Below are 61,169 nucleotides of genomic sequence, written 5' to 3'. Positions count from 1 at the left end.
CAAAGCCCTTACCTTCAATCCTGGGGTGACAGGAACATAGCTTTGGCTGTACGGAACTGGTTTTGATGTATAGAATTTTTTGACTGCTCTTGAGTTATACTTGGAAGTGGCTTTAGATTTCTAAGTGGGTCGATTTCTTTTGGCTACTCTTCTGTTAATTTCTAATCTTGTGACTTCCTAGCTTTCAATATCATGAAGACCTTCTTATGCTAATTATACTTTACTACTGTTTTCCAGAATGAATTATTGTTAACAAGTGGTTATGAAGGCTTTTTGTTATTTGGCACATTCATAAGGCCCTTCTCTCACATGAACTCCTTAACGGTAATACTGTTATAAATTAACAACAATAACTAATATTTATTGAACTATATATAGGGTTTATAAAAAATATCTGATAGTCCTCAGGAGAACTCTATCAGGTAAGTATAATGATCACTGCTTAAAAATAAGTAAACTGAGAAACAGGAAGATTGCATAATTTGTTCAATGCTATACAGTCGGTAACTGGTGGAACTGAGATAATACTAAATAATATGTATATCATGGTAAAAGGCACATTCAGAAAATACCTTAATAGGGTCATTTTCTCTTAGGAATTCTCAGAAGTTTAACACATTTTGTGTGGTAACAGAAAGGTTTTCTATAGTCACATTAATATTTTTTTCAGCATAAGTTTTCTGATGCTTAGTAAGCAGTGAGTGTGAGGCAAAAAGAATTCCTGCATTTATTGAATTTTCTTCTGGTAGGAATAATCCCACGTTCCGTAATGGAAATGACAAGTGAGGGTTTTCTGACATTAATCACATTACATTACACATTACCTAATATTGAGTCAGGTGTGAAATCCATGTAAAGGCTTTCCTATACCCTTAACATTCAAGGCTTTCTAACCAGTATGGATCCTGTAGTGTTCGATGAGCTGCGAGCCAAGAACAAAGGCCTGCCCACATTCTCTACATTCATAAGGTTTGATACCAGGATGAATTCTCTGATGTTCAGTAAGTTGTGAACTACGAATAAAGGCCATTCCACATTCCCTACATTGATAGGGTTTCTCACAAGTATGAATTCGTTGATGATGAGTCAGTTGTGAAACACGGATAAAGGCTTTCCCACATTCCTTACATTCATAGGGTTTGTCACCTGTATGAATTCTTTGATGTTGAATAAGGTATGAACTACGACTAAAGGCCTTCCCACAGTCCTTACATTCATAGGGTCGGTCACCAGTATGAACCCTCTGATGTCGTGTAAGCTGTGCATGTTGTCTAAAAGCCTTCCCACATTCCTTACATTCGTAGGGTTTCTCCCCAGAATGAATTCTTTGATGTCGAGTAACTTCTGAGCTATGAATAAAGCCCTTCCCACATTCCTTACACTCATAGGGTTTCTCACCAGTATGAATCCTCTGGTGGACAGTAAGCTGTGAATGCTGTCTGAAGGCTTTCCCACATTCTTTACACTGATAGGGTCTTGCACCCGTATGAATTCTCCGATGAACAGTAAGTTGTGAGCCACGAATAAAAGCCTTCCCACAGTCTTTACACACATAGGGTTTCTCACCCGTGTGAGTTCTTTGATGAAGAATAAGTTGTGAATGCTGTCTAAAGGTCTTTCCACATTCTTTACATTCATAGGGTTTGACACCAGTATGAAGTCTTTGATGTAGAATAAGTTCTGAAGTACGACCAAAGGCCTTCCCACATTCCTTACAATCATAAGGTTTCTCACCTGTATGAATTCTCTGATGTTGAACAAGGTGTGAGGCACGACTAAAGGCCTTCCCACATTCCTTACAGTCAAATGGTTTTTCACCAGTATGAGTTTTCTGATGCTGAATAAGGTGTGAGCCACGGCTAAATGCTTTCCCACACTCATTACATTCGATCAGTTTCTCACCAATCTCATTGTTCTGATGTAAAGGGAGGGATGTGTGATGCTCAAAAGTGGGCATGTTTTCATATGTGATTTTTACTTGCTTGAAACAGCATTCCTGAGTTACTCGTTGTCTTTCAAATTGGCCTTTGCATTCCCAGTCATCCCCAAAACTGGAGCCCTCAAAATCACAGCATTTAAGGCTTTCCATGATCTCCCAATTGAATGACTCTACTTCAAAAATATCTTTTTGTGGAAATTTCTCACACCTGGACTCCAGCTCTGAAAAAGAAAAAAAGAAAGAAAGAAAAGAAAAGAAAAGAAAAAAAAAAGAAAAGAAAATACAAGCAAGCTTCATTAAGAGAAACAAAAAATTTTATAGCTGACTAGAGAGACAAAATGAAAATAACCTTAAAAAGTGAATGGCTTATGTAAGTCTCAAATATTGCTGTGCAATTTCCAAAGAGTACATGAAAGCACAAATATGATGAGGTTTCAGAAGGGAGCAAAAGAAATTAAGCTGGGTGTTCTTAATTTTTATATAGGTCTCTCTTCCACATCTTGCACCTGCCTTCATAATACTTTTATCAGTTGTAATTAGATTTTCATTTACTTATTCATCTGTTGATCTTTTTGTTTTGTTCCTCCTAAATATCCCCAAAGGTAAAAATACAGCCTTTCTCACTAGCTTTTGTAACCAAACCCTAGTATATAATAAACTTTTAATAATGGGTTGTTTGATGAACAAATACTGCATTCTAGAGACAGATAAGTAGAACACAATAGAAAGCCAGAAAGAGACTGGAGTTTATATGGAAATTGAATTTATTATAAAGGTGGTATTTCAAAGGGGAAAAGGATAATTTTTGTAATAAATAAAGTTGGACAACAGGATACTCATTTGGAAAAAGATAAAAGTGTATCCATCACCAAAAACCATAAAATACCTAAGAATAAACCTAACCAAAGAGGTGAAAAATCTATACACTGAAAACTATAGAAAGCTTATGAAAGAAATTGAAGAAGACACACACAAAAAAAGGAAAAACATTCCATGCTCATGGGTGGGAAGAACAAATATTGTTAAAATGCCAATACAAAGCAAACTACATATCCAATGCAATCCCTATCAAAATAACACCAGCATTCTTCACAGAGCTAGAATAGACATCCTAAAATTTGCATGGAATCAGAAAATACCCCGAATAGCCAAAGCGATCCTGAAAAAGAAAACCAAATCTGGAGGCATCACAATCCCGGACTTCAAGCTGTATTACAAAGCTTGACAAGTACCATCAAGTACCATCAAGACAGTATGGTACTGGCACAAGAACAGACACATAGACCAATGAAGTACATAGATCTCTACAGAACAGAGAACCCAGAAATGGACCCACAAACATTTGGCCAACTAATCTTTGACAAAGCAGGGAAGAATATCCAATGGAAAAGAGACACTCTCTTCAGCAAATGGTGTTGGGAAAACTGGAGAGCAACATGCAGAAGAATGAACAAGGGCCACTTTCTTACACCATACACAAAAATAAACTCAAAATGGAGGAAAGACCTAAACATAAGACAGGAAGCCATCAAAATCCTAGAGGAGAAAACAGGCAACAACCTGTTTGACCTCAGCCACAGCAACTTCTTATGTGACATGTCTACAGAGACAAGGGAAATGAAAGCAAAAATGAACTGTTGGGGCCTCATCAAGACAAAAAGCTTCTGCACAGTGAAGGAAACAATCAGCAAAACTAAAAGGCAAACAATGGAATGGGAGAAGATATTTGCAAATGACGTATCAAATAAAGAGTTATTATCCAAAATCTATAAAGAATTTATCAAACTCAACACCCAAAAAACAAATAATCCAGTAAAGAAATAGGCAAAAGACATGAATAGACACTTTTTCCAAAGAAGACATCCAGAGGGCTAATAGACACATTAAAAGATGCTCAACATCACTCATCATCAGGGAAATAAAAATCAAAACCACAATTAGATATCACCTCACACCTGTCAGAATGGCCGAAATTAACAACTCAGGCAACAACAGATATTGGTGAGGATACAGAAAAAAAGGAACCCTTTTGCACTGCTGGTGGGGATGCAAACTGGTGCAGCCACTTTGGAAAACAGTATGGAGGTTCCTCAAAAAATTAAAAATAGAACTACCCTATGACCCAGCAATTACACTACTAGGTGCTTATCCAAAGGATACAGGAGTGCTGTTCCAAAGGGGCACATGCACCATCGACAATAGCCAAAGTATGGAAAGAACCCAAATGTCCACTGACTGATGAATGGATAAAGAAGATGTGGTGTGTATACACAATGGAATATTACTCGGCAATCAAAAAAAAAAAAAAAAAAAAAAAGAAATCTTGCCATTTGCAACAATGTGGATGGAGCTAGAGTGTATTTTAAAAAAACTTTTTTTTTAACATTTATTTATTATTGAGAAACAGAGAGAGACAGAGCATGAGTATGGGAGGGGCAGAGAGAAGGGGAGACAGAATCTGAAGCAGGCTCCAAGCTCTGAGCTGTCAGCACAGAGCCTGACGCGGAGCTTGAACTCACGAACTGCGAGATCATGACCTGAGCTGAAGTCAGATACTTAACTGACTGAGCCACCCAGGTGCCCTAGAGTATATTATGTTAAGCAAAATAAGTCAGTTAGAGAAAGACAAATATCATATGATTTCACTCATATGTGGAATTTAAGATATAAAACAGATGAACATAAAGGAAGGGAAGCAAAAATAATATAAAAACAGGAGAGAGACAAACCATAAGAGACAAATGCAGAGAACAAACTGAGGGTTGCTAGAGGGGTTTTGGGTGGGGGGATGGGCTAAATGGGCTAAGGAGGATGTTTGTTAGGATGAGAACTGGGTGTTATATGTAAGTGATGAATCACTAAATTCTATTCCTGAAATCATTATTACACTATAAGTTAACTTGGATGTAAATTTAAAAAAATAAAAATAAATAAATTAGATACAAATTTGTCATTTAAAAAAAAAATGTATCCATATGTTATGCCACCATATACCAGAACAAACTCCAAGTAGAGTTTTAATGTTAAAAGAAAATGGAAACCATACAAATACTAGGAGGAAACAAAGTAGATACTTTATAACCTAGGTATGGGGAAACCTAACAATGAAACAATGACTCAAAATTCAAAAGGAACCAAAGCAAAGACTAGTAAATTCCATATGTAAAGGTGAAAAACAAAAGAAAACAAAACTTGCACATGAACAAAAAACACCAAAAGTAAAATCAAAAAACAAGTGACAGGAAAATACTTAAAACTTAAAAAAAATTTTTTTTAAATGTTTATTTATTTTTGAGAGATAGAGTGAAGTAGAGGAGGGGCAGAGAGAGAGGGAGACACAGAATCTGAAGCAGGCTCTAGGCTCTGAGCTGTCAGCACAGAGCCCAACATGGGGCTCGAACCCATGAACCATGAGATCATGACCTGAGCCAAAGTCAGACGCTCAACCAACTGAGCTATCCAGGTACCCCCTTAAACTTATATGGCAGGTAATGGGATAATCTTTATGATTTATGAAAAGTTCTTTAAAAATTGAGAAAATATTCCCAAAAAAGTTAATCATACAATTATCATCTGATCCAATAATCCCACTCTTAGGTATATACCCAAAAGAAGTGAAAACAGGCACTTAAATACTTGTATATCCATGGTCACAGGAACATTATTCACAATAGCCAAAAGGTGGAAAGAACCCAAGCATCCATCAACAGACAAATGGATAAACAGAATGTGGTATATACACACAATGGAAAACACTCAGCTTTTCTAAAAATTCTGGTAAGTGCTACAACATGGATGAACCTTGAAAACATTATGCTACATGAAATACATGAGATAACCTAGAATAGTCACATTTATAAAGACAGGAAGTAGAACAGAGGTAACTAGGGGCTGGGAGAAAGGGAAAATAGACAGTCATTGTTTCATGGATAGAGTTTTTATTTGGGATAATGAGTAAGTTCTGGGGTAGTGGTGATGGGTGCCCAACACTGGGAATGTAATTAATGCTACTGGATTGTATACTTAAAAATGGCTAGGGAAGCCTGGGTGGCTCAGTTGGTTAAGCATCTGACTCTTTGATTTCGTCTCAGGTCATGATCTCATGGTTTGTGGGTTCAAGCCTCATGCTGGGCTCTGCGCTGTCAGCATGGAGCTTGCTTGGGATTCTCTCTCCCTCTCTCTCTGCCCCTCCCCTGCTTGCGCATGTGCATGCTCTCTCTGTCTCTCTCTCAAAATAAATAAATAAATAGGGGTGCCTGGGTGCCTCAGCTGGTTAAACATCTGACTTCGGCTCAGGTCATGATCTCACGGTTCATGGGTTTGAGCCCCGAATCAGGCTCTGTGCTGACAGCTCAGAGCCTGGAGCCTGCTGTGGATTCTTGGTCTCCCTCTCTCTCTGCTCCCACCAGGTTCTCCCTCTCCTTCCCTCCCTCCCTCCCTCTCTCTCTCTGAAAAATAAAAAATAAAACATTAAAAAAATAATAATAAATTTATGAAATATAAGAACAACAATAGTATGAAACTAGAATTCCAGATCATTAAAACAAAATCAGAATGGGGTGAGGGTGAGGATGAATCTAGGCAAGGGCCAACAAACTTTTTCTGGAAAGGACCAGATAGTAAATGTTTTAGGCCTTGTGGACCACATAAGGTGTCTGTAGCATATGCATGCATGCATGTGTGTGTGTGTCCCTCTGTCTGTCTATCTTTAAGCCCTATCTATCTATCTATCTATCTATCTATCTATCTATCTATCTATCTACCTACCTACCTACCTACCTACCTTTAAGCCCTTTCAAAATGTAGAAACTATTCTTAGTTTGTAGGTGGTACAAGAAGTGGCCACGGGTTGGATCTGACCCACTGATTGTAGTCTGCCAAACCCTGGTAAGGCACAGGGAAGTAAAATATGGTAAAAGTCTTACTTTGCTCAGAAAAGACATTCAAAGATGCTATTTCATACCATTCTCCAATAAAAGAAACCAGGGCCTCTTTGAGGAATGGCTGGGGCAGGAAAAATACAAGATAAACCTGAAACATGCTGTGGTAAAATAAGGAAGTCCTCAAAACAGAATGAGGACATGTCAAGAGAACCCAGGAACAACCTGAAGGTGTTCCCAATGGCCAAAGCTTGAATAATTTGAACAACAAAATAAATAATGTATTTATTTTGTTCAATTGTACTGGGCTACAACCCATAGAATAAATACCCATGAGCCCATATTAATAAAAATAAATCACTGAATAAATAAATGAATGGGAGAGGGAGAAGGGACAGCTTTTTCTTACAGGAGAATTCCAATTAATAAATTTAGAAGGAATAAGGTACAAAGAAAATCAACACGAGGCAACACTATTGTAATGACTGCTACAGAGAAGATCCACCAATGGATGCTAAAATCAGTAGGCAAAATGTATATTCTCAAAGTATCTCCCCCCAAGATAATTACCAATTATAGATGGAAAAATAGTAACTTTATAGGGACAAACACGAGAGACACTACCTTAACCAAGTGATCAAGTTTAACACTACCAGTATTAAATCATGTTAACACCAAGTACTCTCCACAATAGTACTCATCAAAAGTATCAAGGTCACGAAAGACTGAAGAACTATCACAGATTAGAAGATGCTAAGGAGACACAATAACTAAATGTAACAGGGGATCTGGGACTGGATCCTAGGACAGAAAGAGAACATTAGGGGAAAATCTGACAAAATTCTAATAACATCTATATTGGTTAATACTACTGTACCAATGGTAATTTCCTAGTTTTGATAACTGTACTATGGTTATGTAAAATGTTAACATTCGTGGAAGCCGGGGGAAAGGCATATGGGAATTCTAACAATTTTGCTAGTTTTCTATAAGCCTAAAAATTATTCAAAATAAAAAAGTTAAACACTTTACTAAAAAGAAAAAAATTCTATTTCAGTCTTGAGGTAGGTAAAGAAACACAGTTTTAAGTACATTTTAAATTTATTATTATTTATTTATTTATTTAGTGAGCGCTCATACATGCAAGTGGGGCAGGGGCAGAGAGAGAGGGAGAGCAAGAACCCCAAGCAGGCTCTACACACAGCAAGGAGCCCTAAGCAGGGCTCAATCTCACTACTGGGATGTCACGGCCTGAGACAGTATCAAGAGTCAGATGCTTAACCTACGGAACCACCAAGGTACCCCAATTTTTAAAAGTCCTATTAAAGACTATTCTTTCAAAGCAATACGAAGTACAACTTTAAAATCATTTGAGGGTAGAAAGAGGGATAATCAAAGGTGAGCAGAATGGAAATAGCCAGAAATAGAAGTGAAGAACAGAACATATGAAATAAAATGACAGGAATAAGAATAGACACATTAGTCATTACAATAATGAGAATAGATTGAATCCCCTTATTAAAGTGCAAGAACCTTGGATTGATTCAAAGAAGAAACTCTAACAGAATCTTGAGTACATGGACACACTTCAAGTGGCTGTGACTTTTTAAAAAAAGGATACGCAAAGATATGTCATAATTTTTAGACCAAAAAAAGAGGGCATTTGATGGAATATCAGAAAAAATATAATTCAAGTTTTACAAAAATGTAAAATACAATAACATTACATATAATACAAGAAACAGTTCTTAGAACTTCATAGCACAGTACAGAGAAAGTTAAAAGGACATGCAGATTTGAGCGCCTAAGTGGCTCAGTTGGTTAAGTGTCTGACTTCGGCTCAGGTCATTATCTCACAGTTTGTGGGTTCAAGCCCTGCATTAGGCTCTCTGCTGTCAGCACAGAGCCCTCTTTGAATCCTCTTCACCCTCCCTTTGTACCCTTCCCCAGCATAAATACACATTAAAAAAAAAAAAAAAAAAGGACATGCAGATTCTAAATCATATAATCAAAACGATGAGAGATAAACAGAGAGGCATTTCCTTTCCAAGTAACACTAGTTTTAAATATATGTAGGGGTGCCTGGGTGGCTCAGTTGGTGAAGCGTCTGACTTCGGCTTAGTTCACGACCTTGCAGCTCGTGAGTTCGAGTCCTGCGTCGGGCTCTGTGCTGACACCTCAGAGCCTGGAGCCTGCTTCCAATTCTGTGTCTCCCTCTCTCACTACCCCTCCCCCACTCTCTTACTCTCTTTCAAAAATAAATAAACATTAAAAATTTAAAAAATAAATAAATATATGTAGAGAACATTTTCCAAAATTGGAACAACTTGACCTAGTGATGACATTGGAAGAGAAAAGTCAGTGGTAGGATTTCTTCTTTGGAAAATTCCTGCTAACACATTAATTCCATTCTCATTTAAAATATCCTACTGGCTGGTTCAGTCAGTATAGCATGGGAATCTTGATCTCAGGGTTGTGATTCCAGCCCTATGTTGAGGGTAGAGATTACTTAAAAATTAAATCTTTAAAATGAAACAAACAAATATATAAAATATCCTATGAGAAAGAAGGTAAAGACCTTTTTGTTTTGTTTTGTTTTGTTTTGAGGGAGAGTATGAACACAAGTGAGGAGGGGCAGAGAGACAGGGAGAGAGAAAAAAATCTGTGCTGTCACAACAAAGCCTAATGTGGGGCTTGATCCCACAAACTGTGAGATCATGACCAGAATTGAGATCAAGAGTCAGACACTTAACCCACTGAACCACCCAGTCTCCCCAAAGACATTTTCATATGGTCAAAAACAGAATTTATGGAACAGACCTACACAAAAGGAAATTTTTAGGTGTTCTTTAGATAGAGAAAAAAATAATCCCAATGAAAATAAATAAATAACAACAACAGAGGAGTTGGGGGGGGGGGGTAACTGGTAAGTATTCAAAGATACCAGTATTGCCCAGCAAGTGCCAATTAATAATACTTGATAACTTTTATTTAATGGTCATTACTGCCTGGCATTGTTCTGGGAATTTCACATTATTAACTCCTATAACAACCATAATAATTACACGAAGGGGGCTCTATTTTTATCTCATTTGCAAAGGAGAAAACTGAAGCACAGAGATTTTAAGCAATTTACCTAAACTCACAGATCCAGTAATTGGCAGAGCTAAGATTTGAACTCAATCTGATTCCCAAGTCAGTCCCTTAGCCATTACATGACCTTATCTCTCAAACATTTAGAGAATGAATTGCTGAATTGGGTAAAATGAGCTGTTTTAAGAAAATAAGTATTTTTAAAAATTTTTTAATGTTTCTTTTTGAAAGAAAGAGAATGAGAGTGGGGGAGGGGCAGAGAGGGAGACACAGAATCTGAAGCAGGTTCCAGGCTCTGAGCTGTCAGCACAGATCCCAACCCTGAGCTCAAAACCACAAACTGGGAGATCATGACCTGAGCTGAAGTTGGATGCTTAGCCGACTGAGCCACCCAGGCGCCCCGAAAGTATTTTTTAAGGGATGAAGATGCTTTCAGGAAAAAGAATCCAAAGTACAGGTAAAAGTGGAGCAAAAGGGGAAAAAGGGAGCATGTTCTTTTTGAAGTGGGAGGAAAATATGCAAGAAGAAAGGATAATGGGGGTAAGGGCAAGGTTCCCTTGGGAGCTGAGGCTGACACAATCTCTGCTCTTTGTGTCTTCATGTCTCAGGCTGTTCTACAGTTTTCAGTGCACCTTGGAGGGGAGCCTCTCAGTAATGACTTAAGTTACTGCTGTCAGTTGACTCACCTACTGGCTATTATCATTCCCAATGACCTCCCCCACTAGATCACCCCTCACTCACCTGGACACCATGGTCCTGTCATATCATTTGCAATCATCCAGGGTTCTCTCCCTTGCTCCAGTAAGGAAATGAGGTCAGGCTTAGAAATGGAAAGTCCTGTTAATAGGAAAAGAAATGGAGCATAATTGTCCTGTTCCAAAATTCAAACAGTCCCTTGGTCACCAAGGAAAGAGACAATTATGAAGGAAGGAATGAAGGAAGGTGTAAAGTTTGTCCAAAGGACAGGAAGACAGAGGTGCTAATGGAACTACCCCTTTGCACATCCATAAACCACAAAGAATTCCCTTGGAAACAGAGAGCAGAAATTTAGCCAGAAACCTATAGGTCTCCCTAGAAATTCACTGTGAAGAAACCAGAAATTCCAGAAGGCTAGTCCTGAGTTATTTAGAGTAGATAGCTATGGTGGTCATTCTCCATTTGCCCTCTCCTCCCCACTCAATCCATTCCTTGCTCTGTGCCCCACACAGCTTACCTGGTGGGACTGTACTATCCTGGCTCTGTGGTTTCTCCTTGGGTTTGGCATATGGAAGCATCAGCAGAAGGCCAGTGGGTAGGATGAGAGAGCTCAGGGTATTTATCCTTCTCCCTCTCTCCTCTCACCCAGGAGTTTTGGAGGCAGCTACAGTTGCTGCCAGGCAGGCCCTTCTCCATGACTCTAGCTCTCACCATTGTCCAGGGGCAGTTTCCTCTCTTTACCTTTTCCTGCCAGAGGTGATAACAACCTACCACTGTTACAGTCCCTGGAAGCTTCGTTTCCTGTCTGGCCCTAGATTATATAACATCCTTACCTAGTGACACCAAGTTACTGAAGTTCTCCAGAGTCACATCCCTGTACAAGTTTCTCTGGGCAGGTTCCAGGCACTTCCATTCTTCCTGAGAAAACTCTATGGCCACATCCCTGAATGTTACCAACCCCTGAAATAATAAACCCATGCATTACTAGTAAATGAGAGGGCTTTTATTTTTTACATTTATTACAAAATTTTTCAAAAAATATACCAAAGTATACAGAGTAGTATGACCCCCATGAATCCATTGCTCTGCTTCAACAATTAGTAAGACTTTGCAAGACTTTTCAAATCTTGTTTTATTTCCTTTTTTTTTTTAACCCCTCGTGTATTTTGAGGCAGATCTTACATACCAAATACCAAACATCATAGTATTTTATCCATAAATACTTTAGTACCTAGCAGATTAGCCCTTTTTTTTAAAAAAGTATAACAACCAGAATATCATTATTATACTTAATAAAATTAACAATAACTTCCTAACAACCAGATCAAGTTTCAAATTGCCCCAATCTTCTCAAAAGTAATTTTTTACAGTTGGTTTGTTCAAATCAAGATTCAAATTAAATCCACACATTGCATTTAGTGAGTAGGTTTCCTTAAGTCTCTAGAATCTATAAGAGCCCCTCGAAACCCTTCAAATATTTTTATTGCTATTTATTTATTAATTAAAGAAACATTTGAATCAGTAGAATCTCCCACATTCTTGGCTTATTGCATCTTCATGGAACAGTTTAAAATGTTGCTTTACTTCCATACTTTCTGTGAAAAGGTAGTTAGATCTGGAGGCCTGATTCACATTGTTTTTTGGAGGGGCAGGAATATGTCAGAGGTGGTGCTGGGTACTTCCTATAGCTTCCATCAGGAGGCACATAATAACTGTACCATTTTTAATGAGGTTAAAATTGATGAGTAGGTTCAGGTATTGACAACCTGACTCATCCAGGAAAACGTCTGTAGGATAGAGAAGATATGGAGAAGGGCACTGTAGGAAGCAGGTGATCAAACAAGCAAGCTATGGAGGAGTGCCTATGCCATGAAGGTAGTATAATAAGCACATTTATTTGGCTAAAGGCCTACATTCATTTCAATATTCCTGTAACTGGAACTAAAACCTCTTTCATACAGTAGGACTCTTCTATAGTCTACAAGGGCCTGGGAACGAACAAAATCTAGCTAAGTGGGATCTTACAAATAAACAAAATAGCATATACAAAATACACAGCAAACAAAAGCCTTGTCAATAATAAAGGCTTTTAAAAATGAATCCTTTACCCTTTCTCCATGGAGAGAGAGAAAAAAAAAAAGATAGGATCCAAAATGTCTTATAAATCTCTATCTTTTTTTTTTTTTTTAATTTTTTTTTTTCAATGTTTTTTTTATTTATTTTGGGGACAGAGAGAGACAGAGCATGAACGGGGGAGGGGCAGAGAGAGAGGGAGACACAGAATCGGAAACAGGCTCCAGGCTCCGAGCCATCAGCCCAGAGCCTGACACGGGGCTCGAACTCACGGACCGCGAGATCGTGACCTGGCTGAAGTCGGACGCTTAACCGACTGCGCCACCCAGGCGCCCCTATAAATCTCTATCTTAAAATATAGGACTGGGATGCAGATTACTTAAAAAAAAAAAAAAAAAGTAAAAATCCAAACCACAAAATTGGGAGAAAATATTTACAAATCTTATAACTGATAAGGATCCAGTATATATAAAGAAGTCTTACAATTCAACAATAAAAAAAAATTAAAAACTAAGCAAAGAATTTGATTTCTCCAAAGAAGATATACAGATGGCCAATAAGCATATGAAAAGAGATGTTCAATACCACTAATCATTAGGGAAATGAAAATCAAAATAACAATAAGATGCCACTTCATGTCCTTTAGGATGGCTATTACCAAAAAAGACAAAATAACACATGTTGGTGAGGATGTGGAGAAATCAGAACACATTGCTGACAGGTATGTAAAATGCAGCAGCCACTTTGGAAAAGTTTTGGCAGTTTCTCAAAATGTTAAACATAGAATTATGTAGGTATAGAGAAATGAAAATGTTATGTCCACCCCAAAACCCTGGTATACACCAATGTTCGCAGCAGCATTATTCATGATAGCCAAAAAGCAGAAATAACCCAAATGTCCATAAACTGATGAACTAAAGAAAAAAGTAAACTAAATAAACTAAAGAATAAAATTTGGTATAAAAATGAATGAAGTACTGATAAATGTTACAACATGGATGAAGCTTGAAAACATACTACATGAAAAAAGCCAGACACAAAAGAGCAAATACTGTAAGATTCTACTCATAGGAAATCTCCCGAATAGGCAAATCCATAGAGATTTGTAGAAAAGTAAATAGAATAGAAAAGAAAATTAAATTAGAAAAGTAGAAAAGTAAATTAGCAGTTGCCAGTGGATGAGGAGGAGTGGTTGAGAGGGACTAATGCAAATGGGATTTCTTTTGGGGGTAATAAAAATGTTCTAAAATGGATTGTGCTGATGGTTGTAGAACTCTATAAATACACTAAACAGCACAGAACTTTACACTTACATGGGTGAATTTCCTTGTAAAAAATTATATATACAATAAATAAAACTGTTAGGGGCAGAGAAAGAGGGAGAGAGAGAGAATCCTAAGCAGACTCTGTGCTGACAGCAGGGCTCAAGCCAATGAACTGTGAGATCATGACCTGTGAGATCATGACCTGAGCTGATACCAAGAGTCGGATGTTTAACCGCCTGAGCCACCCAGGGACCCCTCAGAGAACTCTGTTAATGCTGGCTATATTTATCGATAATTACCAGGTTAGAAATTAAAAGTGAGAAATTTAAAAATGTTAATTTATTAATTTATTTAAGTAACCAATAATAAACCTGTTACATGTTAACATAACATACAATTTATGAAAAAAAATTATTGTCAAAAAAACTTAATAGCTTTGTTTTACATTTTTGCAATCTCTTTAATGACTGGCTGAATAAAAGACACTTGGATTTTCACATCTACTTCTGCATTCAGTCTGTTGGGATAACATATATCATATAGCTTCTAAGAAACTCCATTGTACAGTAATTGGAGAGTATGAGTCAGAAAGGCAAATAACATGTTGGTATTATCTCTTGAGAGGGTGTCAGAGTCTTCCTGGACCATGCTTGGAGAACTGCTAATCTAGTGCTACACAATTTAACATGAATGATTTGAAAGCACATTGTGTTGAATGAAAAAAATCTGGTCAAAAATATAGAGTAAGATAACTTCACAAAAATTTGAAAACAGAACACTCAACAGTATATTGCTTAGTATGCATTCATATATGGTAAAACTATTATAAAAATCAAAGGACTGGGGGCGCCTGGGTGGCTCGGTCGGTTAACCGTCCGACTTCGGCTCAGGTCATGATCTCGCGGTCCGTGAGTTCGAGCCCCGCGTCGGACTCTGTGCTGACAGCTCAGAGCCTGGAGCCTGCTTCCGATTCTGTGTCTCCCTCTCTCTCTGACCCTCCCCCGTTCATGCTCTGTCTCTCTCTGTCTCAAAAATAAATAAACGTTAAAAAAAAATTAAAAAAAAAAAAGGACTGATAAACACAAAATCGAAGGCAAGCATAACCATTGGTAGGAACAGTAATGCAGTGTGGAAAGGAATATGATCTGGGAAGGGAATATGGGATGCTTAGATAGTACATTAGTCTAAGTAATGAGTACATCAATACTTTTTTATTACTTTTAAAGTTTATCTATTTTGAGAGAGAGAGAGAGTGCATTAGCAAGTGGGGGAGGGACAGAAAGAGGAGGAGAGAGAGAGGATCCCAAGCAGGCTCTGTGCTGACAGGGCTCGAACCCACAAGCTGGGAGATCACAACCTGAGCCAAAGATGGATGCTTAATCAACTGAGCTACCCAGGCACTCCAATACTTTATTATTTTTTATTATTTTTTACACCATATACATGTTATAGATATGTTTTTATATATATTCTTTGGTAGTATGAAATATCTATGATATTTATTTATTTATTTTTAAGATTTTTAAAGATGTAAAATTTAAAAATAAAGGAAACCACCTAGATTAATGGAAAAGATCAAAGTTATCTCATCTTTGGTCCCACTCAACCAGGGTTCTGATAAAGGGGGCTCTCACATTTCTTATAAGACAATATATTTCTGCTCCACTGTTGCTCTGGTAAGAGCCATGTGTCCGTATGTCTACACTGTTAGAGAAGAGAGAGCCACTAAGGGAAGTGGAACACCATCACCCATCCCTGGAATGGAGGAACTGGGAACAAGAATGGGGCTCAGTGAGATAGGGAAGTTTCAGGATAAAGAACACAAATCATGTTCACATGATTTGAAAGGAAGAGAGATTATTTCAAGGATAGAGGAAATTTCAGCTTACCTGTGCCATGGCTTTCAGAACTACCTGGGCTGCTCTGATTTCTTTAGATTCTTCTCTTGGACAAGTGCAGAGTCCTGAAAAAGCAGCGTAGGGGGAAAAAAGGGGAAATCTCTCATAAACTGAGCTTGCCTGAGCACTCCTAAATAGACGACCTTAACACAACTGTACTTCCAATGTCCTGCTCTGCTTCCCTTGTCCTCCCCCTTGTCCCACCACACAACACTGATATCAAGAACTACAGAGTTAACAAAACCCAGCCCCTCTCTAAACTCCAGGGAAACTAAAAAATGGATTCAAAGAAGGTACGCTCCAGCACTCACATAGAATCCAACCACCTCAGCAGGAGGGATTCCAGCCTGAACATTCCCCCATCTTGCTGATGCTAATCTATACCCTACACGGGAACTAGTTGGCTCCCACCTGTTCCAAGCTGATCTTCCTCTACAGCTGCTGCAAAGAGTGTCAAGACTCAGAATTGCTTACTTTATCCTCTAAAGATGAGGACAGTACCCACAGGTTACAAACATAGCATACCTGTGCAGGCCAAACCTTGAGAAAAAGATATCCCTAAAACTAAGTCTTCCCACTTCTCTGAGCTCAACAGGCAAAACCTCTTGGGTGACTTCTTTGGCTCTACTTCCTCCTTCTAAGTCTAGAAAGGAACACCACCTACACCAGAGGCCTCATCAAAGACTCCAGCCCTGCCTAGACTCACCAGACAGGAGCAAGAAAATCATAGTAAACAGGTATCTGACAAGCACACCTGCATATCCAGAGTATTGACCTGAATGGGAGCTCAATTTATAGAAGCCTCTTGGGCCAGCACTCCTAATCTTCCATCTAAGCCTTCCCTACTGCTTTCCTGCAGAATATCACCTCTAGTATTTGTTAAGGGTGGAGTTCTATGGAAAATGGCCTGTACCTCAAAGTAATGAGAACTCAGGTGTTTTTTTTTAAGTTTATTTATTTTGAGAGAGAGAGAGAGAGAGAGAGAGAGAGCATGCGTGCAAGCGAGCACGGGGGAGGGGCAGAGAGACAGGAAGAGAGAGAGAATCTTAAGCAGGTTCCAAGTTGTTAGTGCAGAGCTGGATATGGGGCTCGATCTCGCAAACTGTGACATCATGACCTGAACTGAGATCGAGTTGGACACTTAACCAACTGAATCTCCCAGGTACCCTGAGAACTCAGGGGTTTTAAGGAGGATAGTAATGCTGGTTCTAATCAGAGGTGCAAGAAGCTTCCCATGGTTTGTGGGTGGGGTGGGTGAGAAGGAAGACTAATTTTCTCAATGCAGTGGGGTCAAGGAAAATGTCCTCTACGTTGTAGAATGTGAATTGGGACTTCAAAATCAGAGAATTTTAATAGGCAGAAGAGGTACAGAAGAGTATTCTGATCTATGAATAAAAGTGACAAAAATAGTGGACCAAAAGTATATGGTGTATTTGGGGAGCAGAGAATAATTTGGAATGACTTGTGTAGTTTGGGGAAAGGTCTAGACTAGTGCTGTCCACCAAATCTTTCTGTGATGATGGAAATCTTCACATCTGTACCCTCAATAATTTGGCATTAGCCACATGCACTAAGTATGTAAAAAGTGTCTAGTAGGACTGAGGAACTGGATTTTTCTCTAAATTTTTAATTATATTTAAATTTAATTAGTTTTAGAATCTAGAGGAAGTTTATGCTGGAGATGACATCAGGGGTTGGAAAATGAAGGCGAATGAGTGAAATAAAATAACAATGAGGACAAAGACCAGGCATCTTCATCACTGTGACCGGCACCTGCCATGCTGTCTGGAGGAGAAGGGTCCAATGACTACTAACTGAATATATAAATGTTTGTTTTTCACCCATTAATGAATGGAAGACCACTGAAGAATTTAAAGAGGGAAATGATAGGGTCAATATGGCCAGAATATTTTATTGGAGAGGAGTAAAACTGGAGACAGAGAGATCAACTGAGAGGTGCTTATACTTTTGCAAGCAAACAAAGGACCTGATGAAGGATAATGGCAGTGAAGATAAAAAGGAAGGTATAATTTCAAGGCGTACAGAAGTAAAATCAACAAGCTCTGGCATCTGATTAGATATGGAGATGGAGAAAGAGGAGTCAAAAATTCTTTCAGATTTACTGAGCTCCTACCTCAATTGGCATGGTTCTAGGTGTGAGGAAGATAATAAATCCAGTCCCTGTCCCAGTGGATCTCACATTCTAATGGAAAGAGACAATAACAAATATTGATATACTGACGTTGATACTCCTATTTATGTCAGGTGGCCCAAATTCTATGTAAAAAAATTAAGAAGCGTTAGAGGATAGGGAGCTTTGGGGAAATGAAAGGTGGCCTGAGAAGGCTTTTCATTGAGAAGGTGATATGTAAGCACCGAGTGAGTGGAGTGATAAATGCAGGTATCTAAGAGTACAGGGAACAGTAACTGCAAAGGCCTCAAGGCAGGAGCAGACTTTCTTTGATTAATAAAGGGGATTAGGGTGGCTGGAATGGAGTGTGCAAGAGAAAGTCAGCAGCTCATTTGGGTGACAGAGGTGTCTGGAAGCTGATCACATGGGGCTTGTGGGCCACTGTAAGAACTTTGCTTTTTATTCTTGAATAAGACAGGAAGCCATTAAAGATTTAAGACAAGGAATGGCATACTCTGATTTACATTTAAAGGGATCATGCAAAGAAAGTGAAGGAAGAAGACAAGGGGAGGGAAGCAGGGGGACCAGTGAGAAGGTAGGTAACTGCAGTAATCCAGGCAAGGGGTGAGGGTGGCTTGCATTAGGGATGGTGGTGGTGGGGGGAGTGATGAGACCTGATCAGATTAGACATTCTCTGAAGGTAGAGCTGATGGGATTTGTTGATTTTAGGTATAAAAGGGGAAAAAAAAAAAAAGGAGGAAGAAGCCATAATGATGCTAAGGTATTTGGCTTGAGGAAATGGAAGTATGGAGTTGTCATTTTTTAACACAAAGAACCCTGAGAGGAGCAGGTCTGAATAAACCAATTATGAGTTCTGTTTCAGACTCTAATACTTGAGATTATTATAACATATCACAGACACAGTGGGCTCTAGCTGTGTAAACTTCCAACAAGGCAATGTTAACAGAAATTAAACTATGTGTGTCCTCTGATGAAGCAATTCCACAGCTGAGACTATCCAAAAGATGTGTGTGGGCTACATGATGGAGACACTGCTGACACTGGAAACAACTTGGAAAAGAACTTAAAAAGGAGGATTGGTTAAATAAATAAGTTATAGTATATCCACACAGTGGGAACACTGTTGCCATAAAATGAACACATATATTTGTTGGTGTTAAGATGTTAAACAATGCTGGACAAAAAAGGTAGTTAATGAAGTAGTATGTGTAGTGTAATCCTATTTTTATAGGAAAAATATACATATGTTCTATATATGCATGTGTGTGTGCACAGAAGATGGACGGAAAGAATTTTCAATTACGTTCTTACATTTGTCTCTGTGTGTATAATTACAGGGGGAATCTTGTTTTTTTTCTATATTTTCGAGTTTTCCCTTAAGCATATGTATTATAATCATAAATAATTTATACCTTCCTCTTTGTTCAGGGGGGTGAATTATAAAAGGAAATATGAATGGAATGATTCATGAGTGACAGTGAGGTGTTTTGGGGAACTTATATGCTGAAGGAGATTGATTTTCTCTATAGTTCTACAGCCTTTTAGGGGCTTGTTCTCAAACAATAACTTAAAGCTCCTGACTGCCCACAGAAGTGAGCTTTCATATGAAAGCCTTCCATTTTTGTTAGTCTGCTCACTCACCTGTGCACAGACCTCTTGTCAACCCTCAATCCAGGATATCCTCCTTGCTCCAAAGAGAAATCACATTTAATTTACAGAAGCAACTTCCTACACACACAAAAAGAAATGGGTCTTAGCCAGTGTGGCAGACATTAATTTAATTACTATTATTTCCCCATTATTCAGTTTTCCTCTCCTTCTGGGTACATAGATGACATGTTCCAGACTCTTGCAGTTAGGCAAGGCCAATAACTGGTTTTGGCCAATGGAATCTGAGCTGCGGTGATGTGTGTCACTTCAATCTGAGGCACTGACAGGACTGCATAATTCTCTAGTTTTTCTATTCCCTGATGTGTGGCCAGGGGGACCATGTGTTTCAGATAGTATAGCTATAGATTGGTGGAATCTACTTTGGTCTGGGACTCTGCCTACATGGATGCGTGTGGACATCCATGGGGACGCCTGAGTGGCTCAGTCAGTTAGGTGTCCAACTTTGGCTCAGGTCATGATCTCACAGTTCATAGGTTTGAGCCCCGCATTGGGCTCTGTGCTGACAGCCCAGATCCTGGAGCCTGCTTCAGATTCTGTGTTTCCCCCTCTCTCTGCCCCTCCCTCGCTTATGCTCTGTCTCTCTCTCAAAAGTAAATAAACGTTACAAAAAAAAAAAAAAAAAAAAAAAAAAAAAAGTCAGAGGAAACTTCAGAAATAACAGAGCAGAGCTGTTAATTTCCAACTCCATACACCTCAAAGGGATTTTTCACAAACATACAATGTGAAACACAAGGCCCCAAAGAGAGAGATTATGAGTTATAGGCTAAGTTGATCTTGACCTAGCAAAACCATGCTTCTCCAGATCCTACCATCAAATCTTTGTACAATTCTTCTGAGCAAAGTTTAGCCATCCATATACCACTTGGTGAAGCTTGAAGCTACATCCCTGGATTTTCTCTATCTAAATTGATAGACATTCTTATTCTTTAGAGGCCAGAGGTCCCACATCACACAGGGACTGGGAGAAGTTGCCAGGTCATGAGAATTAGACATATAGAGGTATCTCCACCTTAACATTAGTAATCTATTCCTAAAAAGCAATCATTCTGTGCAAGAACTCTAACCAGAGCCTTTTTCCCACTATTTAAAATGTGAAAAATATAATGCATCACATTTTAACACAAAGCACCCAAATAATTTCCTAAAACATAATTGAACACACAAAAAAATCTACATATAATAAAGTATTGTATTAGGGGCGCCTGGGTGGCTCAGTCGGTTAAGCGTCCAACTTCAGCTCAGGTCATGATCTTGGGGTCTGTGAGTTCGAGCCCCACATTAGTCTCTGTGCTGACAGCTCAGAGCCTGAAGCCTGCTTCAGATTCTGTGTCTCCCTGTCTCTTTGCCCCTCCCTGGCTCAACTCTGTCTCTCTCTCTCTCAAAAATAAATAAACATTAAAAAAATTAAAAAAAAATATTGTATTAGATTGTAATTTTCTTAAAACATTACTTCTTGATCACCAATTATTAACAACTAGTTGCTCTGAGCATCATGAACATCAGCATATCCCTTTTGTTAACACACCAATATATGTACCTGTCAAAATATTTGCATGATTGATGTTTTATTAATTGTATTTCTTTTTTTAATGTTTATTTTATTTTTGAGAGAGAGAGAGAGAGCATGAGTAGGGGAGGGATAGAGAGAGAGAGAGGGACAGAATCCCAAGCAGGCTCCAGGTTCTGAGCTGTTAGCACAGAGCCTGACACAGGGCTCTAACCCACGAACTGCAAGATTGTGACCTGAGCTGAAGTCAAATGTCCAACTGATCGAGCTGCCCAGGCACACCCTTATATGCTATATTTTAAATGATGTATTGAATTTTATTGATGTAAACATACATTTCCCCAGTATAAACATCAACCAAAAATCATGACAATGAGATGTATACATTTTCAGGCAATATTCAGTTTTCTGAGTAAGACAAGAGCAGGGAGTTTAACTAAATGAAAGATTTCTATGAAACAGTAATTCTAAGTACTCACAAATTTAGTAGTAATATAATAGCTAATAACAACATAAAAATGTTGCAGGTATGGTTAAATGGAAAAAAAAAGGTTACAAATGTGCTCATGTGCTCCTATCTGTAAAATACACAGATACATCAATACAGAAAATATAGACAGACAAATTACATGAAAAATGTCTAGGAAGTTTTGTCTTTAAAGATTACTTTGGTTATTTCGGGCTGTGATCTTCAATGTTCTTCATTTTACTAAAGTGTATGTTTTTTCAATAATTATGTATTAGTTTTTAAATTATTTTTAAGTTCTGTTAAATGTAAGCTATCCCTAAGTAGCAGATAAAAAAGAGAATACTTACCTTTTTTTTTAAGCAATCTTCCCTTGAACATAAAATAATAGCTTAGGATATTCTAAAAATAGTTGTATTTTCACAGAATCGCTTTTGTTTTTGCTTTGTCAGCTCCCAGTAGTTGCAAACTTCTTGATTTGGTAACTATATTCATGTATGCTGTAGTCCTGCGTGGAAAAGAATGAAAAGTCATTAGTATATTACATATATATATATTATGTATAATGGTATATAAGAGTGTGTAACAGTGCTTCCTTTCAGCTCTTCTTGCCAGTTGAGTCTATTATGCTTCTGTACCTGCCCCACTGTTCTCTAAACAGCTACAAACTTAGCTTGCCCCATTGGTCATACTTTGGATTTCTGATGATTAGAATGATGAAAACTACAAGTCTTGGGGTGCCTGGGTGGCTCAGTTGGTGAAGTGTCTGACTTCGGCTCAGGTCATGATCTCATGGCTTGTGGGTTTGAGCCCTGCATTGGGCTCTGCACCGACAGAATGAAAAGCTTGCTTTGGATCCTCTCTCTCCCTTTCTCTCTGCCCCTCCCCTGCTCACTCATGCTTGTTCTCTCTCTCTCTCTCAAAATAAATATTAAAAAAAATATAAAATTTAAATAAAAAAACTGCACGTCTTGTATAGGACTCAAGAAAACTAATTTACCTCCACAGAGCTCTTACGAGATCAGTTTGACTTAGACATGGTTAATATGACAATGGTCAATAATATGGTCATGGTCATGGTCAATAAGACAATGACTGTTCTGGTCACACAAGTTATCTCCCTCTTATGAATTATCACAGCATTACTATCAGGATAAAATAGTGCTCTTTATCATCCTTTACTTTGAATATCTGTATACTACTTTTGTCTCACCTATTATGTTATTTGCACTTTAAAAGTAAATAAAGACTATAACTTTTATTTTTTCCCTTAAGTAATCTCCACACCCAACATGGTGCTCGAACTCACAGCCCTGAGATCAAGAGTCGAATGCTCCACCAACTAAGCTAGCCAGGCACACAGAGACTATGACTTAAAAAAAAAAAAAAAAATTTTTTTTTAAGTTTATTTATTTTGAGAGAGTGAGAGAGCGAGAGAGAGAGAGAGTGGTGTCTGGGAGAGGCAGAGAGAGAAGCCCAAGTAGGCTTCATGCTGTTGGTGAGGAGCCCAACACAGGATTGCAACTCTCAAACCATGAGAGTATGACCTGAGCTGAAATCAAGAGTCAGATGCTTAACCAACTGAGCCACCCAGGAGCCCCGAGACTATAACTTTTAAAAAGCAATTTGTCTCCCTGAGTTCTAGATTAGGATTTTGCACCTTTGAAAATTCTTAATAAATTTCTAATGTCCCAAAGGAATCCATTATAAAAATATGTGAGTGGTAGGGGCACCTGGGTGGCTCAGTTAGTTGAGCGTCCTACTTGCTCAGGTCATGATCTCGTGGTCCGTGAGTTTGAGCCCCGCATTGGGCTCTGTGCTGACATCTCAGAGCCTGGGGCCTGCTTCAGAATCTGTGTCTCCCTCTCTCTGCCCCTCCCTCACTCATGCTCTGTCTCTCTCTCTGTGAAAAAGAAATAAACTTGAAAACTATGTGAGTGGCATGCACAAAAACACTTTTGGGAATAGCTCATAACTAAATTATAGAAATACAAATTCTCTTTAGTAGGCAAAAATGAAAAAATTAGGGTTATCTTGATAATGAAATACTAACGTTTATTTACTTTTGAGAGACAGAGCTCAAGCGGGGAGGGGGAGAGAGAGGGAGACACAGAATCTGAAGCAGGCTCCAGGTTCTGAGCTGTCAGCACATGGCCCGACGTGGGGCTCAAACTCACAGACTGTGAGATCATGACCTGAGCCGAAGTTGGACACTTAACCGACTGAGCCACCCAGGTTCCCCCATGTAATGAAATACTACATAGTGACTATAAAATACAACATTACCATGTAATACATTATTAAATAATAAAGGCAGGTTACAGAATTTATACACAAGTGATACCCCTCTATAAAATCCCACAGAAAAATATTTGAAGTATATCCACCAAAATATTAAGAATATTTATTTCTGGATGAAGGAATTTTTAGCAAATTTCTATTTTTACATTCACCTTATATTTTTCACAAGAAAAATCATAAAAATATTGTTTCCATTTAAAAATAAATAACCAGGGGCACCTGGGTGGCTCAGCCACTTAAGCTTCAGACACTTGATTTCGGCTCAAGTCATGATCTCACAGTTTTGAGACTGAGCTCTGTGTGGGGCCCCTGCATTGAGCTCTGGCACTGGGTACAGAGCATGTTTAAGATTCTCCTTCTCCCTCCGCCCTTCCCCACCGTGTCTCTCTCTCTCTCTCTCTCTCTTAAAAAAAAACAAAAAACAAAAAAACCCCACCAAACCAAACCAAAAATAAATAACCATAGTTGTAGATAGTATTTATTTTCCTGGTAGTAGAAAAAATTAGGAAATATTGAGACAACGTTTATGACATGAATGGGATCAAGAAAAGAAATTAGTGTGATTGAAACCAATAACAACTAAAAGTTCTTTAACAGTCCTTTAAATGTTGATTCATATTTCTTGATACATTGGTATAGCTTCATTATCAAAAATATTCTGTGAATGACCAATTTTCAAGAAAGTTCAAATTAAATAAAACAGCATATATAAAGTAGAAAGAATGGTGCCAGACACACAGCGAGCTTCTCCATTCAATCACTAATTAGAAGATTTTTGGGTAGGATCTTTGCAAAACCTGAGCACTTTGTAATTTATCATTTTGTTTATGACATCCTTTTCATTGTTCTCATTAAAGCTTTGTAAGCACATTGTTTATTAGCTGGATGAATATAATAGATGATGGAACATTCCTCTTCTCTTTCCCTACTGTTGGGTGCAAATTTGAGACATCTCAAAGACTATTATCAGGTATTATTATCCTTGGTTTTAAATTTTCAGGGGTCATGAGTATCTTTGAAAATCTTCTGGAATATGGCACCTAGGTGGTTCAGTTGGTTGGGCGTCCAATTCTTGATTTCGGCTCAGGTCATGATCTCAGGGTTATGGGATTGAGCCCCTCATTGGGTTCCATGCTGAGTGTGGAGCCTGCCTAAGATTTCCCCCTCCCCACCAGAATTGGGTCGTCCACCCCCAATTCATGTGTTGAAGTCCTAACCCCTAATGTCACTGTATTCGAAGACAGGGCCATTGTGGAAGACACACCAGAGCTTGTTTTTTCTCTCTCTCTGTGAAGATACAGCAAGATGGTGGACAACTGTAAGCCAAAAAGAGAGCCCAACTAGAAACTATCTATGCTGACATCCTGATCTCAGAATTCCAGCTTCCATAACTGTGAACAGTCTCAGCTGATCAAGATAGATGTCAATATTGGGGCGCCTGGGTGGCTCAGTTGGTTAAGCGTCCGGCTTCAGCTCAGGTCACGATCTCGGGGTCCGTGAGTTCGAGCCCCGCGTCGGGCTCTGGGCTGATGGCTCAGAGCCTGGAGCCTGCTTCTGGTTCTGTGTCTCCCTCTCTCTCTGCCCCTCCCCCGTTCATGCTCTGTCTCTCTCTGTCTCAAAAATAAATAAACGTTAAAAAAAAAAAAACATTAAAAAAAAAAAGATAGATGTCAATATTGCCTAACGTGATACACAGAGTCAATGGAATCCTTATCAAAACCCAATGATATTATTTTTTGCAGAAATAGAAAAATTCATCATAAAATACACACAGAATCTGAAGGAGCAGTCTTTTTTGGTTTTGTTTTTGAGAAAGAGTGGGCGCAAATGAACGAGAGGCAGAGAAAGAGGGAGAGAGAGAGAGAGAGAGAATCCCATGAGGGGCTGAGAGAGAATCCCACGCTGACAGCACAGAGCCTGAAGTGAGGCTCCTTCGAGCTTACCCAAAGTGGGGCTCCTCTGAGCCCACCTGAAGTGGGGCTTGAACTCACGAACTGTGAGATCATGACCTGATCCAAAGTTGGATACTTAATGGACTGAGCCACCTATATGCCCTTGAAGGTACAGTCTTGAAAAACAACAAAGTTGGAGGTCTCTCAATTCCTGATTTCAAAACTTATTACAAAGCTATGGTATTCAAAACAGTGTGGTACTGCCACGAAGTCAGATACCTAGACCAGTGACATAGAATGGAAACCCTCACATATATGGTCAAATAGTTTTCAACAAGAAGACCCAAGACCATTCAATGGGAAAAAGGACAGTCTTTTCAACAAATAGTATTGGGAAAACTGGATATCCGTATGCAAAAGAATGAAGTTGGATCCCTACCTAATACCATATACAAAAACTAACTCAAAATGTATAACAGTTCCAAACATAAGAACTAAAACTATAAAACTCTTTGAAGAAACATAAGGAAAAATTTTCACAATATTGGATTTAATTAATTTAATGATTTATTGGGTATGACAAAGAAAGCACAGACAACAAAAGAAAAAATAGATATATTGTGGACTTTATCAAAATTAAAAAACTTCTGTGCATCAAAGGACACTATTAAGAGTAAAAAGGCAATCCATGGACTGGGAACAAATGTCTATAAGTCATGTATCTAAAAAGGGATTGATACTTACAATTGATACTTACTTACAAAACTCCTACAATGTAGCAAGGAAATACAATCTGATTACAATTAAATCTTTCTCCAAAGATATTCAAATGGCCGATAAACACATAAAAAGATCTCCAACATCATCAATTGTTAGGAAAAGGCACATCAAAACCACAGTGAGGGGGGCACCTGGGTGGCTCAGTTGGTTAAGCCTCAGAGTTCCACTCAGGTCATGATCTCACTGTGGAGTTTGAGTGCTGAGTCTGGCTGTGTGCTGACAGCTCCGAGCCTGGAGCTCACTTCTGATTCTCTGTCTCTCTCTCTCAAAAATAAATAAAAATTAAAAAACAAAAAACACTGCAATGATGGGTGACTGGCTGGCCTAGTCACAGAGCACGGGACTCTTGATCTTAGGATTGTGAGTTTGAGCCCCACACTGGGTGTAGAGACAGTTAAAAAAAAAATAAGTGACTGTAAGCCAACTGAGTGACTGTGTAGATCTTTTGTCTAATTATGGCTTTTAGAACCATGGTAATGTTTCATGCACTCAAAAAATAATTATAATCAACCAGGATGTATGTGTGTGTGTAAATCCAAAATAAAATACAAAAAGTAACAAATGGATTTATCTATGTTATGAATGAGTAACATCACCATGCAGAAAGGTGTAGGGAAAGGTGTCCTTTTACCATATACTGTAAGACTAAAAATAAAAAGAGGTATATGAGGTGTGGGAGTGTAGATTAGCAATTTTTTAAAAATGTTTTATATACTTTTTTTTTTTTTATAAAATTTTTTTTTTCAACGTTTTTTATTTATTTTTGGGACAGAGAGAGACAGAGCATGAACGGGGGAGGGGCAGAGAGAGAGGGAGACACAGAATCGGAAGCAGGCTCCAGGCTCTGAGCCATCAGCCCAGAGCCTGACGCGGGGCTCGAACTCACGGACCGCGAGATCGTGACCTGGCTGAAGTCGGACGCTTAACCAACTGCGCCATCCAGGCGCCCCAAAATGTTTTATATACTTTTGAGTGTGCACGAGAGAGAGAGAGAGAGAGAGAGAGAGAGAGAGCGCACACACAAGCAGGCCAGGGGCAGAGAGAGAGGGGAACAGAGGATCCAAAGCAGACTCCATGCTGACAGGAGACAGCCTGACGTGGGGCTCAAACTCATGAACTGTGAAATCATGATCTGAGCTGAAATCAAGAGTAGGATGCTAAACCAACTAAGCCATCCAGGCACCCCTCTAAATATGATTTTCTAATAAAAGGAGCCAGTTTTCTCTGGGAAATGTGCATGTTCCAGAACTGGGGCTGGGACAGCGTAAGCAGAAAGAGTTAGGGGTCCCTGGGGAAAAAAGAGACAGACATAGCTTTTTTGCTATAAGAAAAGTCATTTCAGGCTCCTGGCCATCTTGTGAAAGAAAGAACAGCCACTATCAGGCCAGGAGATAACTTAATCATATCAGGGACAACAAATTGGCTGGTGAAACTAACAGTGCTGATTCAAAAGTGATGAAAACTAACTTGATGTATACATTCTTGGGTTATATTTTCAGGATTTAAACCCTTTTGAGAACTCAGATACCAGACCAATTGATGATGCCGTCCTTTGCCAGCCCTCACGACTTTGACCTACACTCTTTGTTTTTAATGTTTGTTTATTTTTGAGACAGAGAGAGACATACAGACAGACAGAGTGGGAGCACAGGAGGGCCAGAGAGAGAGGGACACAGAATCCAAAGCAGGCTCTAGACTCTGAGCTGTCAGCAGAGCCTAACGTAGGGCTCGAACTCACAAACCGGGATTCATGACCTGAGCCAATCAGATGCTCACCCGACCAAACCACCCAGGTGCCCCTGGACTCAGTCATTTCAAGATGACTTTTACCCCAATTCCATGCTATATTCCCCATTGTACAAGGCCCTTAAGATGTATGCACCCTTAGTGTAAAACTTCCCCTGGGGGACACTGCTTTGGGGAAGATCCCTGGTGTTCTCCTTTACTTAGCAGAAGTAAAACTCTTCCCTCTCCTATTTTTTGGCTAGTTGTGTGTTTTGGCTTGACACCCACCAAGAGGTAAACCCAGTTTCGGATAACAAAATAGCCTGCAACATCTTGTGGTACCAGAAAATATGGCAGTACTAAAAAAAACAATAAAGGGAACACACTGAAATGACACACTAAAAAGTCAACTTGAAGGAGCTCCCAGTGGCCAAATCTCGAGTTATTTAAGGAATAAAATAGTGATAGTAATGAAATGCAACCTACAGAATTAAAAAAAAAATCCAATCTATACTTACATAAATAATTTAGTAAATAAATGAGTCAGGGAGAAGGAATATCTCCTTCTGACAGTAGTATTCTACTTGGCAAATGTAGAAGGAAGGATGGAAATTTGGGGGGCACCTGGGTGGCTCAGTCGGTTAAGCATCTGACTTTGGCTCAGGTTTGTGGGTTTGAGTACCACAACAGGCTCTGTGCTGACAACTTAGAGCCTGCCTTGGATTCCGTGTCTCCCTCTCTCTGCCCCACACCTGCTCATGCGCGCTCTCTCTCTCTTTCTCTCAAAAATAAATAAACATTAAAATTTTTTTTCTTAAATTTTTTTGGTGTTTATTTATTTTTGAGACAGAGACAGAGCACAAGCAGGGGAGGGGCAGAGAGAGAGGGAGACATAGAATCTGAAGCAGGCTCCAGGCTGAGCTGTCAGCACAGAGCCCGACGTGGGGCTTGAACTCACAAACCTGCAAGATCATGACGTGAGCCGAAGCCAGATGCTTAACTGACTGAGCCACCCAGGCACCCCTAAAAAATTTTTTAAGTCACCATTTGGCAAATAGCCGGTAATGACATTTTCAGGGGAAAATTATCAATGAGTTTTAAGATTTGCAGGTGGAAGTAGGATGAGAAACAGGATATTTATATAGGCTTAAGGTATTTCTCAAGACACATATTAATTACAATGGGGAAAATGGCAACTTTGCAGTGGAGAAATCAGGCAGAAACCACTTTAACCAAGTGATTAAAGTTACCACTAGTAATGAGGCAAATTGATCTCTTAGGTCTCCCAATAGGATGTCTTGAGAACACATCACTTTTGGGGTATGCTTGTCCCAAAAGCATACCCTGAATTTAATTACAAGGAAGCATGTGACAACCTCAAATAGGGGAACATTCTACGTTGCATAATTTATAAAACAAATGGCCAATACCTTTTAAAAGTGTCAAGGTCAAGTGAGACAAAGACTGAGGAACTGTGCCAGAACAAAGAAGACTAAGAAGACTTATCAACTAGCTGCAACATATGATCCTGGATTGGATCCTTGTGCAGAAAAAGGACACTAAGGGACACTGATGAAATTTGAATAAAGTTTGTAGATGAGTTAGTAGTAATGTATCAATGTTAATCTCCTGGTTTTTATCATGTATTGTGATTATGTAAAATGGCAATGATGTAGAGAACAAAGGCAAAAGAAATGTAGATAAAATTAAATTTCCTTATAACTTGCAGCCCATTGACAAATACCTGAGGCGGGTGGGTATAACATTCCTCCAGGAAACTCCTTATCTTAATGTTAATGCCTTGCTGGAGAGAAAAACCACCTTAGTTTGACAATAGTCAGGTCTCCATGATCCTGTAAGTCTTAACATATGAAAATCCTTTCGGAAACTTCCTTTGTCTTTACCTTCCCCAACTCCACAGTGTATAATCAATTGCTCCTCACAATCCCAGTGCAGCTCTTTCTACCCATGGGTCCTATCTCTGTGCTATAATAAAGCCACCTTTTTGTACTTCATGTTTCAAGAATTCTTTCTCGACCATTCCCTCATGAACCCCCTTCAAATGGAGAAGTAGGTTAAGAGTATGTGGGAATTCTATTTTTGCAACAGTTTTAAGTCTAAAACTAATTCAAAATGAAAAGTTAAAAAAAATGTTTAATGAACATTAGGTGTGCAGGGAATAGGGGGTATATGAACCTTTCAGTTCATTTCGAGGGCTCCCAATAATTTACTCCAATGGCATATACTGGAGACCAGGTCACTTTGCGGGGGAGGGGAAGTTAGGCAAGAAGTTTCAGAACAAAAAAAGAATGTCGTGAAAAACAAGGGTCTCAGGGAAAGAAGAACACCTAATGCACCTTGAACTTCGCTTTTGGATGTTCAATAGCAATTTTTTCCTTTTCCTCTCAACATCTCTCTTGGAGAAGGCTTAGAAAAAAAAGGGGGGGATAATGAGTAAGCAGGACATTTTGACCTCCACACAAGAGACAGAAGTCGGGTAAGACTGGATAACATGTCCAACACCAATGTCACTGGGAGAGGCTGAGGCAATCACTGTCCAGGGCCACAATCTGTTCTAACTTCACAGGTTCTGCAAGGGTCAGAACGCTGGAGTTACAGGCACCTCCTGCCAGCACATTTGGTGCTACACAAATGGTCTCACACAAACACACATCCACTCTTGAAACATACAAGACACAACCACACAATCACAGACATCTCCATGCCCTTATACTCACCCACTAAAAAGACACACACAGTCACACAATCTATTAACCACCATGACACACAAAGTCACTCATATAGTCACAGCTTGCCCACACCATTACTCGCAAATGTCTCACACAATCACATACCCCCTCGGGGGATATGCATAATCACTGGCACTCTGGCCCAACCAACGTCATAATTGAACATTCACTCCGGAGACACAGTCACATTCACACAGGCAAACACACGTTACCCTCAAACACACAGCACCACACACTGACACCGTTTCACAGACACACTCCATGGGACACAAGAGGGATACACACACGCGTTGTCACCACACAGTCACAGACACACAACTACACAAACTACCACACGTGGCTACAATATCATGCAACCAACACCATACGATCACCTTGGAGACATATAATCATAACCGCACAGACGCCTTCACCTGTCTCAGTCACAACCACACTCACATCCCCCCAAGAACAAGGCGTACAGTCACAAGCAGATATCACCCCCCACAGTCGCAAGGACCCCACACCCCAACACACAGTATCACACATGGCTACACAAACACCAGACTTACACCCTGGAGACAGGCGGCCACAGCCACACACTCACAGTCACCCACCCCTGGTCACGCAGCCCCAAGGACTCATTCTCAATCCGGCATTCTCAACCCGCTCCCGCCAGCGCGCACAGACCAGAGGCTCTGGACACGCCCCGTCCCCGCCCCGGACTCCCAGACCCCTCACCTTCTGCCTCCCCTTGGTCGCGTCCGGGTCCCTGCGGAGCTAACGATCTCGCCACGACGTCAAGGAAAGCGTAACGTCGGCCGCTTTGGACTCTGGGAAACGCAGTCCAAAGCCAGACCAGACACATGCAAGATGGTGTCCTCATACCTCAGGGCCTGAGTTTGGCCCGTTTGATACTGCGCTCGCGGAGCTTCAAAGACGGACTCCCTCCTCCAAACCTCCCACCAGGCTTGAACTGATTTTTTTCCAAAGCGGGACGACTCACCCCGCGAACCCCATAATCACAGGAAAAGGCAGCCAAGTTCATGTGGGACAGAGGGCTGACCAGCAAAGCCTTAAGGGAAATGTAGTTCAAGGCCGGAAAAGCGGCCTTGCTGTTAACAGAAGGTAATCAAATACCAGCCTGGGCCAGGCCGCGGTGACCGTGTGGGCCGCGTCGCGGAGACTTCTGGGAGCTCTTGCTCGCCATCGGAGTGCGCAGGCGCAGCGCGCCGAGTGGACATTTTGGTCTTTGTCCGCGGGTCAGTCCGGCCCCTGGGTCCACGTGGCGCGAAAGTAGGAGGTGGGATGTGGGCGTCTTGGGCCGGTCGGGTCGGGGAGGTTGAAGGGGAGGTTTCTGAATCTATTGGGGCGCGGCGCGGGGATGGGGAGTGGGTTTTAGAGCTTCTGGCCTACATGTGGGGTGGGGGTGGGGGTCTCTGAGGAGGGTTCGAGCGTGTGTGACCCTGAGTTTGTCCGCAAGTTTGACTGGATGTTGGGATTATTGAGAAACTGTGGGTGCAGGATTGTATATGGCTGCATCTGAGGGGGAGATATAGACCAACATTGAGGTAATACTGAGTCGCACTTCCCTTGTCGAAAGTGCTGGTAAATACGGTGCCATCTTCGCGGAGTATGTTTATTTGAATGTTTAAAGGGGGAAAAAAACTAAGTGGTAAATTAAAAGTGAGTTTTTACATAGAAAGGCATTTACTTTTAATTGGAGCAGAATGTAGATCACCGTGATTTCTTATTTTTTAAGCAAACAAGAATATTTCAAAGGCACTTTTTGTTGTGAGGGAGCTGCAGGCGATCTCAAATCCTCTGATCTTCAGGTTATTTTAATAGGGCTACTATTAAGTACTAGACTAAATATCGACGTTACACTTTGAGCAGCAGTGTCGTATGGTACAGAAAGCCTAGGATTAGAGTCAAGGGTTTGGAGTTCTAGGCTAGGCACAGTTATCCCCATTCTTTGAGGAAAATTTAGTTGTTGCAATGTTTATCCGTTAGTCTGACCTAGATTCGAAGTGTCCTAACTCCTAAATGAATCGAGGTGTTCCCAGATTGAGTGGATTCTGTAAAGAAATAAAGACAATTCGATCTGCAAAGATGCTTTTTCTAAGGAATCCCCACGGTCCTCCTTAGCGTAATAATAAATGAGATTTAAAGTTATTGGGCACCAATTTAATATCTACAAATCGATAGTATTCAAATAGACAACAGCCAGTTAGAAGACCTAATAGAAGAAAACTATTTACAATAGCAATAAAAAAATTGAGAAATAATGTGCAAAGCTATTAGAACTCTAAAAAGTGCTAAGAGGCATAACATGAGATGTTATTTAATAGATACGTCGTGTGTTTCAACAGGAAGATGTCCTAAAGAAGCGTGTGTAGATTGAAGTGAATGTATTAATTCAGTGTGATCCTAATAATGGTATCTATGGCTTTTTGGGGGGTGGGGGAGAACTAGATAAGCTGATTCTGTACTTCACATGGAAAAATAAAGTAGAATAGAGAGTAAAACTCTGAAAAAGAAAAGCAGGGTGTGGGGAGGCAGGAGTCCAGTGCTAATGTATTTTTATTTTTAATTCCAGTATAGTTAACATACAGTGTTACATGTTTCAGGTGTACAATATAGTGATTCAGTAATTCTGTGTATTACTCAGTGCTCATCAAGATAAGTGTACTCTTAATCCCTTTCAGTTATTTCACCCATCCCCCACCCACCCACCTCCCCTCTGGTAACCATCTGTTTGTTCTCTATAGTTAAGAATCTGTTTTTTGGTTTGTCTCTTTTTTTCCCCTTTGTTCCTTTGTTTTGTTTCTTAAATTCCACAGATAAGTGAATTCATATGGTATTTGTCTTTCTCTGACTTATTTGGCTTAGCATTATACTCTCAAAATCCATCCATCTAATGGTAATGTATTTTAAGATATAAATCCTCAGAAATTAAAATCGTGTTGGTGTTAGCATGAAGCAGGCCGATGAAGGGAAATTCGGCAACATCTATACTAACTACAAATGTATTTTCTTTTTGACGTGTCTATTTCATATCTGGAAATTAATCCTATAAGTATACATACCTGCATTTGCTTAAAATGATATGGGTACAATCTTGCTCATTGCTGCAGTGTTTGGTATAGGAAAAGATGAGCGAGCCATCACTAAGAGATTGGTTTGAAAAATTAGATCCACCTATACATAGAATAATACACAGGTATACGAAAGAATAAGGAGGAAGCTTTCTGTATACTGACACTGAAGTAACTAAGATGCCTGATGTATGGTATGCTTCATTTGAAGTAAGAAGGGCAGAAATAAGAATATATATTTGTATTTGTTTCCATTAGAAAACTCAAAAGATACACAAGAAACTAATAAATGGCTATCTCTGTTTGGGGTAGTAGTACTGGGATAGGTGGGGCAAGGGCAAATACCCTTTTATGTTTGTTTTCTAAGTATATGAGTTTAGTATTTAAAAGTTAAAGTCTTTCTTTTTTTTTCCTTTAAAGGAGGACATAGGCTGTAGAGCCAGACTGTTAGTTCTTTCCTGTGCCACTTTGCACCTCGGTTTACTTAAGCCTGTGCCTGTTTGTCATTTGATAATATAGAGAAAAATGATAGTATCTGATTCACAGGGTGGTTGGTTGTGCAGATTGAGGAGTTCTGAGTGCCTGGTGTGTAGTAAGCAATGGCTAAGGGTTAAATAGCAGTATTATTACTATCCGCAAAATAATAGTTCCTTAGAAATAGTACAGCCACTTGTACTATTTCTGGTAGGAATTTCTTAAAGATTCAGATATATAGATGTTCTTTTTTTATTTCCATGTTAATTTTATTAAAAAAATTTTTTTTAATGTTTATTCATTTTTGAGAGAGACACACCACTGCAAGTGGGGGAGGGGCAGAGGGAGAAGGAGACATAAAATCGAAGCAGGCTCCAGGCTCTGAGCTGTCAGCACAGAACCCAACATGGGGCCTGAGTCGAACCTGAACCCACGAGGCACGAGCTGAAGTCGGACGCTCAAACTGACTGAGGCACCCCAAGGGCCCTTTATTTTTTAAATGTTTATTTTTGAGAGTGAGAGCTTATGCGAAAGAGTGTGGGGGAGGGGCACGGAGAGAGAGGGACAGAGGATCCCCTGTGATCTGTGCTGACGGCAGACAGCTCGATAGGGGCTGGAACTCAAGAACTGTGAGATCATGACCGAAGTTGGATCCTTAACCTACTGAGCCACTCAGGTGCCCCTGTTTTATTTTTTTAATGTTTATTTTTGAGAGAGAGAGAGAGGGAGACAGAATCTGATGCAGGCTCCAGGCTCCCTATCACCTTGGCTGGAACTCACGAATTTAGAGATCATGACCTGAACCAAAGTCAACCGCTTAACTGACTGAGCTACCCGGGAGCCCCTATTTCCGTGTTTAAACTTTTTTTTTTTAACATTTCAATTTATAACTAGAATGAAGAAGTTAGATTTCTGTGTTCAAGTTATATTCATCTGTAGAAAACCATCATTATCTTTTTCATGAGAATGTTCTTTGATTTCTGTGATGGTTACTTTCTCATGGTTCTAATTCAGAACCTCTGATGATATTTATTAAAAATCGCAATTGTGACATTTTTGGCCAGAGTGTATCAGAGATGATCTTCAAATTGCATAACATCAGGAGAGACATAGGATATGACGACTGGTCCATCATTAGTGATTGCATTTTCCCCAAAATGTAATCTGTATGGATTTACTTTGGTACCATACTAATGTTCATTTCCCATCAATTTAGTAGATAGGTTTTACTCTGATAAATAATCCTTGGTTAAATCAGTTTCTTCAGGGGTTGAAAAGTGATGATTTTCTAGTTTTTTTGTTTTTTTTTTTAATTTTTTTTTTCAACGTTTTTTATTTATTTTTGGGACAGAGAGAGACAGAGCATGAACGGGGGAGGGGCAGAGAGAGAGGGAGACACAGAATCGGAAACAGGCTCCAGGCTCCGAGCCATCAGCCCAGAGCCTGACGTGGGGCTCGAACTCAAGGCCGCAAGATCGTGACCTGGCTGAAGTCGGACGCTTAACCGACTGCGCCACCCAGGCGCCCCTGATTTTCTAGTTTTTTTAAATTTCTTTTCCATTTATTTGCTGACCTCAAATTGTTTCAAATTTTTCTGACCTTTAAGCATCATTACAAAGTGTTCTAGTAACTGCAACGAATTTTCTTTCTGATACTCCTATTACCACAGTTTTAGCTGATGGGCGGTCCTCCAAGCTCCTGCTGGTTCATTTTGACTTGTTGCTGTTTAACTTTGAAACTTTTATGCACTCCAAGCCCACTTTGTACCTTCCCTGTTACATTTGGAATTGGCCATTTCTCACAAGGAGCTCCGGTTCCCTTTATTAGAGGATGGTATCAGAGATGTTCTCATTTCTGCAGGGGTAATGTTCCAAGGCATTTCAGTGATAGAGCTAGAAAATCCATTTTTAAAAATACAGGTTTGTATAAGTTTCTAATTCAAGTTAAATTGTATGATATTTTTACCTAATAATTAGCTCCTAATTGTATTGTATAATAAAAATTTTGAAACATGTTAACATAATTTCTTTTCTTTGTTTTATCTTGCAGTATAAGAAACATGGTTTCAAAATAACATTACTGGTAGTAGTAGTAACCATGAACAACATACTTCATCACATGAAAAATTTCTTTGTAGCTATTTTTGTCCCTAGACTGTATTCCACTAAAGATGTATAGTTACTTTTTTGTTCTAAAGCCTTTTGAAATAAATTCTTTGAGGAACTATTTTACCAAGTTAATGTATAGTTGGGTCCATTTGTTTCAATTTGCCTTCCTGTTCAGGGACTGCTTTTTATTTATTTTTTTAAGTTTAATTTTTTTTTAATGTTTATTCATTTTTGAGAGAGAGAGACAGTGCGAGCAGGGGAGGGGCAGAGAGAGGGAGACACAGAACTTGAAGCAGGCTTCAGGTTCTGCCCTTGTCAGCACAGAGCCCAACATGGGGCTCGAACTCAGGAACCGTGAGATTATGACCCGAGCTAAATAAAGTCGGATGTTTAACCCACTGAGCCACCCAGGCACCCCCAGGGACTGCCTTTTAAAAAATGGATTTATTTTAAAAAGTAACTAATGGCTAAAGCCAGTAACTACCTGGCTGGCTCAGTAGAGCATGTGACCCTTGATCTTGGAATTGTGAGTATGAACCCTACTCTGGGTGTAGAGATTACATTTTTTAAAATCTTAAATAAATAAAAACTAAAAATAAAAAGAAACTAATGTGTTTCTGTGATTCAACAAAAAAATAAATCTCACAGAGATACCTCATCTATTCTGCCCTCCCCCATCACATTCTTCTTTGTCTCATTCAAGTATAGTTTCTTGTTTATCCTTTAAGTGGATTTTTTGTTTGTTGAGCCACTAGTTCCCTCCTACCCTCACCCTCCTTTCATAAAAGATAGCATACTATATGCATCTTACTCCTCACTTAACCACATGTCTTGGAGATCTTTCTTAATCACGTGGTTTCTTTGTGTTTTTGTTTTTTCATTTTAACTGCTATATAAATAAGATACCATTTGTGTATTTACCATGGTTAATTCAGTTGTTGGACATCTGTTCAACATTTGGGTTGTTTTCAATCTTTTGCTGTTACTAACTGCAATAATGAATAATTTTGCTGTGTCATTTTGTACTTAATGCAGGAGTATCTCTAAACTAGATTGCTGTTAAGTGGAATACCATATAGCTAGGTATTTACACTGCCACTAGCAATGTACAAGAGCACCTTGGCTGCTAGAACCTTACCATTGGAGTGTAGTGTTGAATACTTTTTGCCAAAGGCCTAACTGAAAATTGGTATCTCAGTATAGGTCTTATTATATCCTTTATGAGGGAGGCTGAATATCTTCCATATGCTTAATAAGGGTTTCATGTATTTTTCTGGGAAGTGTCTGTTCATATCCTTTTCCTCATTTTTCTGTGGGGGTCCCATTTTCTTCTAGTAGCTGTACATTAGATAGGTTAGCCCTATGTTGAATGAGTTGTAATTTTCAAGTCAAATTTGTTTTGACATTGTTCATTTATTTTTTAAAAGATTTTATTTTTTTAATGTTTATTCATTTATTTTTGAGAGAGAGAGCACAAGCGGGGGAGGGACAGAGAGAGAGACACAGAATGTGAAGTAGGCTCCAGGCTCTGAGCTGAGCCAGGAACCATGAGATCATGACCTGAGTGGAAGTCAGACACTGAGCCACCCAGGTGCACTTTAAAGATTTTATTTTTAAGTAATCTCTACACCCAATGTGGGGCTCAAACTCACAACTCTGAAATCAAGAGTTGTGTACTCTACTGACTGATCCCGCCAGGTGCCCCAAGATGTCCATTCTTAATTCTGCTTTCTTTTCATTCCCTCCTTTTGAGTGACCTTTTCGTTACTCAGTGTCTCTTTTAATTGTTATTTTCTTTTTTTAAATTTTTTTGTAATTTCAAGATATTATTTAAATTCCAGACTTCACCACTTTAATATATAACATCCAGTGCTCATCACAATAAGTGCCCACCTTAATAGCCATCACCCATTTAACCCATTCCCCCTCTCCCCCCCCCCCAGCAACCTTCACTTTGTTCTCTATAGTTAAGAGTTTTTTTGTTTTTTTGTTTTTTAATGTTTATTTTTGAGAGAGAGAAAGTGCACATGGGAGGGGCCGGGGGGGGGGCACAGAATCCAAAGTGGGCTCTGCGCTGACAGTGGTGAGCCCGATGTGGGATTTGAACTCAAAAACCATGAGATCATGACCTGAGCCGAAGTCGAATGCTTAACCGACCGAACCGCCCAGGCGCCCCAAGAGTCTGTTTTTGTTGTTGTGTTCTTTATATAGCTTTGTTAGCTTATTTTATTTTATTTTATTTTATTTTAGAGAGAGTGTGAGCAGGGGAGAGTGGCAGAGATAGAGAATATTAAGTGGGCTCCATGCTCAGTGTGTAGCCCAACATGGGGCTCAATCCCATGACCCTGGATCATGACCTGAGCCAAAATCAAGAGTCGGACGCCCAACTGACTGAGCCACCCAGGTGGCCCAGCTTTGCTTCCTTTTTAAAGTTTTTGTCTTTTGGAAAAATTCATTTTGTTTTCATTTCTTAATTGCTTTGTGGCAGTTATTTTTCAGGTGAGTTTGCTCAACTGTTGGAAATTGTGCTGTTTGTTTTCCCTCTTTTTGTTATAGTATCCTTATATGGATACAAACAATTATTTTGTTTACTTATGTTTGTGAGAAATTTTCTGAGACCAGTACCAGGAAAAAGGAAGCATAGGAGCATTTTATGCTTCAGAGCTCACCTGCCTCTTAGTGTTAAAAACAAAGGAGTTCCTTACCTCCTCTGGCTCAGTGACCCTAACCTGGTTGAAGCCAACTTCTGTCTCTATCTGCCTCTTTCCCATAATTCTTCACAGTACTTGCCTTCTAGGATGATATATTCACCTTTAGACGTTGCTAAATCTGGGGATGCCCTACTCCCAAGTATTTTTTAAGCTTACTCCTTTCCCCACAGTCGTTTTCTGTTTAATCTAGGTCTTGCTTTCATCAGTTTCCTTTAGGGTGAGGCCTTACTCATTCAGTAAAGAATTACTAGCTGAAGATTTCTGAGCTTTTTAAGTTCTTGGAATCCCCTGAAGAATTCCCAGTTTTTCCTAGGCTTCTTTGCAACTTCCTACGTAAGCTTCTTTTTTGGTTCTACATGGAATTGCGAGGGGTTTTTTGGTCCCTGGTTTTGTTGTTCATTGTTAGACTGAGTTGTAACAGTTCTCACTGCCATTCTGAGAATGAGTATTTGCTAATTATTTCTGAGATCTTTTCTCTCAAAGATTTCTTACCATTGTGTAGTCTTTTTTGCTGTACCTACCATGGTGTTGTAGTTCCTGTACCATATTTGTTATTTTGGGTGTTTGGGGCTACACATATATAATTTGGAGTGAAGAGATTCTACTAGTTTTACAGCCCCATTATTCTTGATATATTGTATGGTTTTCAGGAGAAGCACTTGAAACGACTCAAAACTAATCAGCTACCATGCTCTTTGAAAACCTTTCCTTGCCTCCTCCATTGTTGGTGTTCATAGGATTCTGTCCTTGACTATCTTTTTCATATACTGTGTATATTCTCTAAGCAGTCACAGTCACATTCTACCTCTGTCTTCAGCAGCACTGGTATTCTGACAGCTGATAAATTGCCATTTCCTTCCTCAGCCTATCTGAGCTCCTTATGTATGTGTGCAGTTGCCTAATGGATATACCTGCCTGCATGTTGCTTAGAAACCTGACACTCTGGATGTCCAGAATATCAAACTTGATCTCCTTTCTCCTGCAAGGTTGTCTTCAGCCAACTCACCTTCTCCTATTTCTGTGTACATTAATGTTTAAATCACTTTCTTAGCCTTCCATCTCTGCCACAACCCAGCACAAATTGGTGACCAAGCCTTTTCAACATACATAGTAATAGTGTGTATGTGTGTAAGTAGTAACTTACGTTTTTTAGGATTTTGTCTTTTTAAAAAATGTTTATTTATTTTGAGAGAGAGAGCAGGGGAGGGGCAGAGAGAGAGGGGGAGAGAGAATCCTAAGCAAGCTGTGCAGTGTCTGCGCAGAGCCTGACTTGGGGCTTGAATCCATGAACCGTGAGATCATGACCTGAGCTGAAAGCAAGAGTCTGACGCTTAACTAAGTCACCCAGGTGCCCCTGCCTTTTTTTTTTTTTTTTTAACTTATTTTGAGAGACAGTGCATGAGTGGGGGGAGAAGAGGAGAGAGAGAGAGAGAGAGAGAGAGAGAGAGAGAGAGAGAGAATATCAATCCCAAGCGGGCTCCAGGCTCTGTGTGAAGCTCGATGTGGGGCTAGATCCCATAACTGTGAGATCACGACCTGAGCCAACATCAAGAGTTGGCTCCTTATCCAACTGAGCCACCCAGGTGCTTCAGGATTTTGCTTTTTTTTTTTATATGATTTCAACTCTATAGAAAAGTTGGATTAGTTCAGAAAGTCCCATATACTCTCCCCAGATTTACCATTCACTTTTCAGTTTTTTGCTTTATTTGTCCTTCTCTCTCAAAATATGTGTGTATAATTTTTTTAACCATTTGAGACTAAATTGCACACGTGCTTCCTTTGTAAGTACTTCAGCAAGAATTTGCTAAGACCAAGGACATTGTTTTTCGTAACCACGGTGTAGTAACCAAAATTAGAAAATTTTAACATAGACACATTGCTATTACTTAATCCAAAGTCCATATTCAAATTTTGTCAGTTGTCTTAATGTTCTTAAAAATGTTTTTTTGAATGAATGGATGAACATCTATAGGACATTTCTAATATATGGTTTTACTCAGATTATAACACAAAGTAAATATTAGGACTCTAGGAAAACTTTCTGCAACTTTATTCTTGAATAGCGTAAGAACAATTTCCTACATATTGTATCCTGATGATTTAGTTCTAATAGGCATTCGCTGCTGTTGTCATAGAGATGAGTATTAAATTCATGCAGGAATAAGGGCCGTGGTTAAAATCCACTCAGGAGCCCATGTGGGAGTGTGGTGCAACAGAACAATAGCAACCAGTCATATAAAGTGTGAACAGCTTTTCTTTGTAAGTAAAATTCTGAGAAATAATTCTGTCTTTTGTGTCCCATTTCTGGATGTGTGGAAACTGAAATGGTTTAATGAGTATCGCTTTGAAATTCAGGATTCAAATAGTCTTAGTCCCTTTGCTTATATAATCGTGTGCGCTTTAATCTCTAAGGCAAAAGGTCATTACTTTGTTCTTTTTCACAGGGCCGCTTCCTTGTGCATCCCTGGAGACTGCACCTTTTTCATCATTCAGAAGGCCTGGAGGCCCCAGGGCTGAGTTCTAGGATGGTACTTTGGCCCCCAGCATTAATATTCTAGTGCTGTGTCATTTCCCCAATAGCAGGTTATAAACCAACTACACCGTATGTGATCCTTTGTTGGAACAAGAAGACAAACTCTGGATGGTGGAGAACAAAGTGGAAAGGAAATTTGTTCAGGTGAGTGAATGACAAGGCAGGTCACAGTTGTTCAGGCAGCACTGACACCTCTGAAATACTCTTAAGATGTTTTCTTACAGGCCCTAGACTTTAAGTATTTACTTGGTATGAATTCTTTAGAGACCTGAGTTACATTTACAGTCATCATTTTTTTTTGCTTCAGTACTCTATTTAATTAGATTCTAAAGGGCCAGATGCCCCGCTTATCTCTATTCTGGATGTCAGCACTTCATACTTTATTTGTACTGCGTCTGTGATCTCTCTTTCATTGATACCCTCAGTTTCATACCTCCTAATGTGTATAGACTCCTTTCCTCATGCAGTGTCTTTTATAGGTCTTAAGTCTTTATGTATTGTCTGACATTTAGGTTCCTTTTTCTTATTTCCCATCTTCTTTCATTCTTTCAGTGGTTAAGTGCCTCCAAATTATATTTTACATCTGTAGTCATGCTTCCTATTGTCTTCTTTTCCACTTCCCCCGTTATGTATCAACAAACTCCCGCCTCCCTTTCTTCTGCCCCCATATACCTCTTTCAGAAGTTGTTGCCTTAGAAATCACTTCTTTTCGGCTGTGTGTATGTGTGCATATGAATGTGATGAGTCTGTTTTTAATGTAATACATGAGCTTTCAAAATTTTTGAACATCCGGGTATACAATGGAAAGGTCGTCTCTTACCTTTGACCTTCAGTCTTAAGTTTTTTTTCAAAGATGCAGTTACTTTTAAGAGTTTCACATGTATCCTTCTTGAGGTAATCTATGAATAAACTAGCATGTATTATATATCTGTGCTGTAAATATGAATATATATGTATATAAGCCCTTAGTTTTCCTTTTCATACAAATGGTGGTATGTATTCTATTGTGTCCATAGTTTTGTTTTGTTTTGTTTTGTTTTTTCTGGGAGAGATTCTCTATCAACACATTTATTTAACCTGTCTCCTATTTATGGACATTTAGGTCGTTTCCAGGCTTATGCTTTTGAACACACAAGTGTTCCTGAGGAAGGAAGAGGAAGACAGACTTGTGAGTAAATAAGTAAAAATATATATTCTATTAGATGGTGGTGAGTGCTTGGAGAAAATTAAAGTAAGGAAAACCAGCATAGACGAGGCTAGTTGGCCATTATAATTTTAAATCTGTTGGTCAGGGAAAGGTCTCTAAGAGGGTGACATTTGAAAAAAAGATCTGGAGAATGTGCAAAGGGGGCATGCAGTATTTGATGGGAAAGCATTCATCCAGAAAGAATCAAAAGTGTTAAAAGCACTGAGGCTGGAGCTTGCTATTCAAGAAATTGACCAGGGCAGAGTACCTGGCACAGAGTGAGCAAAAGGGAAAAGGAATATGTTTGGTTAAGTAACAGGCTAAGTCTTAGACTTTGGCTTTTATTTTGAGTGATTTGGGAGACCATCAAAGGGTCTTGAGCAGAGGAGTAATAAGATCAGAATTATATTTTGGCTGCTGTATAGAGAAAATAAGGTATAGGGGGGCCAAGGCTAGGAGATTAATCAGTGGCTATTGCAGAAATCTAGCTAGGAAAATACTAGTAGTTGAGCTAGTGACAAGTCAGATTCTTGAGATACTTTAAAGAAAGAGCTGACAGGATTGGCTGATAAAGTGTGTTGGTTATAAGAGGAAGAGGAATCACTGATAACTCCCAAGGTTTTATCTAGAAGAGAATGAGTTAACATTTACTGAGATAGGAAGACTTCAGGAATTTTGGCAGATCAAGAGGTTTCTTGTTGATTTTGACGTGTCTTCTAATCATCTAAGTCCATATTCATATAGGCAGTTAGATACACAAGTCAGGAATTTAGGGACATAGAAAGTTGTGACCTGTTTTGCTGTACTAATAAGCTACTTTATTCACTGATGGTATCTCTGTATTGTCCTGCTGAGTCCTACTTTTCCTACCATTTTTTGATGCTGGTGCGTCCACCAAATCTTCTGCATTCAGCCTATGTTCCTGGATTCTGTTAAAAACAAGGTGATGATTTGCCCTTGAGGCTGTTCCTTATGTTTTCAGAGATACATAAGTATCTCTTGTACAAGAGAGCTCTTCCTAAAAACAGCAATGGCAGCTGCCTGCTAACATCCTTTCTCATAAGACATTAGAATTATACCTGTTTCCTACTCTTATCAACAATGCAGTTTCCCCCTTTTTTCCTGTTTTTCTTTATCCTTCACAGATGTCAAAAGTGGGCAGAAATGTTCTTATTTTACCATTTAGAAGAAAGGATCTATTTATGCCATGTTTGAGTCACCCTTGTAGGAATTCTCTCCTACTTCTTGATTGGTACTGTGATGACCTGAGATACTACTTTATCTAAGTGTTTTTCTTGTCTTTGCTTTTTTTTTTTTTCCCTCTTACTGGAGGTGGCTCCTAGAACACAGCATTCTGCTTTTCCTCCTCCTCTCTTTTTTTGTTTTTTAAAGTTTATTTTATTTTTGAGAGAGAGAGCGTGCACCCACGTGCGGGCAGAGAGAGGAAGACAGAGGATCCAAAGTGGGCTCTGCACTGGCAGCAGAGAGTCAATTGTGGGGCTTGAACTCACAAACCGTGAGATCATGACCTGAGCCAGAGTCCGAAGCTTAACCGACTGAGCCATCAGGTGCCCCTAAAGTTTATTTTGAGACAGAGATAGAGCCGGGAAGGGGCAGAGAGAGGGTAAGAGAGAGACACTCAAACAGGCTTCCCACTGTCAGTGCAGAGCCCCATGTGGGGCTCAACCCCATGAACTGTGAGATCACATGACCTGAGCTGAAATCAAGAATTGGACACTTAACCTACTGAGCCACCCAGGCGCCCCTTAGGGCTCCTCCTCTTTATAAATTAAATCCCAGTGAAGACTCATTCTGAAGTTAGAAGTAGCTCTATAGTATCAGTTTTTATTTTGGCACCTCCAGCCTTTTTGTCTTTCCCACCATAATTTTACCTATTTATCGGATAAACAACTGTCTAACTTGCTTCATTCTTTTTGTGTCAGACAGTGAATTCATTAATATAATACCCAAATTGGAGATTTCAATTCATTATTTTCAGGTCCAAATATTACCTAAAACCAATTTCATAAAATGTCTTGATTGTTTCTTTGCTCATGGTCCTTGAGATAGGGTCAGCCAAGACTTTAAAAAGATACACTTCAATATAATCAAGAGAGGACATATTAACTAACCGTAAATGTAAATGTGAACACATTTTCTCCTCTTTATAAAATGCTTTGAATCTTGGCTTTTGATTATGAAATGTTTTACCTCTTCAGGTCTTACTTATCATTTAAACATGTTCCCCTTTTATTGATCTTCCCTTTGTCCATCCTATCTCACATTTTCATGGAAATTCAAAAGTCCTGAGTAAATTCTTAGATATTTTTATACTTTGATGTCTGGAGTCTGTATTATAAACGTGTCGAGGGGTGCCTGGGTGGCTCAGTCAGTTAAGTGTCCACTTAATCAGGTCATGATCTCGCGGTTCATGAGTTTGAGCCCCATGTCAGGATCTGTGCTGACAGCTTGGTGCCTGGAGCCTGCTTCGGATTCTGTGACTTCTCTCTCTCTGCCCCTCCCTTGCTCACACTCTGTCTCTGTCTCTCAAAAAATAAATAAACGTTAAAAAAAATGTTTTTAAATGTGTTGAAAGGAAGGCCCATGTTCTTTCTGTTTCCAGTTTTGATTAAATATGAGATACTTGTTAAATCTGTGAATTGTGGGAGGGTTGTTACTATTTATCAATTCTTTTTCAGTTTGTCTTAATAAATATTTTCAAATATTAAAAACTTTTAAAGAGGAGTTTATCATTCTCTTACCCACTATGTAGATTCAGTAATTATTTTGCCATGTCTGTTGTATATGTGTGTCTATATTCCTATGTATGCATATTTACATATGCTGAAACATATGACCCTTCACCTCTAAAAAATTATGTATTTTCTAAAAAGAATGTTATCTGTCTACATAACCAAAATATCATTACTCCTTAGATGGATTAACCATAATGCCCTAATGTTATATAATAATCAGTCCATATTTAGATTTCCCCAGGATCTCTAAAATACTTTTTGTTTGTTTATTTTTTGAGAGGGAGAGGGAGAGAGAGACAGACAGAATGTGAGCAGGGGAGGGGCAGAAAAAGGAGTCACAGAATCTGAAGCAGGTTCCAGGCTCTGAGCTGTCAGCACAGAGCCCCTTCCACTCTGTGAGATCGTGACCTGAGCTAAAAGTTGGCTGCCAATTGAACCACCCAAGAGCTCCTGAGGCCATTCTATTTAAAATTGAAACTCAGGGCGCCTGGGTGGCTCAGTCAGTTGAGCATCCGACTTCGGCTCAGGTCATGATCTCATGGTCCGTGCATTTGAGTCCCGTGTTGGGCTCTGTGCTGACAGCTCAGAGCCTGAAGCCTGCTTCCGATTCTGTGTCTCCCTCTCTCTCTGACCCTCCCCCGTTCATGCTCTGTCTCTCTGTGTCTCAAAAATAAATAAAACATTAAAAAAAAATTTTTTTTTGTAAATTGAAACTCTACCCTGTTCCCTGATTTTTTTTTTTTCTCCCTAGCACTTAAAGCTTTTTAACAAACCAACTCCTTTATCTGTCCACTAGAATGTAATCTTGATGAGGATAGCAAATTTTTTCAGTTTTGGTCAGTACTGTTTATCCCTAGAGCTTAGTAATGGGCCAGAAAGAAAAAGGTATTTGTCGAATGAGTAACGAGAAATGTTTGGAGTAGCAGTTCTCAAAATTCCACTTTTTTTAAAATAACAGCTTATTTACATAAAATTCACATAATACAAAATCCATCCTTTTTCAGAGTGTACAATTCAGTGGTTTTAAGTAATATTTGTAAGTTGTACAGTCATCACTACTAATTCCAGAACATTTTCATCCCTACAGAAGGAATCCTGCTACCCATTAGTAGTCACCTTTACACTCTTACAACTTGAGGACCACCTGAATCTTAAAAGTTCTCATAGCAAGAAAAAGATCTATGTATGTGTATGGTGACAGAGGTTAACTAGACTTATTGTGATCATTTTGCAATATATACAAATATCTAATCATGTTGTACATCTGAACCTAATGTTATGTCAATTATACCTCAGTTTTAAAAATTAAAAAAAAGGTTAGTAGTAAATTTTATGTCATGTGAGTTTTGCCACAATTGGAATAATAAATAGACTTGAGGATCTTATGGTTTATGAAGATTTTAGTGATATTTACCTTATTTAAAAGTAAAATTGGGAGGCAAAGCTGGTTAAGTGCCCAACTTTGGCTCAGGTCATGTTTCCGGGCTCATGAGTTTGAGCCCTGTGTTGGGCTCTGTGCTCACAGCTCAGAGCCTGAAGCCTGCTTCAGATTCTATGTCTCTCTCTCTCTCTTTCTGCCCCTCCCTCATTCATGCTCTGTCTCTCTCTCTCTCTCTCAAAAATAAACATTTAAAAAAACAGTAAAATTGAGAAGCTTTAAAAAAATGTATTTATTTAAAAATAATCTCATTACATATAAACCTAAATTATATTTCTTAATAAAAATAATTTTCCAAAGTGAAAAAAGTTGAGTGAGAAGAGTGACAGATGTTTTTCATATCTGTAAGTATCTTTAATGTCTGGTTTATAGAAGATAGCTAGATTCTCATTTCTGCTCTTATAACATGTTATTTTGGTTAAAGTGCACAACAGGATTGTGGCTTCACACAAATGAAGTTAGAAAGGAAGAAATACTTCAGTAGGCATCTTTTCAAATAATTGTGGATATTCTTTGGTACTATGCCAATATGTGACAAATAATTTTTCAAGATTAGCTACAATATGGAATTTGAAACTCTATATTTTTTTGTTCTCTTAGATAGTCTTTTGGTCTGTGTTAAAATTTGAGTGGATCTCTTACCCTTGCATGACTTCTGTAACATCATGCATTTGTCAATTGAGTTATACAGGTCTTTGAAATATTTGATATTATCTTATCGAATATTTGATATATGGTGTCTCACCATATAATATCAAAACATATTTGTTAACATCACCACCAGTTTCATTAGAAAAGTCTTTTAAATATTGGGAAGCTATCGATCTCATGGTGGAGAATACAGGTTTTCCAAAATTCTAATGAAAAAAATGTTTATTTTTGAGAGAGAGAGAGAGAGAGAGTAGGAACAGGGGAGACAGGCAGAGAGGGGAGGACAGAGGATCCAAAGCAGGCTCTGTGCTGACAGCAGAGAGCCCGATGCAGGGCTCGAATTCACAAACAGTAAGATCATGACCCGAGCTGAAATCAGACGCTTAACTGACTGAGCCACCCAGGCTTTACAAATTTCTCATTTTGGTTGAAAATTCAAATTTTTTTGTGCTGTCAGTTGTTTTCCTTGAAATGGTTGTCTCAATTGGTTCTGTCTCAAGAAAGTACCTGCTGAATAATACCCAAGTCTGAATAACCGTAATTTGTAAGGCAGTCATTAATTTATTAAAGTTAATTAATGGTGCTCTATGAAAAAAGTGCCCTGTGAAATAAAGTAAAAATGGTGCTCCATGAAACAAGTGCCTAGTTTACTCATAACTTAAATAACTTTAAGACATCACCTTCAGGGGCGCCTGGGTGGCTCAGTCAATTAAGTATCTGACTTTGGCTCAGGTCAAGCCCCGTGCTGGGCTCTGTGCTGACAGCTTGGAGCCTGGAGCCTGCTTCATATTCTGTCTACATCTCTCTGCCCCTCCCCTGCCTGTGCGCTGTCTCACTCTCTCTCAAATATAAATAAACATTAAAAAAATTTTTTTAAAGACATCATCCTGAGACCACTATCATCCTTTCATGTACAGCAGAAGTATATGTGCACATGTATAGAATGTTATTTATCATTATACTTTGTTTCTTTTCATGGAATTTATATTTGTCATACTTTTGTTTGCTTGGTTTTCTGTACTTAGCACAGACTCTTTTGGAGACCTTAGAATAGTTAAAAAGCCTTCTAAAACCTAGTTTCCACATGGCCAAATGCATGGAGAAATTTCTTTCCATTTTTTTCCCATGGAGATTTACTTGTAGAATTTTTGTCCTCCTTCTCGAGGCTGAACTGGCTGTACTTTGACCTGATAGCTCTTATCTTGTTTTTCGTCACCATTATCAAAGACCTTTTTTCATTGTTTTTCCCGTATTATAACCCCTCTTTTATGGATTCTGTATCTATTGCCTTCTGTGTGTACTTTTAATGGAGCACATCTAGTAAGATCCTCAGGAAAGGTGCATTGAGGTAAAATTTTTTAACATTTGCATATCTGAAAAAATGCCTTTTCCCCTTTAGATTGGTAGACTAAGCTTAGAATTTTCCTTCAGAATTTTGTCTTGTAGCTTCTTGTGTTTCTGTTGAGATATTTGGTGCCGTTCTATTCGTGTTCCTTTGGGTGATAATATATGTGTGTGTAGTTGGGTGATATGTGTACCTATATATTGTAGTTTGGTTTCTTTTAATTTATGTTCCCTTTTTCTTTTGAAAAGTCTTGGTGCTATGTCTAGGTATATGCATCTTTTATTATTCATTATGCAAGATACTACGTGTGTCCTTTATTTTTTATTTACTTAAAAAAATTTTTTTTAATGTTTATTTTCAAGAGAGAGAGAGAGAGAGAGAGAGCGAGCGAGGGAGGGGCAGAGAGAGGGAGACACAGAATCTGAAGCAGGCTCCAGGCTCTGAGCTGTATGCACAGAGCCTGACACGGGGCTCGAACCCACAAACTGTGAGATCATGACCTGAGCCAAAGTTGGACGTTTAACCGACTGAGCCACCCAAGCGCCCATAAGTGTGCCCTTTAAGTCTAGAGATTCATGACTTAGAAGAGAGGAAGTTTTTTTGTTGTTTTTTTTAATGTTTCCCTCTAATCAGTTTTCTCCTTTTTTTTTTTCTGGAACTTACTTCACTCAGCTAATATATTGCCTTGGTTTACGCTCTGAATTTGTCTTTTTAAAAAAAATTTCTTAAAGTGTAATTGGCATACATTATATTAGTTTTAGGTGTATAACGATAATTTGATATTCGTATATACTATGAAATGACCATCAGAGTAAGTTTAAGCCATACAGTAGTTCCCATGCTGTACATTACATTCTCATGACTTATTTTATAACTGAAAATTGTACTTTTGACCTTTTTCACCTATTTTGCCCACCCCATCTCTGGCAAGCATCAGTCTATTCTCTATGATCTTGTTTTGTTGTTTGTTGGTTTAAGAATCCACATATAAATGAGATCATACATTATTTGTCTTTCTCTGACTGACTTCTTTCACTTACCATAATGCCCTCAAGTTCCATCCAGGCTGTTGCAAATGGCAAGACTTCATTCTTTTTTTTTTTTTCTTATGGCTGAATAATACTCCATTGTATATAGGTACCATATTTGTCTATTTGTTCATCTATTGATGGACATTTAGATTGTTTCCATATCTCAGGTATTGTAAATAATGCTGCAGTGAACATGGGAGTGCATATTTTTGTCTTAGTGTTTTCATTTTTGGAGATATTCCCAGAAGTGAAATTGCTGGATCATACGGTTCTGTTTTTAATTTTTTGAGTAACTGGCATTGAGTTTGTCATCTTTTTTTTTTTTTTTAAGACATTGAATTTGTCATCTTTTTTTTTTTTTTTTTTTAAGATTATTTTTAAGTAATCTCTACACACAACGTGGGGCTCGAACTCACAACCCAGAGATCAGGAGTTGCATACCCACTGACTGAACCAGCCAGATGCCCCCAAATTTGTCTTCTTAAAGCTTCTACCAGGAAATACTTACCATTGTGCTTATATTTCATTGGCCAAACAAGGTAGGTGGCCATGCTTGAGTTTACTAGGGTGAAGCAACATAATCCTTCTGCATTAAGATGACCCTGTTATTAGTGAATAATACAATCTACCTTCCCACTCTCCATCTTAAGATAAAAGGAACTTTTTGTTTCTTGCTTACAGAACCTTGTTATTGTTTCACTGATAAAATATCTTCTATCTGATTGGCTTTAGGTTTTGTTGCTGTGTGCTGTGCCTTGCCTTATTTCCTCAAACTTTCTTTATTTTTCTTCTTCTTTTTTTAATGTTTTAAGTTTACTTATATTTGAGAGAGAAAGAAAAAATGTGAGTGGGGAGAGGGAGAGAGAGAATCCCAAGTGGGGTCTGTAGTGTCAGCATAGAGCCTGACGTGGGGCTTGATCCCACAAACCATGAGATCATGACTTGAGCCGAGACCAAGAGTCAGATGCTAAACCAACTGAGCCACCCAGGCGCCCTTCTTTTTCTTTTGATGTTGATCTGTCTTATTAGTAGGGGTTCCTCAAATGTGTGGAATATTGGCTGTACAGTCATATTTAAGACTGATTCATTAAGATTATCATAAGCTCTTTAATGCCTGGGTGCTTTTAGTCATCTGGTAGGTTTCAGTGAAACAAAAGTAAAATGCAACTGTTCCTTAAGCAGCCTGAGGTGATCTCCAAAAATGGTTTGTTATTCACTTGACCCAGAAGACCCTACAAAATCATGCAAATCAAGAGGTTCAAACCTTTGTGTTCACTTTAAGAACACCTGTGAAACTGCTGAGGCCATCGAGGGTATGCATATCAGAAAAGCCACCAAGTGTCTGAAAGAGGTCACTTTGCAGAAGCAATGTGTGTCATTCTGTCGCTACAATGGTAGAGTTGGTAGGTGTGCCCAGGCCAAGCAGTGGGGCTGACGCAGGGTCAGTGGCCCAAAAAGAGTGCTGAATTTTTACTACATAAGCTTAAAAATGCAGAGAACAATATTGAACTTAAAGGTTTAGATGTAGATTCTCTGGTCATTTAGCACATCTAGGTGAACAAAGCCCCATGATGCAACATAGAACTTACAGGGCTCATGGTTGGATTAACCTGTGTATGAGCTCTCCCTGCCATATTGAGATGATCCCTACTGAAAAAGAGCAGATTGTTCCTAATCCAGAAGAGGAGGTTGCACAGAAGGAAAAGATATCCTAGGGGTGTCTAGGTGGCTCAGTTAGTTGAGCATCCAGCTCTTGATTTCTACTCAGATCGTGATCCCATGGTTCGTGAGATTGAGGCTCACATTGACATTGCTTGGGATTCTCTCTCTGCCCTTCACCTGCTCATTCTCTCTTTCTCAAAATAAATAAACTTAAAAAAAAAAAAAAAGTAAGTAAGTAAAAGATACCCCAGAAGAAACTGAAGAAACAAAAACTTAATGGCTGGGGAGTAAATTCTGCATAAAATAATGCAAATAAAAGTTAAAAAAAAAAAAATGTTGGGCTTCTGGATGGCTCAGTCGGTTAAGCATCCGACTTTGGCTCAGATCATGATCTCATGGCTTGTGAGTTTAAGCCCCGTGTCGGGCTCTGTGCTGACAGCTCAGAGCCTGGAGCCTGCTTTGGATTCTGTCTCCCTCTCTCCCTGCCCTCCCCTGCTCTCTGTCTCTCAAAATAAATGTTTAAAAAAAAATTCAGAATTCACTACTCTATATAAAAGAAAAAAAATAAAATGCCACAAGGTGCCTGGCTGGCTTTGTTGATGGGCGTGCGACTCTTGATCTTAGGGTTGTGACTTTGAGCTTCATATTCGGTGTAGAGATTACTTAAAAATAAAATCTTAAAAAAAAAAAAAAAAAAAAAAGGTAAAATGCCTTATGGACCCAGGATCCCTGAATGATTATACTGCTTTACACAAACCCTGCTGGCCAGGTCCTTTGTTTTAGCTTAAACAAACAAAAAAATGACTACAAATGACAACCATCTTGGAAGGGTATCCTACTGAGGTTTTTCATGTGCCTTTCAGGTTCTCCTGGTATATTTACCTGGTTGACAGCATTTTTTGGCATTAGCTGCAGAATATCTTGGGACGTTCCACCATATTATGTATAGATTTAATCCCATTGATTTCTGTGTAGCACCTTTCCCTTGTCCTCTCATTTGCTGGGTGTCCTGGGTTCTGGAGCTTCTCTGAATAAATTTCTGCATCGAATAATTTCCATTCATACAAAGGAGTGGTCCTTTGTCTTCCTGACAGGAAAAGTAGTGCTCCAATGGCAACTTACATGATCTTTTTTTCAGCTACCATCCTTTATTCCTTCTTTTGAGGTACTTGATTCCCTCCATTTCCTGAGTCTTTCTGATATTTTGTGGCATAAATTGGCTTACTTGACATCGGCATCTTCTTCTGCAGCACCTTTACATACTTGAACTTCCTCAGCTCTGCTGCGTTGAAAATTTTCTGTGTGCTTTTGTTATTGGAAAATTTGTTGATGTCTGTGTATACTGATGTCTCTGATCATACCTTTTTTTCTTGTGAGCTTGTACCCTTGTCTGTTTAATGAGATTTTGGAAGGAAGCAGTTATTGGTTAATTCCTTCCCTTTTCTTAGGTATCCTGGGAGACTTTCTCAATTTTATGTCATCTTTTTATCCTACTTGTTAATTCTTCATTGTTTGTGACATTCAATTTGCTGAGCTAATTAATGGGAAAGATTATTTTTCAAGAGTAATCCTTAAGCTTTGTGTGTTACTTTGAACGTTAATTTTCTATGAAGATACCTCCACAAAGGTTTTCTTCTCAAAAGTTACTTGGTGACATTGGTCATGAGGCTTTTTTCTTACTGTGAGATGGGCTTCCAAAGTTCATCCCACAGCACGATCCATAATTTTATTACTAGTAATGGGAAAATTTATAAATAATGATAACGTAAAGCTAACATTATTGAGTGCTTATCATTTGCAGCCACAGGACTAAGCATTTTATACATTAACTCCATTGAATGATGATTCTTTGTACTCCGTTTTAGAAGAAGCCTGAGAAGATGATGAGCAGATAGAGAGGCAACAAGATTTGGGAGGCAAGTTGCATCCATCTCCAGTAAAGTACAGACTGAGGAAAAAAAGCAGTGAACTAAGAAAATTGGAAGGATACTTCTTCTGATCGCAGACCTTATATCTTTAAGGAAACACCTTTTTCAACTTACCTGGAAAGAGTGTGAAACAAAATTTAGACTTAATTGTGAGGGAAGTTGTGTAGGGGAGAATCATTAATTTAACTAGGAAATCCTGCCTCTGCTTGCTCCTTATGCTAATAACCCCCTTTAAATGTAAATCAGTGTGGAAATGTCTTCAGTTAAAACCATTTGAACTCCATAGAAAAACCCTATGAAATTACTGAATGTGGCAAAACTTTCACTCACATGTCACACCTCATTAAATGTAGAAGTCAGGCTTAAGGGAAACCCTGTTCTAAGGAATACTGAAGAGCCTTTAGCTAGATGATAGATCTCTGAGCAGAAGAAAATTTTTTACTGGAGAGAAACCAGTGAATATAACAAAACTTCGTTGATCATTAGAAAATTTGGACAGAAAGCTTTTAAATGTACTGAGTATGATATAGTCTTCTCTCAAACTTTATCCCTTCCTCTATATTTGAAAGGTCATACACAGAGAATCCTTACAAATGTAAGAAATATGGAAATTCCTTCAGCCAAAAGTAAACCCTAATTCATCAAAAAAATTCATACTGGAGAGAAACCTTGTGAATGTGGGAAAGCTTCCATTCAGATGTCACACCTCAGTCAGCAGAAAATTTGTAGTGGGGAAAACCCCTTTGCCTGTAAGGTATGTGGGAAAGTCTTCAGCCACAAATCAAATCTTACTGAGCATGAACATTTTCATAATAGAGAGAAACCTTTTGAATGTAACGAATGTGGAAAAGCCTTTAGCCAGAAGCAATATGTTATTAAACATCAGAACACCCATACCGGAGAGAAGCTTTTTGAATGTAATGAGTGTGGAAAATCCTTCAGCCAGAAGGAAAACCTTCTCACCCATCAGAAAATTCACACTGGAGAGAAACCTTTTGAGTGTAAGGATTGTGGGAAAGCTTTCATTCAGAAGTCAAACCTCATCAGACACCAGAGAACTCACACAGGAGAGAAGCCTTTTGTATGTAAGGAATGTGGAAAAACCTTCAGTGGCAAATCTAACCTTACTGAGCATGAGAAAATTCATATTGGGGAGAAACCCTTTAAATGTAATGAATGTGGAACAGCTTTTGGCCAGAAGAAGTACCTCATAAAACATCAAAACATTCACACTGGAGAGAAACCCTATGAATGTAATGAATGTGGAAAAGCCTTCTCTCAAAGAACATCACTTATCGTACATGTGAGAATTCATTCAGGTGATAAACCTTACGAATGCAATGTATGTGGAAAAGCCTTCTCTCAAAGTTCATCTCTTACTGTGCATGTGAGAAGCCATACAGGTGAGAAACCCTATGGTTGTAATGAATGTGGGAAAGCTTTCTCTCAATTCTCAACCCTTGCTCTGCATCTGAGAATACACACAGGTAAGAAGCCTTATCAATGTAGTGAATGTGGGAAAGCTTTTAGCCAGAAGTCACACCATATTAGACACCAGAAAATTCATACTCATTAAAAAACCCTGTAAATATCATAAAAATTGGAAAGTGTTCATCAGGAATTTAAACCTCATAGCACATCAGAAATGATCATACTGAAAGAATATATATCACAAATGAGGAAAACAAAAGCTAAAAAGTTACTGGACACCATGGAATTTATACTGAAGAGAAAGACATTTATATGATAAAAATCCTGGGCCCCCAGAAAAGCTGATGGCCTAGGTAATGCTGAAACTTTAGACGCATTTCCACCAAACATGCTTCTTATTGCTGTCTGCATTTATCTGGAGATCTTCACCAATGTAATCAAAATATAAGTTTTAAGTATTGGCAAGGAAGAGACTTTTGTGGTATTGATTTAGTAGAACAGAAGAGATTCTGGAAACACCTATGCATCTATTAAAATTTAGAATATGATAGAAATGGCAATAGGAGGTGAGAAGATAATGGGACTATGTAAAAAGTGATTTGGAGGTAATTTGTTCTCCAAGGAAAAAACAGACCATGAACTATAAACAGAGGTAAGAACCAAGAGGATAAGAACAAGAATATAAGCTGTATACCGAAATGGTTATGACCTTGGGAGTAGGGAGACATTCCTTATAATAAGCTCAAAAATTCTCTGAATTTCTATGCTTAGGAAATATGTACCAGTCTGCTTACTGTGGCATGATTTGTAGTTAGCCATAAGTTGGAAACACCTTAAATGCCCATTGGGAGCAAAACGGAAAATACTTATGATGGAATACTGTATATCTGTAAAATTTAGCAAATGAGATCTATATTACAGAGAAAGATCTCAAAAATCATGTTGAAGGGGGAAAATGAAGTTGCAGAATAACATATATTACAATGCATTTTGTAAATTTTAACTAAAACTTTACTCACAAAATTCAGTACTATGTATTGGTAATGGATAAATATATGTATGTATGTTTTTAAAATGTTTTTGAAATGGATTGGAAGGATACAGACCAAACTCTTGATAGTGGTTGCTTGTGAAGAGTGGAGCAGGGAAGGGGATGAGTGTGGGAGGGATGGGATGGGGACTGTTTAAAGGGGGGGTTTCATTTTTATATATAAATATCCATTTCTCTTAAAAACTAAAGACTGCAAGTAAATATATCAAAATACTGGATAATTCTGATTGTGGTATATGGATATCTTGTCTTATTTTTTGTACTTTTCTGTATTTTTAAATTTTCTCAAAATTAATAAGAATGGGGGTGAGGATGGGAACACTGTACCTATAGAAATCATGTTCTAATGGATTCATTCCCAATCAAGTACTAAACTTTTTATAGAAAATATTTCTAAAATTTTATCAATGATGAGTGGATGGACTTGCTCTCTATGTAATATGAAATTATCTATTTTATTAAAATTAAAAATGATCACATAATCCAAATCTGCTTTGTTTTTACATGTTAATGGCGTACACTGTATGGTCTGTCTGTACATTTCTGACATTTTACAACATCATTTGAGCTTAGAAATTTTTAAGAACTTTTAGTTAAGGGTACATGCACATACTTTTTATAACATGTCTTTTTCAGGTAAGCTGATCTTAGAATATCAGTTTTCCTGTCCTGTACATTTCCAGAAGAACAGCATATGCATCAAAATTTAAGGTTTTGGGGATGCCTGAGTGGTTCAGTCGGTTAAGTGTCCGACTCTTGATTTCGACTCCAGTCATGATCTCACTGTTCCTGAGATCAAGGCCCAGATCAGGCTCTGCACTGACTGTGGAGCCTGCTTGGGATTCTTTCTCTCTCTCTCTCTCTCTCTCTCTCTCTCTCTCTCTCTCTCCCTCTCTCTCTCTCTCTCTCAAAACGAATAAATGTAAAAATATATGTAAAGTTTTTTGGGGCACCTGGCTGGCTCAGTCAGTAGGTCATGCAATTCTTGATCTCAGGATTGTGAGTTTAAGCCCCGTGTAGGGTGTAGGGCTTACTTTAAAAAATAATTTAAAAAATTGTTTTTGATTGTTCCATTTTTTATGTTTATTTTTTTAAGAGAGAAAACATGAGTGGAGGAGGGGCAGAGAGCATCAGAAGCAGGCTCTGTGCCGTCAGTGCAGAGCCCCTGCTGCAGGGCTCAAAGTCCCAAACCAGAAGACCATGACCTGAGCTGAAGTCAGACACTTAACCAGCTAAACCATGTAGGTGTCCCTGATTGTTCTATTTTTAAAAAAACCATTCAACTTCCCGAACTTTCACTTGGGGTATGTTAGATTTGAAAAGCTTGCTTGACACCACTAAGGGGAAATCAGAGGTGACAACTCACTTTGGAACCCTAAGCCTTCAGATAGTATTAATGATAGTGTAGGATAAGATTACTCGGGGAAAGCATATGTTTAGAGAAAACAAGCTTAGTTTGCAGATTTGGCACTCCAACGTTTAGAAGGCATGGAGAGGAATGAAAAGTAGCCAATCTGCTATACTGATGAGAAAGGCAAATATCAGGATGCCTGGGTGGCTCAGTTGGTTAAGCGTCCGACTTGGTTTCAGCTCAGGTCATGATCTGATTCATGGGTTCTAGTCCCGCATCAGGCTCCATGCTGGCAGTGTGGAGCCTGCTTGTGATTTTCTCTGTTTGTCCCTCCCCCCACTCATGCTCTCTATCCCTCTATCAAAATAAATATTTTAATTTTTTTTTTAACGTTTATTTATTTTTGAGACAGAGAGCATGAACGGGGGAGGGTCAGAGAGAGGGAGACACAGAATCTGAAACAGGCTCCAGGCTCTGAGCTGTCAGCACAGAGCCCGACGTGGGGCTTGAACTCATGGACCGTGAGATCATGACCTGAGCTGAAGTCGGCCGCTTAACCGACTGAGCCACCCAGGCGCCCCTATCAAAATAAACATTTTTTTAAAAAAAAGGATATCTAGTCTAGAGTTTGGTGTCTCAGAAGCCAAGATGTCGAAGTGTGTGAATATAGTCATTCTGTTGATTGCTTCTACAAAAGTGAATAGGACGAGCACAATGTCCTTTAGATTTGGCAATATGTAGGTCATTGTAGACCTTTTGAAAAGCCTTTCTGGTTGACTGCTTGGGTCCTAAACCAGACTGGAGCAGCATAGGATAAATTGGCAAGAGTATGGCTCTGCTATCTGCCTAATTTTAAAATCTGGTCCTGCCACTTTTTTGAGGCTTTCTGCAAGTTTTGTAACAGTTGTGCCTCAGTTGCCTTATGTCTGGTGCATCATCTTCTACAGTTGTGATTAAGTAATAATTGACATTAAAGGAAATCTTAGTAATCTATACATAATAAATGCTCAAATTAGACTCAGTGAACAAAGATAGGAAGAGGTGACAGCAAGTATAGACCACTCAAAATGTCTTGCTGGAAGCCCAGAGTCCAGCTTGAGGCAGATTTGAGATTAAGAAAGGGATTATTGGTTTGTTACTAAAGATAGAATATATAGTGTATATTTGTAAACTGATGAAAATGACCCAGTAAGATAACTTCAGGACAAAAGTATCTGAAATTAGAAGACAAACTTGCATAGATGACCGAATTAGTGGTTGATAGGAACTGGCTTACTTTAGCTGAACAGGAGGGAAGAGAGAATAAAAGCATCGGTGCAAGCAGATCTGAAAATTTGGTGGTGGGGAAAATAAAAAATGTTCTTATCTGATTAATTATATTTTCTCAATGAACTATCAGATAAAGTTGTTTAGTTAGAATGAAAGCCAGAATGTGAGATTCAAGGAGTAAGAGGAGGCATGTGGTTCTTAAGAGTTGAAGCATGCTCCTAAGTCCCCAGTAAAATGAAGCCTCTGAAATTTTTCACTAAAAATCCCCTTTTCCTTGTCAGGCAAACTTTATTTCAGACATCCCTAAGATGTGTCCAGTTTGAACTTAATTGCCCTGGGGGTTTTATGGAGTTGACCAAGAACAAACATGGTGGCTTCTCTCCAGTAAATTGAGATGTTACTACATTTGAGAAGCTTAGTCAGATACTCTGCTAAGTGAGAGGGAATTATGAGAGTCGTTACTGAATGAAAGTTCTATACAATGAGATTATCATCCTACAGAACTAAATATAAAATGCAGATGTTTGGAGGATTGAATGCTAGGGCAATCAGCATTAACTGGGTAGAATTAATTAACATGAAGCCATGTTACATCAGGAATCTTGTAGAAAATAGGTTGATATGTGAAACAAATACTGGAGACCAGACAAAATATACCAAGGGTTAAATATTTATGGAAAAAAATTTATGGGATGCCTGGGTGACTCAGTCAGTTGAGTGTCCAACTCTTGATTTTGGCTCAGGTCATGATCCCAGGGTCATGGGATCTAGCCACTATGCCGGGCTCTGCATGGAGTGTGGAGCCTGGTCAGGATTTTCTCTCCCTCTCCCTCTCCCCCCCTCCCCCCCGCCCCGTCTCTCTCTCTTCCCTCCACCTCCTTCTCCTCTCTCTCTCCCCCTCCCTCCCTCCACCCCTCTCCCCTGCTCATGCTTAAACTCTTCTCTCTCAAAAAAAAATAAATGTCTTAAGGAATAGTGACTATACAACAATGATAATGTCCACTTTGTGTAGTTAAGGAAAGAACTAAAGTTTTGAGAAGCAGGGGTACCTGGCTGGGTCAGTCAGTAGAGCATGTGACTCTTGATCTCAGGATCAGGAGTTTGAGCCGCACATTGGTCATAGACTTTACTTAAATGTAAAATTAATTTTATTTTTTAATTTTTTTTAATGTTTATTTTTGACAGAGAGAGAGGCAGAGTGTGAGTGGGTGAGGGGCAGAGAGAGAGGGAGAGACAGAATTCAAAGCAGGCTCCAGGCTCTGCTCTGAGAGCTCAGAGCCTGATGCGGGGCTCGAACTCACGAGTTGTGAGATCATGACCTGAGTTGAAGTTGGACGCCCAACCAACTGAGCCACCGAGGAACCCCTAATTAATTTTAAATTTAATTTTAATTTTAAAATTAATTTTAATTTAAATTAAATTAAATTAATTTAATTTAATTTTAAAATTAATTTTAAAAAGTAAAGTTTTGAGAAGCAAACTTCTGTGAGCAAGGTATTTGGTTTAAGGTCCTTTTATTACAAGAGGGTGGCAGACACACGGACTTAAGTGTGCCTATTAAAATAACCAGGGCAAGCCACTAAGAGAGGGAGGGAGGGGCAGCAGGGAAAGAGAACTTCTGAACTAGAAGGAAATGTAGTGAGAAGAAAATACAGGTGCACATGGCTGGCTCAGAAGAGCGTGTGACTCTTGATCTTGGGGTTGTTGAGTTTGGGCCCCATGTTGGGTCTAGAGATTACTAAAAAAATAAACTTAAAAAAAGGCAAGAAGGTGAAAAACAGTAAATGAAATAACTAGAAACCACAATGAATAGTTGAAATGAATCTAAATGCATCATTAATCGCAGTAAATGTAAATAGGCTCAACTTGTCAATTAGAAGCAAAGATTTTGAAATGATGGGCTTTGTTTTGTTTTGTTTTGTTTTGTTTTGTTTTAAAACAGCTATAAACAGCTATATTTACCAGGGTCACATCTAAAAAGATAAGTACACAGGTGAAAAATACAGAAAAAGATATACTGGGCAGATAGTATACAATAAAAAGTTGTTTCAATACCAGATGAAATAGTCTTTAAGGCAA

At 38.9% G+C, this 61,169-nt stretch overlaps 2 protein-coding genes, 1 long non-coding RNA gene and 1 pseudogene across 9 annotated transcripts in view; 2 read left to right on the top strand and 2 right to left on the bottom strand.

Moving 5' to 3' along the window:
• The window catches only part of ZNF565 (zinc finger protein 565), a 21,282-nt gene extending 1,558 nt beyond the window's left edge, over nt 1-19,724 (bottom strand). Inside the window, exons 1-6 of one of the 2 annotated variants that reach the window (XM_019423132.2) lie at nt 19,638-19,724; nt 17,979-18,047; nt 15,836-15,909; nt 11,442-11,568; nt 10,654-10,749; nt 1-2,160 (exon numbers count right to left, since the gene is read on the bottom strand). The exon at nt 1-2,160 is cut by the window's left edge and continues 1,558 nt beyond it. In XM_019423132.2, coding sequence (XP_019278677.1) covers nt 890-2,160; nt 10,654-10,749; nt 11,442-11,568; nt 15,836-15,844 — 1,503 coding nt within the window. In that variant the 5' untranslated portion in view covers nt 15,845-15,909; nt 17,979-18,047; nt 19,638-19,724 and the 3' untranslated portion in view covers nt 1-889. The remainder of the gene's footprint in view (nt 2,161-10,653; nt 10,750-11,441; nt 11,569-15,835; nt 15,910-17,978; nt 18,048-19,637) is intronic. The other variant, XM_019423133.2, reaches the window with a different exon arrangement.
• Nucleotides 19,725-29,430: 9,706 nt separating this feature from the next.
• On the bottom strand, nt 29,431-31,859 carry LOC109251520 (uncharacterized). Its single transcript, XR_002073558.2, has 3 exons — nt 31,809-31,859; nt 30,862-30,928; nt 29,431-30,765 (listed from the first exon to the last, which is right to left on the bottom strand). It is a non-coding gene; the product is annotated as an uncharacterized LOC109251520 (long non-coding RNA).
• Nucleotides 31,860-32,084: 225 nt separating this feature from the next.
• Nucleotides 32,085-56,958, top strand: ZNF146 (zinc finger protein 146). 6 transcript variants are annotated; one of them, XM_019423195.2, is made up of 4 exons: nt 32,085-32,195; nt 41,903-42,135; nt 43,094-43,159; nt 53,926-56,958. In XM_019423195.2, exon 4 carries the CDS (start codon nt 54,686-54,688, stop codon nt 55,562-55,564), a length of 879 nt encoding a protein of 292 aa, XP_019278740.1. In that variant the 5' UTR covers nt 32,085-32,195; nt 41,903-42,135; nt 43,094-43,159; nt 53,926-54,685; the 3' UTR covers nt 55,565-56,958. The 6 variants fall into 6 exon arrangements, with proteins under 6 accessions (XP_019278740.1, XP_019278739.1, XP_053762398.1 ...); XM_019423194.2 differs by lacking the exon at nt 32,085-32,195 and adding an exon at nt 32,242-32,370; XM_019423196.2 differs by lacking the exon at nt 32,085-32,195 and adding an exon at nt 32,268-32,363.
• On the top strand, nt 50,017-52,287 carry LOC109251490 (60S ribosomal protein L17-like; annotated as a pseudogene).
• Nucleotides 56,959-61,169: the final 4,211 nt, after the last annotated feature.

Source organism: Panthera pardus, unplaced genomic scaffold, assembly GCF_024362965.1.
Source record: "Panthera pardus isolate Hobbes unplaced genomic scaffold, ASM2436296v1 HiC_scaffold_18, whole genome shotgun sequence".
In the NCBI taxonomy this organism is placed as follows: domain Eukaryota; kingdom Metazoa; phylum Chordata; class Mammalia; order Carnivora; family Felidae; genus Panthera; species Panthera pardus.
Note: the sequence above shows the minus strand (reverse complement) of the source record. Positions and strands in the feature narration are given on the sequence as shown.

What these genes read in the sequence shown, in the direction of transcription:
- ZNF146 (XM_019423195.2), top strand. Translation starts at nt 54,686, where the DNA reads ATGTCACACCTCAGTCAGCAGAAAATTTGTAGTGGGGAAAACCCCTTT.